A 72,089-nucleotide genomic window follows, 5' to 3' on the forward strand; every position below is an offset into this window, starting at 1 on the left:
CCACACTTGGTCAATCTCTTTGAAGAGCTTTATGAAACAGGGAAACTCCCTCCTACTCTAAAGGAAGCCATGATAGTCACTATACCCAAACTCGGCAAGCCACCTGAGGAGTCCTCCTCCTACTGCCCTCTGTCATTGCTTAACGTAGATACTAAACTGTATGCCAAAGTCCTGGCCAACCGGCTTGCCCCTTTGGTCCCGAGTCTAGCTAGTACGGAACAGGCAATGATTGTCCCGGGCCCCAACTTAACTTACAACCTGCGCACTTTTTTTGGCTATCTTCAACACGTCAGCCCAGAGGTCCAAGCCACCGATTCTGATAAAAAGCTTTCAATTCGGTTAAATGGCCATTCATGTGTGCCGTTCTCGAAAGAATGGGGGTAAGTGGTGTATTTTTAAAGTTAGTAGCTGTATTGTATGACCCACCAAAAGGGCAAAATACGTATGGGTGACATGGTCACTAACCCAGTTCAGATTTCCAGAGGTACTAGGCAGGGATGCCCACTGTCTCTCCTTCTCTATGCCGTTGTGGCCGAACCTCTTGCATGTGCCCTAAGGGAATACCATGGATTCTGTGGTCTTCGATTTCCGGCATATAATCTAATCGTGTCCTCTTATGAGGATGACATGTTGCTTTATGTTCGAATCTGGAGGTTAATCTGTCCCCAGTGCTTAGAGAGGTGGTACGCTTTGGTGAACTCTCAGGCTTAAAAAATAACTGGAACAAGTGCATTATTTTTCAGTTGACGTCCACCACAATCCCTATTGAATTGGATTTCCCCTTGACATGGACCACTGAGCCGGTGCACTACTTATCGATATAAATTCATACTGACCCGGTGACTGCTTTCAGGGAAAACTATGGGAAGACAGTAACTAAACTTTAGGAAGATGTAGAAAGATGGATACGTTTGCCAATCTCACTCTTGTGGCGGATATTACTGATGAAAATGGTGATACTCCAGAGGTTTTTATTCTTATTCATAAATATCCCTATGGTGCTTCCGGCCCACTTCTTCAAAACCATTAAGTCCATTCTGATTAGGTTGGCATGTGCGGGAAAGCAGCTGAGAGTTCAGTGGAAAGTCCTCCCCTACTATCTGTCAGGACTGGGAGCCCCAGATCTGGACTTGTATTACAGAGTGGCACAAAGCTTGCATGCATTTCTTTGGCTGCATCAGACCCTGGGGCCACCGCTCCTGTTGCCCCTTCGGACCTTCCCTCTAGTCTCTTTCAATGTCCAGACCGCCGCAGGGGTATTCTCGGTTCCATAAACTCCACAGTGCACACGAGGTCTGACTTGATAAAAAGACAAAACTGCAATATACTGTATTCCCCCTTAATACCATTGGAATGGTGCACTTGGTTCCCTCAATGCAGATTTCATGCTGTGCTTAGGGCAATGCAAGCTTTGAATGTCACTGTAGTGGGCGACCTTTTTCAGGATGGGAAGGTGCACACATGGGACGAGGCGGTACCTGAGGGTGCAGCTCCTACCCCACTGGTGCAATTTCAGCATTATAGGATGAGGCATGCCATGCACGAGCTCCTGGGTGATGACATGGCAGAGCCCCAAGAGGTTACCCAGCTTACACTCCTGCTGCAACTGGTGGCCAGGTTCTACGTGGTCGTGCAAGCTCACCGTAAGAATTACTACACCAAGTCTAGACTTGGGCATCAACATAGACGATGACACTTGGAGAAATAGCTGTGAAGTGACTCGTCAAGTGTCACTAAATAGCCGGCATCGCTTAATCCACTTTAAATATCTGCAAAGAGTTTAGTATACTCCTGAGCGAATGTTTCGGTATGTGTTGCTTGAGACTGCTGAGTGCAAGAAATGTAGCATGAGTCCTGCGGACTTTTTTTTTTATATGTTTATTAAGGTTTTTGTAATACAAGGAAAACAAAAATCAGGCAATGAAAAGTAGGTATTGGCATGGTCCAAGTAGTACCGTACACATTCAGCAGTACATAAATCTTACATCATGATAGCATATAATAAGAAAGAGAGCGAGGCCCCAATTACAACCGATACATATGTGATCCCGCCCACAGAACTATGCATAGTCCCATCACCGTCACATCCCAACCCAGAGGAACAGTGCGCATACAGGAATGTGACGTTCAATGACAAGGAAGTAGGCCACTTCTACAGTGTGGGGTCCTGAGTGTCCTGGGTATCCGCAACCAAAGGTAGAGGGCCGTCTCTGTCAGGGGGCATCAAGGTGGGCCACCCGCTCCACGCATCTTTCGCACTGAGAGTCTTCTCGTAGGCCATATCTATATAGTCGTTCCGGATTGTAGTAAACCCTATTGAGGAATTTAAAGTGAACTAACCTATGTCATCCATTTAGGGAGATACGCTTGGTGACTAAGCAACAATAGAGCCACTTGTCATCCGTCAGCTCCACCTACAAATCCCTTTGCCACGCAAGACACGGTTTAGTGTATCTGCCTTCTCTCGAAGATAGCCCCGTATGATATATTCTGGATACCAACTTAGCTGGTGATTTTGCCCTAAGGACTGCTGTTATCGCAGGAACCCCCTGGGGTTCTGCCATATCGTCCCCAAGGAGTTCCTTGAGCGCGTGCCTAACTCTGTGAAATTGGAATTGGGCCAGGACTGGCTGCACATCTTCCCCTTCCGATACATCCTCCCAGGTACGAGCAATGCCATCCATATAGAGGTCTCCTGTAGTGTGTACATTTAGAATCTGCGATGCAAGTATTACTCCCCTCTTGGTGCACGGAGCGAGTCAATGGCTTCAGTCTAGGCGTGCCATTGGGGCATACAATATATTACTGGCTTGCAAATTCAGTATGTAGTGCCAGACATGTGTAACTGAATTCAGAGAGTCCAATATTCCAGTGCGTCTGTCTCAGGGCGAGAACAGCAGAGCTGGAAGGGGTTTCGGATCTGCAACTATGGTCTCAATCCCTATGTGAGGTATGCCCGGGGGTCCCTGCATCCAATGGTATTATTGTGAGCACTGCGCAGTTCCAGATGAGGGGCTCCAAGTCCCCCATCTTGTACGGCAGCGTCAGCATGTTCCAGGCTATGCGCGGATGTCTGCCCGCCCAGACCAGCCGGACCATTAATGAGTGCAGACGCTGAAAGAATATTTTGGACAGGACCATGGAGATATTCGTAAAGAGGAAAAGGAGGAGAGGTAGGACAATAATTTTCATTAATGACACCCTGCCCATCAACAATAGCAGAAGGCCGATCCATCTCTCCATGTCATCTTCCAGCTTGGAGATAGCCACTCCGAAATTTGCCCTAAGCACAACCTCCGAGTCAGTATGCAGTCCTATACCTAAGTATCGCACTGCCTCTGTCGCCCACACCAGGGGAAATTCCGGTTCGAACTGGGAGTGGCCGGGGTGAGGGGGAACATAATAGACTTGTTCCAATTGATGTGGACACCGGAAAGGGAACCAAAGCGCACCACCTCCCACAAAACCGGTGAGAGATTGATCTCAGGCTCTCGAACATACAGTAGTGTGCCATCCGCATATGTGGAGACAATTAAGTGGTAGTTTGTGAATCGGATACTCCTCTGCCTGTGGTATTCCCGTAGGGCGCAAGCTAGAGGTTCCGCCGTGAGGGCATACAGGGGGTAACTCAGTCTTGTGCCTCTGCTAACCTGTATGGGGTCAGTAATCATGGATCCGATCTGGATGCGCACCATGGGGGAAGAGTATATCATTGCCAGAAGTTGCATGAAAACTGCGCCAACTCCCATCTGACTGAGTACCTGTCTCATGAAAGGCCATTCGACCGATTTGAAGGCCTTTTCCATGTCTAAAAAGACTGCGACTGCAGGGACCTCCGGATGGGTATGTTGCAAAGCCACAAACACAGTGTGTAGGTTATATGTTAAGTTCCGCTAGGCACAAAGCCGGCCTGCTCTGGGGCCACCAGGGTGGTGACAAGCGGACTTAGCTGATTGGCCAGCAGTTTTGCAAAGATCTTTGCGTCTACGTTCATGAGGGACAAAGGCCTATACGAGGCGCATTCCTCAGGGGGGTTCCCTGGTTTTTGTATGGCCACAAGAATCGCCTCTTGCATGGTCGGAGGCATCGTCCCGGAGGTGTAAATATCCTTGAACAGTGTAAGTAAGTGTGGGAGTAGGAGATCCTGAAATGCTTTATAGAATGCAACAGTGAGGCAGGAACTCCCCGGCGCGCTCCCTGCCCTCATCTCCGAGAGGACCCAGACCAACCCGTCCCGCTCAATGGGGCGCATCAGGAACTTACGATGTACGTCTGATAGCCACAAGAGTTTAATGTAAATCAAATAGTCTAGTATGCGTTAGTCTGACCCACAGCCTCGAGAGGAGTAAAGGTCTGCATATTACCTCCGAAATTGCTCCGCTACTCAAGCCTCCATAAGCGGGGTATCTCCCGGTGGTGGTGTAATGTCAGGTATTGTAGTTCTGTCCCTACGTTGTTTAAGGATCTGTGCAAGAACCGCCCCCGGTCGTTCACCCTCGCCATTGTTGCGGGCCTTGGCATACTCCCCTAGGTGCTTTATTTCCGCGTCTGCCTCCTCATGATAGTCCCGGAGCGTCTGCACGAGCTCCAGAGTGATGTCCTCGCTTCGGTTCGCCACACGAGAGGACTCAAGGTCCTTCAATTTGCACTCTAGAGCCGCCAATCTATCGCCTATCGACTTAAGGACCCCAGCGTGTTTAGAGATAGTTATCCCCCTGATGTAGACTTTAAAGGCCTCCCAGATCGTTTGAAAGGAGTCCACGGAGCCTACATTTGACTCAAAAAACGTCTCAATGGACACAGCAAGCTCCTCCTTGAACACCGCATCAAGGAGGAAGTATGGCGGATAGCGCCACAAGAATGTGGGGATCAGTTTCTTAGGTGAAGCAAGTTTCAGTAGTAGTGGCGAATGATCAGAGTAGGTAAGGGGAAGGATCGTGCATGCATGGATTTGTGGAAGTAGATGTTGTGACGCGAACCAATAGTCTATTCTTGTGTGATTATTATGTTGTGCCGAAAGGTGCGTGTACCCACCCTGTTGAGTATGTCTGTGTCGCCAGATATAGTAAATGTCCAACCTCATCAGGGACATTCCAACAACTCTGGCTGAGGCTGAGGGCCATCTGTCTGGGCCATCAGACCTGTCCAGCGCCGGGTGTCTAGTAACGTTAAAATCCCCTCCACACAAAATGTGGTCCTTGGCGTGCTCTTGAGGCAGGGCGGTCAGCTGAGTGTAAACTCTGGGTGGTCATAATTAGGTCCATAGACATTGAAAAGGAAAAGGCCTAGTCCCTTCCCACATCATCGAGATATGGGGAATCGACCCTCGCTGTCTCATTCCAGGGGTGTGAGCTGCAACCGTGACTTTGGGTTTACCCACGTCAGGACCCCTCTAGCGTGTGACGTGACGCCCGCAGCATGTACACTACCCATAGACCTTTAGCACGTAAGATGGGGCTGTCCGGTCGGAGATGCGTCTCCTGTAAGAGGGCTACATCAACGTTATGTCTGTGAAGGTATTAGTACTTTACGAACCTTACGGTAGTCGGTAAGACCACGCACGTTCCAAGCAAGCAGGACAAGAGCGTCATGTGCAATATAAGGGGCAGCCGTCAATGTGTCTGCCATAAAAAGTGGATGTCGCCCAATGACAACAAGGATAATTTCAACTGGACCATGTCACTCCAGGCCTGTGCAACATGAGTTAACAAAACAATGAATACATCCAGAAACATTCCCAACCTGTACTCATCCCCTACTCGTGCCTAACCAGACTCTAGAGGGCCGATCTTTTTAAACTGCAATCCCATAAGCATGCAGCACATACGAACAATCAGCGAGAGTGAGTATTGTAACTTTACAAATTTCAATCCCCCCCAACCCCCTCCCACGCCTGCCCAGCCCCAACTTGGCCACGGGACCATCCCTCCCATCCAAAAGTAAAACCCACCCAATCCCAAACAACAAAGGACATCCCAGGTGTGATTCACACAGGGGTGGATGTGGCTCGCACCACTATAAGGGTGTGGAACCACCAATGATCCAGCTCCTCGCTTGCTCAGTAGAAATACTCACAGCTATGAGATAAAGTAGCATTACGTAGCTTGGCTAGTGCCCAGGAGGTATAGACACATCATAGATCACTTCACCATACCCACCCGACGTTGGTTTATTGCAGCAGACCCTTCCCATCTTCAACATAAGGCTAGGTTGGAGTCAGGTAGTATCTAAAGGACGCCACAATGTGTCAACCCCTTCCTGAGTTAGAAAAAAAAAAAACACCACCAAACAAATGAGGGGAACCATATCCACAAGGAGCGCCATCAGAGGGTCCGGCCCCCTCAGCCACGTAAGCCAAAACCCCAGCACAGTATCATCAAAATAACAAACTTCCTACCCCCCTATCAACATTAGGCCCCACTCAGTAGTTCTAGGTTACATGTCAGAGTCAACCCTGATCATCCATGTGTCCTCCCGATGCTTCGCTCAGGAGATGTTGGTCCGGGTGAGATCGCTTCTCCTTCACCCAGTCCTTCAGTGCTTCTTGTAAGGCCTTCGGGTCTGTGAAAATATGCGTTTAACTCTCAATTTTGCAGGGTACAGCATGGCGTAGTCCGCTCCGAGTTCTCAGAGTTGTCTTTTCATAGTGGCAAATAAGCGGAGCACCCCCTGAACCTTGGCTGTAAAATCGGAAACAACAAAATCGACGACCCCTCACACCTTAATGGCTGCTTCTCTCGGGCTAGCTTAAGTGCGACATCCCTGTCCCTGTAATTTAGTAGCTTTGCTATGGTCGGTCTGGGGGATGCACCCGGCGCTGGTCTCGGGCCAGAGATCGGTGCGCCTTTTCTACCACAAACGTATTTGAGAAAGAGGAGTCTCCCAGTAGTGTCTTTACCAGCTTCTCCGTGAAGAGTTCCATGTTCCCCATAGCTGTAGATTCCGGCAGGCCTGTAATGCAAAGATTACAGCGCTGGGATGGGGCTCTAGGTCTTCTGTTTTATCCTGTAGGACTTGGAACACTCTACCCATCTGTTTATGTTCAGTACCAAGAACAGTTTATGCCTCCTCCGTTTCAGTCAGCCTGCGTTCCGACATTCTGCATGCTTATCCAGTCTTTCAGCCATGGGTTCCATTCTATAGGTTAGGGCATCCATCTTGGTGCCTAGGGAGGTTATTCCGCTTTGGAGGTTCTTTTCCATGGACAATAGTAGGCCACAAATGTCATGGCTTTGGTAATCCACGACCTGTTCCTGTTCTCCAGCGCCACTCTCCGCCACAGGCTCACCAGGTTTGGTCCGCTTAGGGTCAAAAGATAATTTTGGTTGAGTCCTGTCCACTCGCCCCATAATGACGTAGCGTAAGTGTCGTTCCCTACGTAAAAGTCAAAGACAGGTGTTGGGGCTGCAGCGGGGCGCTCCGCACGGCGCTATCAGAACACACACAGAAAGAGCCCCAAGATCGTCCAGCCTAGTCCCGGGCCTGTTGCAGTCACCGCGTATCAGGAAAGGCACTTGGGGAGCTAGTCACAATTATTGCAAAATGGCTGCCTCTCCAGACCCCTCAGCTTACACCTAGTCAGCAGCATCTTCGAGCTGGCGTACTGCACCTCCCCCCACCAGCAGGACTCAACCTGTGGATCGTGAGGAGAATGGAGGGCAGAATGAAGCCCAGTCCCAGTGCCCCGCGTACACATCCGAGGGGAGTTTCAAACAGCCAGCACTCCTCACCAGGCCCTCGGAGTTACCTGAGCCTGGCTCAATCGTCTCAGTGCTAATCACGGTACCTTTGCTCGATAGCAAAGAGGTCCCCGCCTCCGGCAGTTCTGGTCACCCCGCCTGCGATCAGTTCGCTGCCGGTCATCACGCCACATCAAAAATCAGAGGGGGGCGGTCGAGCACCGCTTTCCTCCCAAGGCGTGGCCCCAGCCGTCAGGGCAAAGACCCCGCATAGGCAGTTCCTCGGGCAGCACATGGTCACAAACAGTAGGGCTCCCATTAGCGGGCATCCACAGCAACCCCCGGAACACGCTCCGTCACACTATCCAGGGAGAGGGGGAGGTCAGCAACAGTCCATGCGAATCAGCCCTCACATTCCCCAGGGCGCTGGGCTCATGGCACCCCAAGGCCCAGACGCCCTGCTCCAGAAACAACAAGTCCCGGCATCAAGAGCAATCAGGGCTGAGCAGTAGGCCTCACCGCATAGGCAACCGCAGGCCGTATCAGACTCAGAGTCAAGGTGAAGGAGGAGGTGCGAGGAGGAACCCAGCCTGACCGACAGCCACCAAAGAGGCACGTGGTCTTGGAGGAGGTCCCCCGCCGGGCCTGCAAACGTCTCGGGCTGCTCCCCAGCTCACACCCAAGGGGCCTGCAGTCAGCAATCAGAGCGCGGCCTGCGCTCACCAGAAGACGCCGTTATCACCGCTCCAGCAGGGCCGCTGCGCAGCACTTCCAGGCCGCCATCTCCTCCTTCCGGCAGTCGCTGCACAGCGATCACGGGAAGGGACAACCAGCTCCCTTTCCAGTAGTCTGGCCAGTCCACAGTCCCTAAGCATCCACAGCCGGGTCATTGTAGGAGCCAGTCGTCGTCTCCCGAGCTGGAGGGAAGAAGGAGGGTCTCAAGGCTCAGCCCGCCAGCAACTCGGGTCAAGTCCACTGCAGCGCCGAGGGGACCGTATCTCTGCCGAGAGAGCAGGTACGAGAGTCGACCCTCTTGCGATCTGCTCTCCTGTGCCTCCGGGATTATGAGACACTGTGTGGGGGAAGAGAAGTGACACAGCTGCAGGATAATTAGTCAGATGTTTGGCGGTCTATCGGAGCTCTCGGCTCAAGCGGCCATCTTGGTCGCGAGCTAGCTCCGCCCCCAGTCCTGTGGACTTTTTACATGTTGCTTGGTCATGCCCAATTATTGTCAAGTACTGGAACAAAGTATTTCAGGTTCTGAGCGATATCACCAAAATGCACATAAGCCCTGACCCACTCATTGCTTTGCTGGGGTACACAAAGCAACTAAAGAAGGGAATCCGTAGATTAACCGAGATGGGAATGCTGCTTGCTAAGCGCAGATTGGCAATGCGCTGGGCGTAATGTCCTCTCCCACGATACAGGAATGGTCACGCGATATGTTGTACTGCAGCACGCAGTCTGAACTGTATAGTGAGCTGCTTCCCCCGTAGCCGATCCAAAAACTTTTGGGGCCTATATCAAACATGCCTTTTCTGAGCAGGCTGCTCTGAACACGGGTTAACTCCCTGGTGCGTTGGATAACCCAGGGTAGATGGTAAATATTTTAGCTAATGTGGCGCTGGTTGTACTGGCCTCACTATGTGTCTTACCTGAGACTTGTGTAGCATCATAAGAGACAAGAAACTATGGTTGTAATGTATATCGAATACCTTCACTGTGGCTACTGTCGTTGGCTGTAGGCAACACGTAATTGTGTGACAACAAGGAATTTGTATATGGAATTATTCCCTTTTTAATTGATTACCTATTAAAAAATATTGAAACTTGAATAATATGTGCAGCAATCAACAGTTGCAAATGACGTAAGAACCCTGCAGTGACCTGTGACCTCAGCTTTCCAGTGATTCACTGTGTGCCCAGAAGAGAGCCAACTTTTGAAAGACACGTCACAATCCTGACCACATGGACTAACGCGGGCAGAGTCTTAGCCCAAACTTGCAGAAGTACTCACTTTGGTAAGAAATTTATGACTGAGTATGAACATTTTTCCTGTGGAGAGGGGGAGCATGGCACCTGTACCTAAGACTTACACCTGACTTGCTGTTGGAAAAGACCATCTTTTGTGTGGTTTACCCCGAGATATTTGCCTTTCTGTTTTGCTGGCTGTAGAATTCTGTGCACATTACCCCTGTTAAACGGTAGATGAGCGACTGTGCTCCTCCTTTCAGCATGATGATTTTTACATAGCCCTAATTATCATATTTAACTTACATATAAGCCCATAGTTTATGGTGCCTAAGGTGTACCGAGGCCTGTAAGTTAAATGTCACCAGTGGACTGCAGCACACATTGTGCAACGCACTACAGTGACAGGGCAAATATGATTGCAGGCTGTGCGATGTGTTGCAGGTTTAAATTGAAACTTTGACCTGTCAAAATAATCCCTTCTTGGCAGGCCCAAACCCTTCTTTTAAATATTAATTAGTCAACCCCAATTAGGCCTTACTTCCCATTAAAGCAGGATGCATGACAGACAGTTAAGACCAGGGCATTAAACACGTCCTTACAGTGAAAAGGCCCAAAAGACCATTTTTACAGTAGCATTGTTAGCTGTTTCAAAGAGAAGCATTGGAATACAATAGTGCATTTTATGTTGTTATATCCTCTTAGGAAACAGCCACAGAGTTAATACTTGGACTTTTAAATATATTTTATACAAACCCAATCCATTGGTAGAGTAAGATTTGAATATATATTTTAGAATAGGAGCTTTCCATTGGCATGAGCTTCCGAACGTCACCCAGGAGCTGAATACCTCCTGTACTGAGGTATAAACTTCCTCTCGGAGCTGAGACAAAAGCCATGGCAGTGAGTAGAGGTTCAGTTTTTCTGGCAGACTGACCATCTGGGCTGTACCCAGGAACTTAATTAACTTTAAAGAGGCTTACCCTGTCAGAGGCAGATGTGGCTAACACTTGGGCCTACCCCTTCCATTGTCTTCTTATCCAGACCCAGTGGGATAGGAGTGGCTCCAGAACCTGTTTTGAGTGACCAGAGAGGAGGAGATGCTCATTTCCCTGCCCACACCTGTAGGATAGACACAGGAGCTCTGCCTAGTGGAAGAAAGTTTCTGCAATGCTGGTTTTTTGCAAGGAGGGGCATTGTGACATTGTTTGCACTAGAACACAAAGGAAGTGCTGCAAAAGTGGGTAGGGGCACCCCAAGAACTTTTACTTAGTTGATTAGGAAGTGGCCAGACGTTTCTGACCCCCAGAGGGCTGGCACTGGCATACATGTAAATCAAAAGGGAGTGCAGTTCCATAGGGAAGGGAAGGGGAAGGATAGGCCTTTTATGGTATGCCCTCACACAGCCCGAAGGATGTCATGCTTCATCACAGGGCCTTCTCCTCGTTGGGCCGGCGCTGCAATGCCCAATGGGCACCCGCAAAGGTGCTCTTTGGTGGAGATCTTTTAGTGATGAAGCCATATGGTGAGTGCGGGTGTGTGGGCTAGGATAGTGCAGTGAGCATGAAGGTTAAAATAGGTTTAGGGTTACCATAACGTGTTGTATTTATTATTAAGGGACACTAGCCTAACTAAAAGACCGGGCCCTAACTAGATATGAGGGTCCTTTAGGGCTATTGTGGTGCATAGGTTGACATGTTTCGTGCCTGGTAGCCCCTAGCGGGTCAGGCGGCACTTAATCAGGACCAAGGAAAAAAAATTGTACTTTGGCACTATAGCAATACTGGTTGGGAATTACCAGTTGGTAACCAGATGCAGTAAAGCACCCCGGGTCAGAGTATCCCGAGGTGAAAGACCTAAGGTAAAGGGAAGGGAGAGATTAAAAACAAGAAAAGAACCATAGTCTGGTTTAGACATTGTTATTGTACACAGAAATTAGGGTTAAATTTCAGCACACGAGTATAAGTTAAGAGTGGGACTACCTACAAGAACAAAAGAGGGAAAGTGTATCTAGCACTTGTGATAGTTAGTCCTGGTTAGTATCCAGAAGCAGTAAATTAAATACATTCATTCAATTGAAGCTCACAGTGCCTATGAGCATGAATATGGCTAGGGTGAGTAGATCCTGACTAGGAAGCAGCGATCTGTGAAGGCATCTGGCAGCAAGTTTAACTTCATAAATAGTAGTAACAGCGCATTCATCTGAACGTGCCAAGGCAATCATTCAAACAAACACTCTGGCAATTGTGCCATCCATACACTTGGTTGTTGGCTTATTGACCCGCGTCTAATAATGTCACAAATAATGGAGCTTTGAGTGCGACCTCCATTGCACGTGGACATAATCCAAATGTGGAGTGCACTTAATATTAAACAGTATCGGAGCCAGTGAGAGGGTGCGGGTGGCGCGTTGCACCGTCGCAAATATGACAAACTCACCCCAGCTATGTAGGGTTAAAGGCTTGTGGGGATGGCAGAGCACTGCTCCGATCAGAAAATTAAAAAAAACGATAGTCGGTCATTGCGCGGCGTCGGTCTTACCAGGAAGATGAAGAGGAAACTCCTTGGTGGAGTGGTAGTGAAGCAATGTGATCTCCCAGGTGTGTCGTAGTGTATCATCGTGTTGGGAAATAAGAACGTCAAAATACCCCTCCCCCACCCACATTTCAACTGAACCAATTTGTTGAAGAAGCAGCCCTCTCCAGTTTCCCCCAAACCTAGGAACAAGCGACCAGGCCCGCAAGTAAGACACTGGGAACCATTCAGGAGGTATTCAGAGAGCCAGGCGGTGCTCCCGAAACTCAAGGCCAGCGGTTGGCCGGGACAGTGACGAGAAGTCTTGGTGTGCGGTGCCATATGGGGCAGCTTGCTCAGCGATTCTGGGCATCACAATCCAGATGTCCAGGGGGACCAACCATAACCACCACACCCAAGGCCAGCGGGGGAGAGCAGCTAAGACCAGATCTCTGTTCTGATGGGTCAAACCTCCAGAAGTGAGTGCTCGCACAGGTGAGGAGACCCCATCCAAGCAGCAGTCAGCCGGCCGTGCAGCAAGGCACAGCCATGGCAGTTAATTGAGTTCAGTTAGGCTGTCCCAGCTCCAGCTTTAATCACTTTCATCGACCTGGTTCCCAAGTGTTATTGTGTGCTGGGCAGAGGCCTGAGTTTTGACCCACGTTACCCCTGAGTACCCATTTGGCTGCTCTCCCAACTACTATTAGAGTCAAGTGCTAAAGGGGTTTTCTTTGTACATAGTTTGGGTTCAATAATAACGTGGCCTTAAGACCCCAGAAGTAAAACATTCCAATTTTCAAAGTTGCAGAACATAGTCCCTGATTATCCTGGAACGCCCCCTCTGAAACCAAAGGCACCATTCACCCACAAACTGCAATGGAAGTGCATTATTACTGCCAATATGCTGCAGTGCTGGTTGGCACTGAAAAAACAGCGGTTGTATGTCATGAGACCCTCTCGGGTGATTTGCCACGCTTTATAAATCCCTGATTGATTGATTGATGACACGTGGCAGTAGCTATTGATTTTATTCTCCTATGATGGAAACTGTGTCCTAACATAATGGTGTGGAGGCATATAGAGTGGGTGATGTGAGCATCAGTAAACAAGCAGCTGAGCCACAGTGCTGTGCTTTTTGCATCTATCTCAGTGGTAATCTCATTATGTGTTATTTGGACCGCTGTGCTGGGCTATTCTGGTTTATATAGCCCACCAGTGCATGTGTGAATATGTGCTCTTTGTCATATGTGCATTATTGTAACCTTGCTTGGTGGGGAACCAGCTGCTTCCTGAAAGCTGACTGTTCCACATGTACACCCTGAATATGAAGGGCACTTCGCTGCACATTTTCACTATGCCTGCAGGTATGCATGGAAGCAAATGTGCATTGGGGTCGGTGCACTGGCACCAGAGTCAGCCGGGGAGAGCAGATGGTAGAAACTGCTGCTGAGCTGTTCACGTGAGGCCAGAAGTACAGTTCTATCTACTCAACAACAGAGTAGGTAAGACCACCTTGCATCTCCTCGTACCAAAAAAGAAGGTCATTTTGACAAACAGGATCACAGTGATGTTTCCAACTAAGGTTATGGGGCTACATAGAGCCTGGTTGATCTTAGGCATGGTCTTATTCACTAGCAGGGAGAGAGATGGAGTTTCTCAAACAGAGAACGCTTGATCACCTGGTGCACAACTGTAGAGAGCTTTGCTGCCTACACAGACTTCGAGTTTTGGATACGGTAGACGCAACTTTGGGAGCGGAGCCTGCAAGTGTATGCATGGCGGCCCACATGCTATTCATGATGTGAAAGAGTACTGAAAGCCAACCATCACGAAGCCCTTATTACTCTGAATATGCCTATCTTTGGAATGGGGTGTCATGGGAGGCTAGGATGGGAGAACGGGTACTCGTGGTTGAGCTTATGTAGAATCATGATGTTGAAGCATACCTAGAAAAGTAATTGAAACAGACACTTCTGCAGTCATGCCCAGTTCAGCAAATAGGCCCCCACCTTCCCTCCTCCCAACATGTAAGGCAAAAGCAATATCAACTAGTTTATTTCATGCTGAAGGCACTGTGCTCAAGTTTCTTTCATGGAAATTACAACCTCGAACTGTGGGTGACGGCCGTGGATCCATTGCCTGCCATTTGAGCAGTTGCAAGTTTTAGTATAAATCCACATATTTAGGCTTGCATTAAAAGATCAGTGAGAGGATTAATCTTCACTCTCTTCCGAACAAGAGCTTAATCGCAGACCACAGAATCAAAACTGGTTTACCCCGAATGAGTAGCCAAGCTCTTGTTTCAGGTCTATTTAATCTCCAGATATTATTCATGGCTGTGTACCTTCTCTTCGCTGTCCTAGAAATCTGCTCTTCTGACCTGCTGATTCAGTATATTTTCTTGCTAAATCTAAAAATGACACATCTTGTGTTATATGGCCATGTAGGCAGGCACACACAGATGCCATTCAAAAACCTGACATGCCTGTTTTATTCTGCCAAAATAAAGAAGGATTTTTTTATAGCCAAGACACGATTCCAAGTAAAGAACATACAGCTAAAAAGTAAGCCGAGCAGCATGTTTCTGGTGTCAGTTTCTCGTACAGCCCACCTTTCGCTTTGCATAGCTTGTTTGGAGCTCTCTGATCACGCCCTTTGTACCTAAATCTAACTGCTCCCTTCAGGTCGTGCTTGCATCAAAGACTTGTATAATGGTGTCCACCCCTGAGCATTTCTATGACTGTGTTGTTTGTCACTTCTGGTGATACCCCTGTCAACAGAACATCCAGATCACTCAATACTTGTTAGCATATGACTGATTTAGTTATTCTAAGTACTAGAATTTGCAAAGCAGTATATTTTATAGGCTGTGAACACCATCATACAAAGATTGTCAGGTCGAGCATTGAAGACCTCTTGTATATACTTTAGTATATAGTTAATTTTATATACTTATATGTACTAGTGGACTTTGTGGGCCCCGGAGAGCAGTCCTAAGACTTGTCTGCTTCTGCTTAGGGACTTTTTTTCTGTTCAACTGTCTCTATTTATCTGTCTTGATAGAAAACGATCAGCAGGGGTCAGTAAAATACCAGAATTGCTTTCTGCTGATAGACTTTCTTTTTTTTTTCTTTTTCTGGCAACTGCTTCTATTTAACGTTCTTGATAGAATACGACCAGCAGAGCTCAGTAACATACCAGAATCACTTTAGCATTTTCTAGGTTCCAGTCCATAGAAATTGTCTTCCACAAGCACCCTTAGACAATAATATATTTTTCAAATCTTGTATTTTCAGTGATATGACCAACGAAGGCCCTGATTTTATATTAAAAACAGAGCTTTGGACTATACCATTTCCTACTAACCGGCAATATTTATTTCCATGTGTTCCCATACCTGGCGTGTCACGCAGTTTGGTGCTTACTTTTCCTCCATGTCAAAGAATAGTAGATGTTTCAGCACACAAGCTGCATAGCTAAATACATATAAGGTCCCAAAGGCGAGACCGATTGCATTGCAAATGCTTGTTTTTTTCAAATGAGATAATAAAATCGCTGCCTTTAAAAGCATAAACTTATTCAGTACAGCAAAACAGAAAATGACTGTTCACGATATGTGCTAAGCATTTTATGCATTTGAATAATGCACCCGCCCTTCCTCTTTGGCTTGGTATACAGAGCTGTTCTGCCCTTGAAATGAAGTCTGTGCTTTAGAAGAACCATCACGAAAAGAAAGAATGAATACATCAATGAATAATATAAAAGTCTTTAATCAGCTTTTAGCAACAGCAGATCGCATTAGGAACAGAAACTATGTAATTCAGAACAGTTAAAGTAATTAAGGTTTTGGAGCAGTTTTCATTTTATGGTCCGGCTTGACGGTGCAGCTGTGGTCAGACAGTTATGTGAGAATCAGTAGGACAGAGGTTTTGACTCCACCCATATGTTGGGAGCCAGGAGTGCATGTTTTGATTGAGCAGACATTCATTTGTCTGGTTTGTTCTACCATCTCTTGATGGCATTAGCTTAGAGTGGGCAGAATCAAAATTCATATAGTGGCCTAGATAAGGCAATATGACACTAAATAAAACTGTGCTCTGGTTTGCTGGAAATGAGTTGCACTTGGCCCTTTTTGCAGGATCATCCCTAAACTTTTTGCCTTTCTCCTAGGCTTTTTTCTGACATGGTGTTGGCGGTTCTGTGACTCTGGGCACTTTAACACTGCTGTCCAGTGTAAAGTACGTGTGCCTTCTGTGTTACATTTGATAAGATTGGTCTACACCTGCTTGGCATATTCAATTTACCTGTCAGTCCCTTGTAAAGTGGTATCTCATATACCCAGGGCTGGTGAATTAAATGCTACTGGTGGGCGTGCAGTGCTAATTCCACCACCCACCAAAGTAGCCTTCCAAACCTATCCCAAGCCTCTGCCATTGAAGAGCCTGTGTGTGCAGTGTTACTGCTGCTGTGACTTGGAGCCTAAAGTGTGTGTCATGTCAGTGAACCCCCTTTTACTGCATGTCAGGCACCCCTAAGGTAGGCATAGTTAGCCCTATGGGCAGGGTGCATTTTCAGGTAAAAGATAGGACATGTACCTTAACTGTGTGACATGTCCTGGTAGTGACAAACAATCATTTTGGATTCTCACTACTGTTGTTCTGCCCTCCCATAGGAATGCATTGGGGATTCCCTGATAAGTGTTTCAGTGGTAATTCCTGATATGGGAGGCGCAGCGTCGTCAAGTGTGGTATGTTTGAAATAGTAATAATAAATGCTACACAATGGTGTGTGCAGAGTTATTATAATTATTTTAGAAATGGCACTTTTAAAAGGTGGAATTTCTGTGTGCTATGTGTCTGCCTGCCTGATGTGAATTGCATGTCTGGCTTGTGAGTCACAGGGGCTGGTGAGGTGTGTGCGGCTCCAGGAGGGGCAGGGTGAGTCAGGGCTTGGCTGAATGGGACATCTACATTTTGAGTGGTGGGAGGAGAAGTCTCTGGTCCCTGAATAGGATGGTGTCTGCCCTAGTGAATGCCGAATGACGAGCCCACTCCTAACAATAGGGAAGAGGAGCCTGGAAAACCGAGTGCTCCAGAACCAGTTGGAACTGGTTTCCTAAAGCCCTGTACTCTACAGACAAAGGAAAATGAAGTATAAATGCAAGGGCTGTGACCCCATGAGGAACCATTGTGGGACCCAGCTGCAGCTTCTTGGGGGTCCCTGCATGCTGGCCTGCCTGGCTACACTCTGCTTGGGTGTCCCCAGCCCCAAGGACTTGTTATTCCTGCCTGATGGATTCTTGGAGGAGCTTAGCACCTCAAGAGCGCTATATCCCATTTCCTGGAGCCCCATAAGAGGGGACTCCAAGACTGCCAAGGAGAGAGGAGCAAGTGGCGTGGCAGCCCGGGGCAGTGACGTGCCCCGAGGGAATCCCGGCATGTGGGATTCCCCCGGTGTGTTGCTTCAGGTGTTCAGCAGGAGCCTACCCTGCGTTTTGCCGATTTCGGCGGGAGCCCACCCTGCATTGCTGTGCACCGAGTGGGTGCCCACCCTGCAAATATCTTCAAATTGTGTGGGTGCCCACCCCATGCTTTTTACCAGAGAGAGCGGGTGCCGCTGTTGTATTTATTTAAAATGGGAGCCTACTCCGTATTCCTCCGCATTAAGGGAATCACAGCCGCATTCCGTTGAGCACTGAAAGCAGAAGAAAGGCGCCCGCGCATGTCTGTGGGCGGGCCTGCTATGTCACTTGGACTGAGCCTCGCAGGCTCCATTTCCGCCTCTCCCGGCCTTGGGGAAGCCATCTGGAGCCTCACGGGATCCCCATCGAAGGCCCAAGTAAAGTGAGGAGAGGCCCGGTGGGGGCCCTTCATCAAAGGCCAGAGACGACCGCAGGGACCACCCGTAGCTGCCGGAGGTGACCAGAGTCAAGTTGTAGAGATCCGGTGGAAGACCGAAGAAGTTCCCCCTGCGCAGCCCCGGTGAGTGGGACTTCTTCATTGTTGATGGTCCCTGAGGCACTACGAGCGCCAGCCTATTTTCTTAACAGCTGCACCGCATTCACGGGCCGCTGCATCTTGGGGGCATTTTTCAGCACTCTGATAGTGCCAGTCAGTGCACAGAGCCTGAGCGGTCCCGCCGTTGCAGGCCGCTCCAACGTTGGGGGCATTGGTTTTGCGAAGTCCCGGAATGGGGCTTCAAAAGGGCACAGTGGTGCCAATCGGGGCACATTGTCGGTGCTCATTGGGCTACATTTATTGGGTGAGTCCCAATGCAGAGCCCCAGAGCCCAGTGCCTTTTTTCCAGTGCCCACATTTTTGCCTGCACAGCTGCACCACAATTAGCGGGCAGCTGCTACGTAGTGTACTGGTAGTAGTGTACTGTGGTGCACTGCTGATTTATGCGTAATATGGGGTAGGCCTAAGGAGATGCATAATGTTTTTTTTATGCTTGTGAAGCCTATGACATAATGTGTTTATGTTTAGGATGTTTAGGTATGCTGTGTTCATGCTGGTAAGGCCTAGTGCATAATGTGTTTATGCTAATGAGGTTTGGGCCTAATGTGATTTATTGCCTAATGTCATGATATGATATTTCAGGTTGGGATCTAAATGCTAATGTGATAATGCTTAGGTCACTGTGGTACCAGTAATTACTAGTTGTATTTTAGATTTACTAACCTGTTCTGATGGTTCTGACCGTGGCCCGATTGGCCTGGTCCTGTATATAATCCCTGTGAATATTGCCTGTGTGATTATGTTTCTAAGGTGTTTATGACAATAACAAAGCTATTTTTATATAACCTAGTGTGGAGTTTCTTTTGTAGTGTGCCTAGTGTATTGCTGCTGTGTGTGTGTGTTGCGCAAATGCTTTACACATTGCCTATGGGATAAGCCTGACTGCTCGTGCCAAGCTACCAAGGGGGTGGGCATTGGTTATTTTCAGCATGTAACTCCCTGGCCCTGACTAGAGTGGTGGTTTCTGCCTGACTTTGGCACATGCCTCAGCCAACCAGAAATCCAATTTCTAACAAAATGTGTCTGAAGTTTTAGTAATTTCATATGCAAAATAATGTAAAAAATCCTCGATTTTGTGGTGAGCCAGTTTTTTCCTGTTCTAATGAAGAAGCAATCTGTTTCTCTCTTGATTTTGTTGCCCACTATGGACTTAAAATATTTTTGATTTTGCTCCTCTCTGTAATGCCCTATTTGCTGAGAGCCTTCATGGCACTGAGTCTGTACAGCAATTTCCTTTATGTTGGTAATAAGCCCTTTAAGCTATTCTATTGCTCTAGAACCCAGTTATTGAGTGGGCCATTTTACTTAATTGACCCTTCTTCTGACGTTTAAATGTTTTGGTATTTAAAATATTTTACTGAATTTTATGATAGGATGTAAGACCATACAAAAAAGAGCACCGAAAAAGGTACATACAAAATTAAAATGGGGGGGGGGAAAGAATATTTAATATAAATATAACAAAATATAACTGCAAAAAGTTTCAGTTCAAACCTCTTAAATATTAACAGCATATGCAACATATTAGAAAAATATATTTATAAATGTAATGTGCCATAATCCTCAATCGGTTTCCAAAATAAGTGATAAGTAGATGTATTATGAACAACACCCAAAAGAGTCACATTTGCTAATGTTCTTGGAAAAATGATCTATGCCCACCATGAATGAATTGATAATAATGAAGCATTTTTCCAATTAGTAGTAATTGATCTTCAAGCAGCAGGTCCTGTTGAGCTCTCCTTAGTTTCTTGTTTGTTATTTCTAAGATACAGTTTTGATGAATGAGATGCCTAAAGTTTTGCCTGTTGGTATTCCTGATATAGGCGTTATCAAGGTGCTACAGTAAATATGGCTCCTGAAGAAATAGTTGATAAACACCTTTCTAGATAGATACTCCCACCCAGATGACTGTATTGATATAGCTTGAATATGATAAATAAGCCAGTATGGGACGCTAAAACGTGGTTTTACTAATACTCTGGCCACGCAGACAGACTCACAGGGTCCAGAGCGAGGGTAGGCTCACAGCTAGTTGCTACGCCACCCTACGTGAGTATGCCTTCTTCCAGGACACGCTCACTGGCTATGATCATTCTCTGCTGGTAAGATGCATGCAATGTGTATTAATGTCTATATGCTTGGCGTTTTCTTTCTCCTATAGGTACGGGCAACAAAGTGCTCTGCTGGCATCCCTGTCATTTCTGACCTCAGTAAACAGGGGTGAGTGGGATAGCCCACAGTCTGCTACGGACCACGCTTAGAACGCGCTCACCGCACCGATTCCCCTGGCATTCCCTGCTTTCTTTGTTTGTCCACTTGTATGTTTATTGCAATGATACTATCTCTGTCCTATGGCACACCTATGGCTCCCCAATGAATTTAATAGTGGAACAGGCATGTAATTTCCGCCCTGTAGCACACTCGAGGCTCCTCAAATTAATTAATTATTTGGAGTGAGCGTATGTTGTAATAAGGCACCAACCACTGAAAGTTGGCCCTATACCTTGACAGCTTATCAAAACATGATAACATGATATGTTATCCAGTGCACACTGCTGTCACTTAGTTACACATTACATTCCCGGCCAATTTGTTAATAGTACTTCTAAAAGCACGCCAAGGCACTTCATGAGGGAAAGCTACAAACCACCCCCATTCTCCCCTGCTTGTAGCACGGTGAAACCCTTAGGGGCTCACTCCACTAACCAAGCGCCGGCAGGAGGTTCTCCCCACACCTTAACACTAGTTTATCTTCTTTTATCACTTTCTTTCAGGTCTCAGTACACTAGGCCATTGGACCTGGTGCTCAACAGCAAGGCTGGTTACTACCCCATCATACAACCTCAAGAACCAGCTGGCGGTAGTGCAAGAGTTGAGATTAACTTCTCCTATATAGCACAGTCCTGATGAATTGCCATCAGACTCGTTAGGGGCTTCTTTAGGCAAGAAACATGTTGACCTCATGCACCACACAGACCCTGTAGGACCATTATTTCCAGACAGGGCTCTCAGTTTTTATTTAGGCTAGTGCAGCCTAGGAATAAAATTATTGAAAAGGGCAACCCTAGACCAATTTTACATTACACTGCACACTCACAACACCTCCCTGTCCACAAACCCCAACACACCCAACAGCTTCATCAATAAAAGATCTCAGCCAAAGAGCCCCTTCGGCGGAGCCCATCAGACATTGCAGCGCCGAGGAGCAGGCCCAATGATGAAGCATGACATCCTCCGGGGTGTGTAAGGGCACTTCTTAACAGACCTGAACACTCATACACACTTAGAAACTGCTTACTGGCTTATTTTCCATATTCATAACTTAACGGTACGTGTGCAGGACCTGGTTAAAAAGCTCCTGGTTCCTCTTGTTTAAGAGACATATTGATATAGCCAAATACACCTCATGTTTCCATCCAGAACATAATGTTTTACCAATAACCATACCCTACTACTTGAGCTTGTTTTCAATGTAAACCAAACTGCAGTTCATCATTTTACAATGAGTCAAGTGTTTCAAAGTAATTCTCCCCTGTCCTTTTGAAATTACAGGACTCAGGTTGCCCTTGAGCTTTGTGCCAAGGCATAGATGAGGTTAGTTGCCTGACTACAGCAGGCAAGCTAATACATTGGAGTTTGACAAACACTGCTATGTGTAAAGAGCCCCAGGAAATGGCTCTGGAGGAGAACCCCTGTTCTTCACTTCCCTTATTTGGAAAGTAATGCTGTGCTAAGACATATATTGAGGATTCATATGACTGTATACTGTCACATTTTTTATTTGTTTATAGGCAGTATCCACCAGTGAATCACTGGCTGAACAGCTTCAAAACTTCAACCCCTGGGTTTGTTCATTCAATTTTTTCTTTACAATATTGGTTACCTACACTTGTAGTAACTATCATGAGGGCCTGAAGAAGGCCGTCATACCTCCTATGACGGTATTAGGCTGAAACATGTCAGCCTATGACCACCCATGCACTCTCAGATTTAATTCCACCTTGTCTTTGTTGGTTTTAATCTTGGTCGTAGGATGCCCGAATAAATGTTGTGCATACCTCTGAACTAGTTGTAATTCACATTTATTCTCTTTACTTCTCACCACACCGGTTTCACATAGGGTATTTGAGAATACCTCTTCTAAAGAAACAAAACCATCCCTAAGATCCTCCCTCTCAGAGAGGGGGTTGTAGACCGCACTTTGACTAAATCAGATTGCGAGAAGGGTGCCCTATGATGAAGCATGCCACCCTTGGGTGGGTGAGGGAAAGCGTCCTATAAAAGGAATTTCCCTTTAGCATCAGCCTCACCTTTCTTTCCTGTCACGGCGCATTCTCGGCGCCCCAAGAGAACACTGACGACTTTCACGGCTCCGTGTAGACGGAGGCGTCTGTAATGGAACTACAGTTCCCATGAGGCTGTGGGGGACGTCCCGTTGATGACGCACGCTGGAAGCCGGATTTAGTGCTTCTTGAAATCCCCATTCTCTGCCGCTAATTCCTGGATTGTTTCCTTCATTCTACCGCGTCTTCTGGATCGGGTAGGGGTGCCTTGCACCACTTTCTTTGGTCCCGCATTTGTTCCTGGGCTAGGGTTTCCGCTGCTCTCTCGAGCGGATCTAGCCTTTTGATCAGCCCCATTGGTTGAGTCTCTTCTGTGACTCTTGCGGGGCTGAGTTTTTGTTTCCCGTGGTATCCCCGTTGGAAGAGTCTCTTTCCTTGACCCATTGCAGGGATACGCTTATTGTAGAGAGCGTTTGTTAGCGTTCTCGGTCAAGGAAATTAGGGCAGCGCAGCCTCGTTAGTTGAGTCTTCCTGACTCTTGCGAGGTTGTTGCTTGTACTCTAACCTTTTAGTGATATTTACTGTGACATGTTATAGTCTTTTGTTTAGTTCTACTTACTTATGACATAGGTAGAATGTCATGAGTAGAATGTACATAGTTTAGGAATGTGGCGATATTTTATTGGTGGCAGTTGCTGAAGTTATACTGTGGCTGAGGTGCAATAAACCCTACGTGCTCATTGTATACTTGACTCAACTCTCTTTTTATGTGGAAAACACCACATAATTTTGGCGACGATTGGCAGAAACCTAAGAGTACTATGATATCGGAATAAAAAGAAGGAAAATAAGGAAAGCGCAACTCCCCAGCGGCTGTAAAAATAAAAATTGAGAAATAAATATTTCTCCAGCGGCTGAGAAGATTAAAACGACACCATCTCATTCTCGGAGAGTCACGGTGAGATGTTGGGAGGAAAGCATTGATGGTGTGCTGGTCTGTTCGAGCACTGTTGGCCTTAGAATGCAGTGGCCATTAAAGAACGTCTTTGCGCTTCACTGATGCATTTCAGGAACGCTGCGCGGTGACGTCTGTTGATGTGTTCGTCAGAGCATTTCTCACTCGTGTGTCTTACATAGCACGTACTGGCATTGGCTAAAAGAAGACGTTTCTGTGTTCCAATCTTGTGAAACAAGAAGGGTATTGTGACGTATTCTTCGTTTCTTCTTCTCTGAAACTTGATTTACAGCAGATCAATCTGTGGAGAAACAATACAACAGAGTTCTATTCCAAGAAGTTCACATTCTAATGGATTGTTATCTAAGTGGATACTTCATAGTGTTCACTCAACAAGTCACAATTAATTTAATCTCTTTGAGTTTGAGATATACAATTTAGTGTTTTTTTCTCTCTATAAATTGAGAAGTTTATTTATCTTAAAAGTTATAAGAATTACAACAGCATTATATTTACAGGTGTAATTCAAGGAAAGATGATATTTTTTGAGTTTAAAGGGGTGTGTTAACTGGCACAGAAGAATCTTCATTTTATTTATTTTTTAAAATAGATAAGTTGCACATTCTGTGTTAGAGTAAGTTTGTTTAACTAAATATTTTTTTTTAGGTTTTAAAAAAAAATAAGAATACAGTTTGTAACACAACCTCCATTTGTTTAGCAACCCCAGGAGAACCTAATGTAAAATGGCAAAAGTGGAAGAAGATATTTGTAAACTATGCTAGAGTTTGTGGGAATAATTTGAATGCTGAACGTAAACATTCCTTACTACTACATTGTCTCGGAGGTGAGGGACAAGAGGTTTTGGAGCATCTTCCTGAGCTTAGTGCAGCAGATGCTAGGAATCTTAATGAATATGAGATTTGCATTCTCCAATTGGACAGACATTATCTTCCACGTCTCAGTACGATTATGGAGCGATATCATTTTGGCTTAAGGGAACAGAAAAAGGATGAGACTGTAGAAGATTTTCTCTCTGCTTTGAGAAAACTGGCTTCTTCTTGCAAGTTTGGTCCCACCTTGAAAGAAAGAATAAGAGACCAATTTGTTCTAAAATGTGCTCATGATAACATAAGAAAGGAACTTTGGCTGAAGGATGAACCTCCTTTAGATGAAGTTATCGTGATTGCAAAGCAAGTTGAACATATGATGAAATGTGTGAATGAATTAAGCTCTGATAAAAAAAAGAGGTAGTTGTTGAAGCAAAAACAAAAGAAGTAATTTGTCAGGTAGAAAAGAAAAGTGTAGTGAACGATAAAAACAATGTTGCTTCTGGAGGTATAAAAAATCCATTTAGTAGTAGCAAAGCGACATGTTATAGGTGTGGTCAATTAGGTCATTTGGCAAATTCCCCTTCTTGTCCTGCTTTACGTTTTCAGTGTAACTCATGTGGGCGTAAAGGACACTTTGCCAAATTTTGTAAAAATAAAGGTATTAGACCAGATTCATTTGGGAGTAAGAAACAACCTGAAGTAAAAATAGTCACCTTTCAGATTAGTGAATGTATGGGTGAACATCCCTCACACTTAGTAGAAATTGAAGGAGTTTCTTTAAAATTTAAATTTGATTCTTGTTCACATCTAACCATGTTAGGAGTAGATATGTTTAAACAACATTTGTCTGATAAGGTATGTCTAAGGAAATGTGATGTTTATCCCTTAGGTTATGGTTATCGGCCTATCAACATGATTGGATATTTCACTGCCTATATAAAACTTGGAAGAAATGTCATTGAAGGGAAAGTCTATGTAGCCAGTAAGGGTGATGCTCTTCTTAGTTTGGCTCATCAACGTTTACTAGGTGTGCGTCTTAATCCAAATGGAAACCCACAGGTGGAAATTCAAGAAGTAAATGATCTAGGTGTTGTACTTAGTGGAGAATACAAAGATGTTTTTAGTGACAAACTAGGGTGTCTCAAGGGCTACGAACATCAGATTACATTAAAACAAGATGCTGTTCCGGTAATTGCCAAAGTCAGGAGAATTCCTATATCTGAACAAGAAAGTGTACAAAAGGAAATTAACAAACTAATTGAGTTAGGAGTTATTGTACCTGTAGAAGCAACAGAATGGTTAGCTCCCATTGTTGTTGCTAAGAAACCTAATGGCGATATTTGCCTGTGCATTGATCTTCGATCACTAAATAAAGAGGTTATTGTTGATCGGTTCCCTTTACCCAATATAGATGAGATGATTAGTACCTTGGGTGGCGCTAAGTTTTTTACGACTCTTGACTTGGCGTCAGCTTATCATCAAGTTGTATTGGAAGAGAGCTCTCAGGAATTGACTGCGTTTGTTACTCCTATGGGAACCTATACATTTTGCAGAATGCCTTTCGGCCTTATTTCAGCTGTATCGGTTTTTCAGCGCATCATGTCCAGAGTTCTTAAAGGGATACATGGTGTAAAATGCTATCAAGATGATTTACTTATTTTTGGCAATACTGATGAAGAACACATTTTGCGTGTAAAAGCTGTTTTAGATAGACTACGTACATCAGGTTTAACACTTAAGAAAGAAAAATGTAAATTTGGGGTTGAAGAGGTCAATTATCTTGGACACAGGATAACTGGACAGGGTATTTTTCCAAAGAAAGAACCTGTTGACACCATACTCAACATAGTGGTACCTTGCAACAAAGATGAATTGCTTTCGTTTCTTGGTATGGTGGAATTTTATAGTAAGTTCGTACAAGATTTTGCTAAGAAAACCTTTCATTTAAGGAAACTTACTGTTCAAAATTGCCCATTCCAATGGACGGAGGAATGTGATGGAGAATTTACATCTTTAAAAAGAGAACTTAACAATGTTTCTTCTTTACAAGCTTTTGATCCTTCTGATCCAACTTTTATAATGACAGATGCTAGTGAGAAAGGTTTGGGTGCCGTCTTGCTTCAGAAGAAACAAGGGAAAGAGTGTTGGATTGCATGTGCATCTAGATGCCTCAGAGGTGCAGAATCAAATTATTCTGTTATAGAAAAGGAATCTTTGGCCATTTTCTGGGCCTTAAGAAAGTTTAAGAATTTGATTTGGGGTATAAATGTCAAAGTATTGTCTGATCACAAACCTCTGAAAGAGGTTTTTTCGAAAAAGGGTCTTGATGCCATCTCTTCGAGAATTAGAAAATGGATCATTGCTTTACAGGAGTTTGATTTTGTTGTTGATTATATTCCTGGTGTAGTTAATAAACCTGCAGATTGTTTGTCTAGATTAGTTGATATTGAACAAACTTCAGTTGAAGATGAGTTGTTGGAGGATGATATGGTCAATGTTTGTGAGGTTACACAAGGAGTTGTTACTGTGTCAGTCTGGAAAGTAGAAATAGAAAAAGATACTGATGTAAAAAATGTAATACAAATGCTAAAGGATAAGTCGAAACTGGACAAACCATGGTCTCTCATTGGTGATGAGCTTTCTGTTTTTGATGGTTTATTGGCCAGAGGTACAAAATTAGTTCCACCGGAAGGGATTAGGAAAAGACTACTTGAATTTGCACATAGTGGACATTTAGGCATTGTTAAAACTAAAGAATTGTTGAAGTTGCAGTTTTGGTGGCCTGCTATGGATTTGGACATAGAGAGGATGGTTCATGAGTGTGTGGAATGCAATGCAAGTGACAAGATTCTTAAAACTAGGCAATCCCCTATGGTGTGTAGAAAGCTTCCCATACATGTATGGGATGAACTTGCAATTGATATTGTAGGTCCCCTAAATGGGGTGTGTGACACTCCATATCTTGTTGTTCTACTTGATTTATATTCTAGGTGGATAGAAGTTGCTGCTGTCAGAGAGATTTCTACTGATAGTGTCATCAAATTTTTAGATGATATTTTCAAAAGAGAGAGTTTTCCAAACAGTATTCTTTCTGATAATGGACCTCAATTTTGTTCTAATGTATTTGAAAGTGTTTTGTCTAGCAGAGGGATAATCCACAAGAGGTCTTCCATATATCAACCTGAGACTAATGGTGCTGTTGAGAGAGTAAACAAAACATTAAAGGAAAGTATACAACTTTCTCGGGTTAATGGTTTGTGTTGGAAAGATACACTGCAAGATAGGATTATTGCTTATCGTTTTCCTCCTCATATGACTACAGGCAAATCCTCATTTGAACTTTTTAAGGGAAGAATTCCCAACACTTCAATGTGTCCTGGTTGGATGAAATTGAACAAGGGTTTTGTTGACAACAGGATAGGTGATTGGAGAAACAGAGAAATAACTAAGCAGGTTGTGAGGAAGATGAGTTTCGATAGAAGGAGAAACACTGAATATCTTGATGTGAAAGTGGGTGATCTTGTAAAAATTAGAACTCCTGTTGGAAATAAACCGTGGTCTAAATATACCAATGTTAAACCTGTAGTTAAGATTTTCAAGAATGCCATCAAAACCAGTGATGGGAGAATTTGGAACAAGAGTCGTGTGGTTGTGGTCAAAGGGTCTGGTGCTCACTCTGCTGATAGTGGGTTTACCAAAGAGAAGTTGTTTAATCCTGTTTCATGTTCCACTGGTGGTTCTCATACTCCTGATGTGGTTCATGGAAAAAGTCAAAGAGTTCGGAGACCTCCTGTGTATATGAAAGATTACATATAACTCATTTCTTTTCTTCCTTTAATCTGTTTTTTTCTTTTTAACACTGCTTAATTGTTTATATTTTGATCTTGGTATTTTCATTATGCAGAGGAAGATGTGTGACATGTTATAGTTATGTTATGTTATGTCATGTTACATAGTTTTTATATAGCGTACGGCTACTCGAGAGGAGTGTCCCGACGCTTTTCCACCAGTGGCTCATAAAAAGTAACACAACACAGCTAAAAACAGAAAACATAAAAGAAAAGTAAAAAGAAACAATTCAATAAAAGAACAGACTAAGAATTAGAAAGCCAAGTCTTCAGGCCCCTCCTAAACTGAAGCAGATTGGCAGTACTGCGCAATGAAAGTGGGAGCAGATTCCACAGCTGGGGAGCTCTACAACTAAAAGATCGCCCTCCAGCGCGGGCCTTTCTCACCCGTGGGACCACAGCTTTAAAGAGGGATTCCGAACGGAGGGAACTAGTCTTTTGTTTGGTTCTACTTACTTATGACATAGGTAGAATGTCATGAGTAGAATGTACATAGTTTAGGAATGTGGCGATATTCTATTGGCGGCAGTTGCTGAAGTTATGCTGTGGCTGAGGTGCAATAAACCCTACGTGCTCATTGTATACTTGACTCGACTCTCTTCTTATGTGGAAAACACCACATTTACCTCGTAATATGATGACTAAGCTCTGCACGGCTGTGCAGGGGCTTAATGGATAACATTGCCTTTTATATTATTAATTCGTCCTTGGCAAGTATGATGTAATACAGTAAGGACCGGAAATTTCCTTATAGTACTATCGAGCATGAGACATACAAAACTGTTACGGACTGCTTATGTTTTATGAATCTGCCAAGACTTGCTGATAGCCAATGTATACATGATTCTGCATTATATGTTCTTTGGGCTAAGCTTATTGGCGTTTTCTCTCTGCTTGTTATCTTATTTAGCAGGGGCAAGTCGAGCTCCGTGGAAGATAGCTCCTCACCCCTGTTATTAGCCACTAAGAATCTCTAGGTAGGCCTAATGTATGATCTCACTTAAATGTTTGTTTGGGGTTATTGCAGGACAAATGTATAATGTTGTTCTTCTTTCTCCAGATCTAGTAGAGACAGTGGCTTAAGCAATTCTACCCTGGAATAGAGCACAGTTATTTTACTTTACAGGTATTAAGGAAGGCAATGCCATACAACGTATTCTTATGTTGGTAACTAGAAACACTGTCACAGTAGGAAGTAGTTACCATTGTGTGTTTCTTGTTACAGATCTCCTTCCCTGCAGTTCCCTCCCTTTCTTTCCCTCACCTGATCGCTCAAAAGAGTGTGTGGCTATAATCAGACCTGAGAGATATCAGGAGGTGGACCACACATAGCATCGTACGTCTCCGAGGATTAAAGGACCTGACATTTCCTTTCTTATAGACCCAGGGTTCCTATTGTATTGTAACTCGAGTATTCAGGGGATGTAACCCTTGCTGGTCTCAAAATTCCCCTTGGCCTTGCCTTCGTGTTATGTGTTTTACGAGATTGGGATTGTTCTTAACAAATGATTTTTCTTTACAAGGGTTTTACATTTCTAATCTAGACTAATGACTGTTGCTCCTCGGTGTACTGGAGTAAATACACCACCTAAAGGTGGATTGCCACAAAATGTGTTTATTCCAACCTGCTGATTTTCTCCCATTTAGGTTCAGCCGACAAGTTTTTTTTTTAAAGTGTGTGTTCATTGACAAAGGCTGTGCAATAGTTTTCTCATTCATGGAGAAGTAGTGCTGAGATTGGTTAGTCAGCCAAGGAGCCTCGCTGGGATTGGTGAGACGTCACCATAGAGTAGCACTGTCATTGGGTGTCTGCTGTCAAATGTAAATGTAAATGTAGTATACTTGTAAAGCGCACAGCTGCCCCAGCAACGGGGCGTCCCGGCGCTGTATAACTCTGGGGAACCCGTCCTGGCTTTCCCTGTGGGATGGTCCCTTGCTGGGAGTCCCCAAGGTGGAGCCAGGCATCCCCGGAATTGGTGGGGCCATTGTGGAGATTAGGCAAGCTAATGCCCAGAGTTGCCGAGTGGAACCCCTGATTATAGTAAGCACCGTAGCGAGAATTATCGAGTCCGCTGACCAAGGTCCACGACCCAGCCGTGTCGGGAATTGAACCCTGGTCCCGGGCTGACTTCTGCTCTCAGGCCTGCCGCCTCTAACCAGTGAGCCACACTACGCCACCTTGTGATTGGTTGACCATTGGCAAAGCCGCACTGGGAACTGCTTGTTATTCGTTAGCATGTTTTGTACATTTTTTGTATTATTTTGAGTGAGAATAACAGGTGTTGTGTAAATTACACCTAAAGCTTCAAGCGTGTCTGCTACGTAGGGACAGGAAATATCTACTTATGAAATGATGACAAACATTTGATTTTATATGAGTACCTGAATTCGTGACTGGCATGAATACACTTCTTCTGACAAGGATTTGCAGTTTCCTTGATAGAGTAGCTTTAACATTAGAAAACGAAATTTATTGAGGCAGGACATTAATGCTAGTAAACCTTTACCTAGGCCTACATAGTCTGAGGCACTGAATGATTGAATTGGAAAAGACGGCTACAGAGAAGGTGAGAAAGAAAATGAATAAGGTGGTAAAGGATTCAATAGGCAATGGCTTGAGGGCAAGTGGGATGATCAGTAGCGAGGATATAATTGAGAAAGTAAGAGTTTTTCCTTCAATAGTCAGAGACAACAGACAAAAAGAAAGGTGATGAGGGAGAGAGAAAGAAGCAGAGGCGAAGAAAGGGATCCCGATGAGGCAATAATTGTTAAATAATCCTTTGAATTTCAGACCTCCTCCTTACACCGATGGGATTTAGAGACAGGGGCAGAGTCAGAGCTTAATTTGAGCTGGTGTTTTCCACTGCTTGGCACCGGAACTTAATTGTCAACACCAGCACTTGTGAAAGTCTTCCACATGGTGGCACTGTTTGTCAAGTTCGGAAATTAGCAAAACAGTAGTTAATGCATTCAGTATGTTTTAAGAATGACTATTACCTGCCGCCCACGTCATACTTACACCTTTGGGGGCCTGGACTAGTATGAAGTGTCACACTTATAGGAGTGTGATGGTTAGTATTCTGGTACCATTATTCACAGCGCTGGCAGGGGCAATGTGTTGTTCAAGCTGCAGTGGCCTCCCGAAGAGGGTCCTGGCACTTATTTGTTTACAAAGTAAGCACTGAGCAGAGTTGTGTGGTTCTTGAAACTGGTGCAGCATGAGATGGTATGAATGTACAGAGACAGGGATTGACTGTGCTTAGAGTTGTGTGTGTTTCAGTGAGGGCCCTATCGGAGAATGCATTGCCAGTTTTGTTGAGTACTAGCTGAGATACTACTGTTGTCTCTCCAGTTTCATGTGAAATGACTACTGTTGTAACTGCTAAATCTACTAAAGACAGAGATATCAATGTCTTTTAAAGGTCGAATTTGGAGACATTTTACAGGGGACAATTTACACAAACAGATTGATGTCACAGAATGTGGATAAAATGACATATTTGATCGAAGAAGCAAGAAGGTGTGCACATGAAGCACATGATAGGCTTGAGGAATAGGCTGATGAGTGTGAAGTTGATATCAGAAGAATGAGAAAGGTACAGAGAAATTACAAAATGGATTTAACCAATGATGAAATAAGAGTTGGGCTTAGTGACATGAAAAACTCACATTGAGGATCTTGTTGAGAAGATAAAGGACTAGAGGCATTTGGGAAAGTACAGAGAAAGGTGGAAGAAAAAGGTTATTACTGAAAAGGAAGCTCCAGAGAGATATTTATGCTTTTACAACAAATGTTTCAAAATTACGAGAGGAACCTGCTGCATAAGGTTCATAGATTGACAATGATTTTGAAAACGCTTTGGACTGATATGGATGTGCTGTTTGAGATTGTTTATCTTAGTGATTTGTGGTCTGAGTGTAAGGTTGCTGTTGCTTGGCTGATTGAGGAACAAGTAGAGTTGCACCTAATAATAGGCCATCTGAGGTGATTGCTGACAAGTACACAACAGTGATAGAGCATTTGAAAAAAAAAGTGCCGGAAACGGAAAATAACTGGACAATGATTTTAAGAACTATGAGAGGCTCATGCAGATTTTTAATAAACACAGTGAAGTTAGAGATACAGAGAAAGACAGTGCTAGTTGTATCGTATGTGCTTTCATTATGGGGTTGTATCCTGAGCTTAGTTCTCATATTCAACAGAGAGTGATATGCTGCCAGACTAAGAGAATTGATTGAATCCTGATATATGTTAAGTACAGTAATCATTGGTTTGATGTGAAGCAGAAAAAGGAGAAGCTGATGATTACACACACAAAGCAGTTTCAGAGAAACAGTAAGAATGAGATGATGGGTTCTGATATGGTTTTTGTCTCATCTGACAATTCTGGATGAGTGGGGTACATTTTTTGCAAGGTGTAAGAATGGGAAATTAGATGGTGCAGGTGCAAGGCTGTGGAAAAGGAGTTGTGAAAAAATCTGGAATGAATGCACATGTTGGTTTGCTGAAAAGAAGTACTGCTTGTCATTTCCTGCAGTAAAATTGGATTTTGGAAGCAAGAGTGCAAACAGAATCCAGATTGAATCCAGAATTATTTTGTTCCAAAGATGGCGAGGAATATGAATCAGGTGCAGACACAGTCTAACCAGCTTCCATGCAGAGTGTGCAAAATCAGGGACAGTTCCTGCCCAACAAATCGATTTGTAATAAAGTAGGAGCCCATCGCAATCCTTGGTACTCTCCCAAACTTCGTGAGCTCAAGCAATCATGTAAAAAGTTTGAAAGAAGATGGAGAACGGATTTTTCAGCACTTAGCAAATATAAATATAGAGAGGCTATTAGGATCTGAAATTGGCTCAGGCTCTCTACTTTGAGGAGAAAATTACATCTGCCTCCAACTCCCCATGTGAAATTTTTCACATTGCAAAATCACTTCTCCAATCCCTCACCCTTTCCCATTGTATCTGATGATACTTTATCCCGCCGTAATTGAATGGCAGAGTTCTTTTTCAATAAAATACAGGCTATATATTCTGTCTTCCCTCAGGAGATAGTCCAACAAAATGTAATATCTTTGGACATTATGCCCCAAGATAGAAAATGATTATTTGCTGAAATTCCCCTTCTTAATTTGCCCGTTCTTCAAGGGATTCTCAGCCAATTAAAATCTGTCTCGCCAATGGATTTCCCCCCCCCCCCACTATCCTCAATCTAGTCACGGAGACTGGTGCCCCTGTGATTCTCGACTTGATTAATTCCTGACGGAACTTGTTTCCCTTCTTGGAGGCGGGCAATGGTCAAAGCATTGTTAAAAAAAACAATCTAGATCCGGAGGTTGGGGGGAATTACCGCCCCATTTCACTACTGCCAGGACTTAGCAAAATTGTAGAGAAGCATCTTAACTCTGCTCTTTCTGCTTTTTTGGAACAGCATGACTATCTGCATCCCTCAAGGATTGGATTTAGACCCCAACGAGGTACGGGGACCGCTCCCTGGCATTGGTAGAGGAATCTAGAAAAATCCTCAGCGCAGCCTTCGACACGGTCAACCACCAACTGCTGATCAAGAGAAATAATGATGTGGTAGTAGTCGGGACAGCACTGAAATGGTTTCAGTCTTTTCTGGAGGATAGATCTTTTTAAGTTTTCGATGGTAAAATCACCTCAGAACGGATGCCGCTTAGTTGTGGGGTTCGTCAGGGTTCCTCCCGAAGCCCCACACTATTCAATATCTACATGAGGTCTCTGGCGGAGGTGGTCCTACCTTTCGGAATTCAGATTGTCACCTATGCCGATGACACCCAACTGGTTGTCTCTTTCAATCAGCTGGATGAAACTGGACATAGTTTAACAAGGTGCCTTGAGAAGGTTTCAATATGGATGGAATGTTCGTATTTGAAACTCAACGGACCAAAGACGGAGCTGATGTTCCTTGGCAATTCTCCCTCCCTCAATATAGGACCATTGTGGGCCAGCTGGCTTGGCCCAGCCCCCTCTCCCAAAAAACAGATTAAGGGCTTGGGGTCTGGCTTGATCGGAACCTTGATTTCAAGGTGCCAGCACAGAAGGTCGCAACGAGTTGCTATGGGATCCTAAGAATGATAAGAAAAATCCACCCTTAGCTACCTTTTGTAGCCAGAAGATTGCTGGTGCAATGATGGATCCTTTCCCGGCTTGACTATGCCAACGCCCTTTACATTGGAGCTCCATGCTGTACCACAAAAAAATTACAGATTGTGTAAAACTGCGCAGCACGCTTGTTACTGAACATTCCCAATCGTTTATCGGCCAAGCCTGCCCTTGCGGTTCTTCATTGGCTTCCTATTCAGGATAGGATCCAATTTAAGGCATTGTGCATGGCTCACAAAGCACAATCAGGCAAGGGACCTCCCTTCATTCGATCTACTATTCTGCCCTATCGTGCTAACAGGGCCTTGAGGTTGGACAACTAACATCTGGTGGTAGTACCAAGAATAAAAAGATTGAGGAGTGGAGGGCGCCTCTTTTCATAAAATGTTGCCAAGCATTGGAATCGCCCTCCCCTTCAGATCCGTCTTGAAATTATTTGATCTTTCAGAAATAAATTAAAACTTTTCTCTTTCCCTAAATACTGCTCGGAGCCCTTGATCACACTGTGGTAGTGCTGGTATGCCCTCAGGTAACCACGCACTTTAGAAATGTTGCTTCAATTCAATTCAATTCCATTCAAAACCATATTCCGTTTTACCTAGAATTAAACATAACAGACTTTCAAACGAGACAGAAGAAGGAATAAAGTCCATCGTTGAGAAAATAATTGAACAAGGAATTCTGAGGGAAGTGCTTCGTTGTCCTTACAATCCTTCCTGGATGCACATTAAAAAACCAGAGTGGTAAATAGAAAATCGTTCAGGACCTTAGAAAATTAAATAAAATAGTGATTTCATGTTGTCTGGTGGTACCTAATCCTGCAGTATATTTGCTCTAGATTCCAAAATTTGCAGAATGTTATATAGTCATACAATTATGAATATTTGATTCAGTTTAATGTTTCAGTTCCAGAAACATGTTCTCACGTTGTGTAGTATCCCAAAGGTTTATACTGAAAGTTCTTTGATTTTTAGTCAGATCCTAAAGAAAGACTTGGAAAATTTACAGTTGCCCTGTAACACAGTCCTAGCTCAAAATATAGACCTATTGGTGCATCTAAGACAACAGAAGACTGTAAATTGATACAATTGCACTATTGAATCATCTAGCTGACATTGGGCTCAAGGCTTCTCTTACAAAACAGCAATAATGTAAGAAATAAATAACTTATCTTGGTCGCCACATAGAGACAGGTGCAAGGAGAGTTATAAAAGAGTGTGCTTCTGAAATTCTGAGGATGGGTCCTGCTACGACCCAGAAGGAGGTGAGGATGTTCCTAAGAATTGTTGGCTATTCTTATCTATAGATTCCAAATGTTTCCTTGATTGTAAAGTCTTCAGTAAGGCTAACCCACACTGGCACTTAGAGATCTGGTACCATTTGATGACAAATGTTTAAAGCCTTTCTGTGTTTTGAGGGAAATATTGTGTAATGCACTCACCCTTGGAACACCTAATCTGTTAGAGACATCTGCCCACAGATTCCTTACCTTTCAATTTCCCAAGAATGAGACTAAAACCAGAATATATTCTCCTAGCAATACCTCTGCGAGCTGGTAGGTGATGTCAGAAGAGTTTGCGTGATGGCGTCCGTGCCAGAAGTGACATCTGCGTCACCTATATAGGTGCCACATTGGCGTGCTGACATAAGTTCTTTTCTTTCCGCGTGAGGCAAGCACTGATCCGTGAAGAAAGCTACCATCTGTCACTTTTTGACAGGCTTTTTTTGACTTTTCGACCTCTTGTAGTGTGTAGGTTTTTTCCTCATATTTAGGAAGACTTCTGGGTTCAAACCGTGTGGCGCCTGTTACTGTGCCATGTTGACGATGAACCCGCTTCTGGTTTGCCTGTGGTGCCTAGAGTGTGACCACGACTCAAAGTCGTGCTCTGACTGCTAGGTGATGGCTCCTTAGGCTTTAAGGGAGTGGTCCCTAAAGGTACTTGCAGCCCGGCAGTTGACACTGCATCTCTCGACTCCAAGTGACCTAATTCACAGTCCCGGCCGAGAGGAAGCTCCAAGCACCGCTCCAGGAGTCCCAAGTCCTCTTCATTATAATCATCAGGACACTCAGGTAAGAGGCACAAAAAGTACAAAAAGTAAACCGTGCTTTGACTTCTCCCCATCGTTCAACTGACAGGATGGAGGAGCCTCTGATCCCAGACAACCCAGAGCCGGTATGGTGTTGACCAATGCCAGTCCTGACTCCAACAAAACCTTGAGATCCGAGGTTGAGGTTCTGTGATTTTGCGTGCTTTTAAAGTGCACGACTTTCTTTTCTAAACATGGGTTTTTGCCATGCGTCGTGACTGCCATCTGGTGTTGCCTTTTACATAGGCCTCAGAAGTTAGTCTGCGAGCAAAGCAGTCTGACCTTTTGTGGGTCATGTGTACATTAACTAAGGTTTCCTTTGTGCGCTGGAGTTAATTTCAGAAGCTGGCCTTTCACCTGGAATTGACCCTGCCAAGCCAATTTCCCTGCAAGATCATTATCCACTTTCCCAATCACCATTCAAGACATTTGTTAACTTTTAAGTTTCTTTACGTTTCTGTTATCTTGCACATTATCTGAAACTACTTTTCTTTACTGTTTCTTCATTTCATGGGTTACGCTTTCAATTAAGGGTTTGTCCGGGCCTTCCAGATTATTATTTAGATATGCCTAAATATTAACTTGTGGGTTGGGAAGCTGTAAAATGAGCTTTACTATATGATACTGTGTGATGTCATGTATTTTCTATTGGTTGAATTTTGGTGCAGGGGCGTGCATTTTAAATGTACCTTTTTGTGTATAAATAGGGATGTCTCACCTTAGTAAAATTGAGCAGTTTCTTGAGTTGTACACCGTGTGGTATTGCTGGGATTTCTGCTACTAGCTGCAGCTAATAAATTTGATCTCTGACGCCACCTAGAAGTATTCCGTGTCTCTGTATACCAAGGCAAGGGAACCCAGAGGACTTTGGGCGTGTCCCTGGCGCCGTTGGGTAATTGAAATCCCAGTTCTTCAGTTGGCGCGGCCAATGTGGGACGACTTCAGTGGTACCGGTCCAAGCCCGAAGATTGCGAGGAGCCACATGAGGAAACTCTGGAGGAGGGCCCCCACTTCATCGACCCCTGCATGTCGACGTGGACCGAAGGTCTTTTCTGCGAGGCTTCCCGCTTTCCAACGGCTACGAAGGACTGCTGCCCTGACTGTCACCTTGTCTTGGACCCTCCGATTGATGTTTGTAAAGCGAGACGATAGACGGTCTTCTGGTGACGTGACAGATATTTGGTTAAGTATAAGTGGGTCGCTCCCACGACTTTGTCTGGTTCCTTGGTTTTGATTTGGTTGCTGCAGTACCCACAGCCGAAGGGCTTGTATATTTACGAGTGTATCATTTTTTGATTCCCTTTGAAGTTTGAAACCAGACTAGTGAGCAAGGTGCCTGGTCTTGGTAAATTTGGTAATTGGTTTGTTTGTGGTAGTAACAGGGATTCCCGATTGGAGGATTTATGTCCGATACCTCCGGTTGGAACTCCGACTTATGAGCTCTATTCTAAACACGGAGTGGGTCCCATTACTTATAATGAAGTATGGGTCCACTACACTAAAAAGGATGGTGTTTTGCAATGGCCCCCACATGGTAGTTTTGAAACAGAGATTTTAGACAATCTAGAAGTTAAGCTATTTAAGAAGAAAGCCCGGCCGGCAATGTTTGACTCTTTCCGCCTTTGGCGTAAGGAAGCCAAACAGTGAGAGAAATTAAACAAGCAAAGAGAGATAGGAAAGATAAGAATATGTCAGTACTACAAGCTGCTAGACAGTTTAAGGAAGATGGAGAAGAGCGTGCGAGTGAAGTTTTAGATAGATAGCGTTGTATGGCCATAGATAAATGTTATTCGGCCTTGCCGTCTTCTCCTCCAAAAGTGATTGAAGACCTTGAAAAGGATCCTTTGATCTCTCATTTACTGAGATTGCCACATCCCTATGTGCAGGGTGCTACTGCGCCTCTATTACCCCCGGTTGTTCCACCCTTTGTTGTTCAACCTCCTGCTGTTGTTCAGCCACCCGGTGCTCCACAGATGGTTTTGCCTCCTCCTGCGCAACCCATTCTATGGTCGCCAGCCTTGCTACCAGCTTTGCCTCAAACTCCTGTGCCTTCTGCTTCTGCATCTTCGATTTCTACTGTTCTTGTCCCTACACCTTCTTTGCCTCAAAATACTTATTCTCCTGTTCTTATGTCTGCTTCTTCCCCTTCTGTTCGAAAATGAATGACAGAAACGGTTTCTAATTTGTTGTCACCATTATTTGGGTCACTGAATATGACCCCTGTTTCGGAGCGTAAGCAGAGTCGTAGTCAGCTTCCTGGTTCTGAGGAACGGGCTGTGTTGGATTTGTTGGCTCGTAAATGGATTATAAATGCCTCAAGGTATAGTTTGCCAGCGGTTAAAGATGTTTTCTTTCAGTGGGAGCCGCCTAAGCAAAGGTATGTTTTTAATGTGATGTGTATGGTTTTGCGTCAGGAATGGGAAGATAATGATTTGGGTTTGATCCCGCAGGAACTACTTGATGTTCAGTCGGATTTTGCTAAAGGGATGATAGTAGAATCTGATATTATAGACGCCGTAGAGACGATACTGGCTTTTAGGTCTAGACTTCCGCCTCAGACATTGTACGAACCTGATTCTTCTGTTAGAAGAAAAGCGAGACAGTATCCAATGAGAGAAGTTCCCCCAATTTGGAAGGAAGGGGACCCAAACGCTAATCCAGTTATTCTGCCGCATTTTCAGCGAATATGGGTACATGTCCCTTGGAAGAGAGCAGAGGTCTTGGCTCTTAAGCAGACCTTACCTGACCCTCGTGAGAATCCTGCTGGTTATTACAAGGAGTTGTCCCAGACAGTTGAAGCTTGTATTATGAATTTAGCTGACATCGATATGTTGATGGGTAATGTAGTCCCCCAACCTTTGTGGGCGAATATTCGTCATGAGAATCATGCTGCTGAATTAGGTGATACCTGGGCGAATATTGTTGCCGCAGATGGTAGACAGGAGGGAGGTGCTAAACCTGAACCTCTAGTTACAGAATTACCAGGTAGAATTATTAATCTGATGAAAACGATGATGCCTGCTTTACGAGTGAATTGGGATAAGTTAGCAGCATGTAAGCAGAAGAGAGACGAGAGTGTATCTGATTTCTTCACTAGGTTTGAAGAGACGTTTATTGATCATAGTGGTCAGGATATGAGTACGGAGGGTGGTCAAAGGTTGTTTGTGGATACATTTGTCTTTAATTTGCTTCCCGAGCTTTCTAATAAGTTAAAGGACTCTGAGAGTTCATGGGCTGTCTCTTGATCGGCCCAGATATTGGCTACTGCACAATATTACGAGAATAGGGATAAAGATGAGAAGGATAAAGTGGAGAAGAAAACTAAAGAGTTAAAGACGAAAGTTCTTTTGCAGCAAGCATATCCGCCTCGTCAGAATCAGCCTCAGTTTCAGCAACCTCCACAATTTCAGAGATTGTTACAGAAGCCTGAGCCTTATGTTCAGCGATTCTTTCCTGGCCCTAATCAGTGTGCTTATTGCATAGAGGAAGGTCATTACAAGAATAGTTTCCCGGCTTTGTTACAGCGTGCAAATGGTGTATCTGGTCAGAGAGGTCGTGGTAGTTTTCAGCAAGCTCCTAGGGGTAGGGGACGTGGTGTGATCCCTCAGAGTGAGCGTTCCTCTTCCCTACAGAATTCTGCGAATTATTTTGATAGACAGAATGTTCCGAGTGGTCAGTCTGCCCAGTATTATGTTGAGGATTACTATGTCGAAGGTGAGAGTTCTGGTTATAATGATAACTAGGACAGCCAAGGACAAAGAGAGGGAGTAGTGTCAGTTCCAGTAGACTAGAGTGGACCTTATGTTGAAGTGATTACATCAGGTGTGGTAGAACCTTTTCTTTTGGATACTGGTGCGATGAAGAGTTTTATTATGCACTCTAAACTTCCTGGCGCACCTTTGTCTGGCTTGACCAATGTTTCAGTAGGATTTTCAGGCGCCCCAGTTCGTAATCCGGTTTCTAGTCCTTTGTCCCTTACCATTGGCCCTTGTGAATTGGAAGCTCCACTTATTTTAATGCCTGGTTGTGGTGAGAATCTGTTGGGTTTGGACTTGCTGAAAAGATTGTATGCGACATTGCATTGTTCTCCTTCGGGAGTACAACTTACCCTTGGTAAGAAAGTGATTTCTCCAATGTATTTGTCTAAGGATTGTTTGCCACTGGAATTGCGTTCGCTTCCTGATACGTTTTGGGCTACAGGTCCAAATGATATTGGTCTTTTGCAGGTTCCACCTTATGTTGTCACCCTTAAGTCAAATGCGAGGCTACCTCGTATTCCACAATACAAGATTTCGAGCGATGGTGAGAGAGCTCTTTTAGCAATTGTCTATGATCTGGTTGAGAAGGGTGTAGTTGAAGAAAAGAGAGGTAATGTGTGTAACAGTCCTGTTTTGCCTGTCCTTAAACGTACTGATGCTTCTCAGCCACCTGTGTACAGGTTTGTGATCGACCTTCGAGAGGTCAATAAGATAGTAGTGCCACAGTTTCCTGTGGTACCTGATATCACTCCTTTGTTGACTTTGATTCCTGCTTCGGCAGCTTGGTTTTCTGTCATCGATTTGAAGAATGCTTTCTTCAGTATTCCTATTGCTGAGGAGAGTAGGGATATTTTTGGCTTCTCATTAGGAGGCCGAAGCTTCCGGTTTAAGAGAGCTCCCCAAGGTTATTGTGAAAGTCCCTCCATCTATAGTCAAGCGTTGAAAACTCAGCTTGACGGTTTTGTGTTACCTGTTGGTGCTACTCTTATTCAGTACGTCGATGATTTGTTGGTTACTGCTGATGATAAAAAGATTTGTAAAGAGGCTACTCTTTCTTTGTTGCGGTATTTGTCTGACCTTCATCATAAAGTGTCACCTTCAAAGTTGCAATATTGTCGCCAAGAAGTGACCTACTTAGGTCATCTCTTGTCGAAGAAGGGAAGGAGATTGACCCCAGAGCGAATTCAAGCGATTGCGCAAATGAATGTACCATCCACACAGAGAGAAGTGCGTGCCTTTTTAGGTATCACATCATATTGTAGACAGTGGATCCCCAATTTTTCCTTGCTAGCGAAACCTCTGTTGGCATTGACTCTGAAAGATACTCCACATCCTCTTCCTTGGTCTGACGAATGTCAGAAAAGTTTTTCTGAACTACGCGATGCATTGTGTTCGGCTCCTGTGTTAGGTACTCCAGACTATAGTAAGCCTTTCACGTTGTACGTGCACGAGAGAGAAGGTTGTGCGTTGTCAGTGTTGACACAACCATTTGGGGACAAGCAGCGTCCATGCGCGTATTTTTCATCAACGTTAGACCCAGTTGCTAAGGCGTTGTCGAGTTGTCTGAGAGCTACAGCTGCAGCGGCTGTTTCTATTCGACAGTCTGCTGGTTTGGTATTGGACAATACGTTGATTGTGATGGTCCCACATGCAGTGGATACCTTATTGAACAGGACTAAGACACAGCACCTTACTAGTGCACGTCTGTCAGGTTACGAGTTGACATTGTTGGCTAGTCATGTTCACATTAAACGATGTAATGTGCTGAATCCAGCTACATTGTTACCGATCTCTACAGAGACGGATCCTCAGGAACAGCATGATTGTTTTCTTCGTACAGAGGAAGAAACGAAAGCTAGAGTCGATCTAAGGGATACTCCCCTTACGGATGTTGATGGTACCCTTTGGGTAGATGGTTCGTGTTTTAAGCTTCCGAATGGTGAAACGACTGCAGCGTATGCTATTACAACTTTACATACAGTTGTTGAGACAGCACGCATACCACAGAATTCTGCCCAAGCAGCAGAGTTGATTGCACTGACTAGAGCGTGCTTGTTGTCAGAAGGAAAGCGAGTGAATGTTTACACCGATAGCCAGTATGCGTTTGGTGTTGCCCATAGTTTTGGGCGTTTGTGGAGAGAGCGTGGGTTCCTTATTTCGCATGGGACAAAAATACAGCATGAGCAGTTGGTGAATGATCTTTTGGAATCTCTCACTCTCCCAAAGCAGATTGCAATTGTGAAGTGTAGTGCGCATAAGAAAGTTGTGGACGATGTTGGTCGAGGGAATGCGTTTGCAGATGAAGTTGCGAAGGAAACGGCGAAAGACATGATGAGCCGTATGTATGTTGCAGGCCCAGCTAATTGGGTTATGGCTGGTGGAATGTGTGAAGACACAATTTAAAGTGTGAAAACGATTCAGGCTGAAGCGACTGAGAAAGAAGTGAGTGTTTGGAGAGAAACTACGGGTATGTTGGATTCGACAGGTTGTTGGGTTGAGTTGTCAGAACACCAGCGATGGTTGTTGCCTGATGCGTATGTGCTTCCAGTGGTTACAATGGCTCATGGAATGGCTCACATAAGTTCGAAGGGAATATGCAAGTTGTTGGCTCCAGTTTGGCAGAATGATGGCATTCCGAAATGTGCAGAGAACGTGGTGAAACATTGTATGATTTGTCTGATGTATAATCCTGGTAAGGGAACTCCAACTCCAGCTGGTCATTTTGCTCCTCCAACGTATCCGTTTGAAGTGATACAGCTAGACTACATTCACATGGAGAGATGCAATAATTTGAAGTATGTCCTTGTGGTTGTTTGTGCCTTTTCCAGGTAGATAGAGGCCTACCCCCTAAAAGATAATACTGCCTTGTCTACAGCCAAGGTTTTGCTGAGAGAGTACTTCCCTAGGTATGGTTTGCCGAGAATTGTATGGTCGGACAATGGGAGTGAATTTGTGGGTCAAATCATGAAGAAAGTGTGTGCTGGATTGGGAATAAATCAAAAGTTCCATGCAGCGAATCACCCCCAGTCTGCTGGACTTGTTGAATGTTACAATGGTACCTTGAAGCTGAAATTAGCTAAGGTACAAGCGAGCACTGGTCTTACATGGCCGGATGCCTTGCCGTTGGCTCTTTTGTCAACAAGGACGACTGTGCATTCCCGAGTGGGACTTAGTACGTATGAAATTGTGTTTGGTCGTCCTGCGAATGTTTGGGGTGTGCCTCGTCCTAAAGAATACAGCAGTATTGAGTACCCTATGTTGATAAATTTGAGACACATGTAAATCCGGTGAGCGATCATAACCCTTTAATTTTAACTTTGTGCCCTCCTGCTATTGCAAGATATCCAACCTGGGATCAACCGATAACATATAATAGGAATAAAGGAGTCACCCTGAAGTGGGAGAAAGTAGATGCAACTGGGTTGGAGGTAGAGATCTTAAACTCTAATAGCTCTGAAATTGAGCTTTGTTTATCACCAACAACAGACCCAGAGAATATAATTAGAAACTTTGAGATTTTGTGTGGGAATGTGGCAGAACCTCTTAAAAAACACTGGCCTCTAAACAGTCTAAGGGCTTTAATTGGTTTGATGCTGTTTGTTCCGCAGCTCAAAAATTGTTAAAAAGGGCTTTGCACCAAAAACCTAGGAATAAGGAGTTGGTAAGAACTGCGAGAAGTACCTACAAAGAGGCAATTAAAAAGCGAAAGCTGGATCTAAAAAGGCTAGCTTGGGATGACTTAGAGAAAGCCTCAGACTTAAAAGATAGTAGGCTTTTTTGGGAGGTTATAAACCGTCCTTTACTCTCAAATGATGGTAAGGATAATATGGTAATGCAGATAACGGCCGAGACATGGGAAGCCCATTATGGGAACATTTTTAACCCTAAGTCTATCCCCCTTATAGGTTTGCAGGATGAAATAAGGGATGGGGACATCCCGGTTACAGCTTCCCTGCTCAGTTCTTCGCTCACCCTCTGTGAAGTGGAGGAGGCTTTGAGGAAAGGTGTTCGACTAAAAGCCCCTGGCCCGGATGCGGTGCCGCTGGACTTTTTCAAACATAATACTGTCTTATGGGCCCCATTGCTTCTGAATGTTTTTAAAGCAGCTATTGTTGGTCGCATTCCCCTATCTTGGAAGGAGACAGTGGTGGTGCCAATTTTTAAGAAGGGGGATAAGTGCGACCCACGTTGCTATCGCCCAATATCACTAATTGATGCATCATGCAAGCTATTGGGTAGGATAATCTTGGCCAGATTGGAGACTTGGGAAGATTCTGCGGGCCTAATTGTAAATTCCCAATATGGGTTTAGGAGAGGAAAGGGAACGACCGAACAGTGCCTAAATTTGGCACTAATTATGGGTAAGTACATGAAGGCTAGGGCTTCTTCCATCCACCTGGCCTTCATGGACTTATCCAGTGCTTTTGACACTGTTTGCAGAAATAAACTCCGGCAGATGATGGAGGACATGGGTTTTGAAGAACCCTTGGTTACCCTGCTCCGTAGATTACATGCGGCCACAACTGTGGCCATAAGATTTGGGCCAGGGGGGGAAAAAACAAAATCCATCCCCTCAACCGAGGGTGTGCGGCAAGGCTGCATTTTAGCACCTTTTTTGTTTTTAGTATACACTAATGGCCTGGAAAAGTTTTTGTTGGAACATTGCACGGATTTCCCAAAAGTAAACGGCAAGAAGATACCTATGCTATCTTATGCCGACGATACGGTATTAATGACCCTTACAGCTAACAGTATGCAGACCTGTTTGGATGCATTTAACAACTTTATGCTGGACCTGGACCTAAAGGTAAACTTTGCAAAATCTTTTGCAATGGTCTGTGGTCCCAAAGGGACAAAAACCCGTAAGTTCATGGTAATGAATTCCACCATCGATAAAATCGAAAATTTCAATTACCTGGGAAATTTATTTAATAACAAACTGAGCTGGGTTCCTTTGATGAAGGCGCGTGTACAAAGCACTAGCCGATCAATTGAGGTTCTATTTCGTTTTTGTAGCAAATTAGGACAAAAACCAGTCCCACAGTTAAAAACTTTGTATAGAGCAAAGTGCTTATCAGTGGCAACCTATGGGGCAGGGGTATGGGGGACAGAAAACCCAGCTATGATCCAGGTCATGGAAAATACATTTTTAAAACGCTTGTTAGCAGTCCAACCAGGTTCATCTAACAGTTTTTGCCATACTGAGATCGGATTGGAATATGTGTCTGACATCATTCGCGTTTCCCCTCTAATAATAAGGGGTAAAATATGGTTATCAGAAGATCTACAGCTCTCAAAAGATATCCTTCGGGATTGTAAAAATCTTGAACATGCAATGCAGATTCCATAGCTTTCATATGTTAGTGATACTCTGCATAAAATTGGTCTGGGCCATTTGTATGATAATCCCAAAAATATGCAGGGGGATATAAAAAACTTAATTAAATCAAGTTATCGTATACGATAGCTTAAATATGTCACATTTAGACCAGCCTACAGATTGCTTGGGTAAATCGAAAGTCCAATTTTATTTAACGTTCACTACCCATGTGCAATGGCGTTTTTATTTGACAAGATTTAGATTAAATACTCTCCATTTTCTTTTTGCCTTCCCAAAACAAGGGGGTTGGTGTGAGAGGCTGCCCCCTTGTCCTTGTGATGACAAAACCAGTCAAAATACCATCCATCTTGTTCTTTTTTGTCCTCTTTATAAGGAACCAAGAATTAGGTTTATTAAGCCTATTCTAAAAAACCGGCGACCATGTAATTATAAAGAGGGTTATGATTATTTGTTGCCATTATCCTCACCTGGAGTATGTTCTGCCATGCTAAGTTTTATACGATTGTCATTGCAACTTAGGAAACGGTACTGTTAGTTTGTCTGGTTAATACCTTCCTTTCTCTGCTATCTGCATAAAATGAATTACAACTTTATCCTTTGGTATAGGGTGTGATTAATTGAAAATTTTTTTTTAAGATTTGTATAAACCTCATTTTGGAAATTTTTATTTTTAGATTTTAAAATGTGTAAACTGTAATATGAATCATTCTGATTTATTGATGTTAATATGTTCTTTTTTTAAACTAAGGTCTGTATACTTTTGTGATTCTATCATTTTGAATCGAATAAAGTTTATGAATCAAATAGAGTACCCTATGTTGGTGGATTACTTACGTGACTTGACTGCTAAATTACGTGTTCTCCACCAACAGGTCTATGACAGTCTACCGACAGCAACTGCGGATCCAGGGCACACAATTCAACCCGGCGATTACATTCTCACGAAGAATTTTCAACGAACAAAGAATTTGGAGCCGAGGTGGACTGGACCACATTTAGTTTTGTTAGCGACTCGAACTGCTGTTAGAGTAGCTGGCAAGAAGAACTGGGTGCATGCCACCCACTGTAAAAAAGTTCCATTGCCCTTACCATATGACAAGTGGGTGAGGGGAGGTATAGCCGATTCTGAACGTGAAAAAACCCTAGATTTGTTCCATTTAGTGATGCTCATTTGACATGGACACGGTCAGAACGCGAAGATGATGATGTTCTGCAAGCTGCTGTGCCTCCTCATCTAAAAATTGACACCACCAATCCGGAACTTTTATTTAAGGATCCAACTGTACCTAATAAAGAACGCTACGATCTAAGACCGTGAAAGACTGTACATATGGACAAATAAAGTTGAAACTGGAATTTTTTATATAGTGAATTACACCTCGTCAGATCAAGAGACTTTTTTTTTTTGCTTTTTCCTTTTTCGAGTCACCATCCAGACTCAGCTGTAAGGTCGCGGTGTAAAGACTTGGGAGTGCAAGCCGAAGACACAAGGTCGAGGTTCTGGTTGGTCTCAGGGCGTTCCCTGGACTGACAGACGCATTCCTTAGCACGGAACACCCAACCTCCGCGAACAGCACGGTTAGAGGATGGAGTCTTTTGGGTCTGAGAAAGGTGTTGAGAAAAGTGGTTTCAAAATGAAAATGTGTACATTGGTTCGTAGCAAATGTTTTTTAATAATGTGTTTCCTTATGCTTGTGAACATTACGTTAGCTTGTGTGGGTTGGATTTTCTATGTCACACAATTGCCGCTTACATCTACCTCCCAACCTACTCTTTCTTTTTCTATTGCATCTCCACATGAGTTTCATACGTTACCTGAACATGAACAGACACGAAGATCAGAATTTGTGAATAATTCGTTTATACAGATGTTGCATCAGCATCAGCTAGTCATAAATACCACGAATCGTTGGGTGTGTGGTCTTATGCCACATACTACAGACAAGCGAATGCCATATTTGGTTTAGCCTTTTTCACCTAATGGGTCAGTTTGGGCACTCCAATCGATGTTTATCTATGCGAACGAAGCCTCTCCAGTGCGTTCTGTTAACAATAACGTGAGCAAGAATGCTTTGATACGGGGAATAGTCGATATGATTAGAGATATTGACGCGTATAATGCTATCCCTAAAGATGAGGTACGAGCATATGTCGGTTGGAATAAGACGACATATAGTGTTAGCTTGACGGAGAAAGAAAGGCAGCGAAGGTCGCCTCCTATTTGGATTATACCCCACCGAGGTCATCTTTGTTTGCAAGGTAATGGTCAGAATCCGAGAGCTCAGCTTGGTAAGAGTGTGTGTGTTCACACATATGTTTATACGTCCCAGAAATGTCCTCCATTCGTGCCAGCTAAAGGCATGTATTTTGTCTGTTATGATAGAGCATACACATGGTTGCCATCTGATTTTTCCGGCACATGTTACGTGGCATTTTCGCTTCCCCCTACATACACTGCTGTTTCCGATTACCATAAGACAAGATATGGTAGAGGTGTAATCGATGCGAAAGATACTGTCGCACAAGAAGCTGGAGACTTCTTTAAGGGTTTCCTACCCTTTTGGGGTCCTATGGCTAATAGTAGGAATATTCGTCAGCTTACGAGAGTGGTTGAGGCCACTATAAATGAGACTGCAGGTGCCCTTAGCAATATTACAGCTGAGTTTCAAGCGGATCGCCTTATGACATTACAGAACCGTTTTGTTTTAGATATTATACTTGCAGATAGAGGTGGGGTATGCAAATTGATTAGATCTAGTTGCTGCATTTTCATACCAGATAATGCCCCGACAGTGTACCAAGCCATCTCTAGACTACATAAGATCTCTGAGTCTATTCATGTGGACGAAGGAGACTGGTCGTTGATGGGATGGTTATGGGAATTGTTGTCCAAATGGGGATGGAAGATTCTGATGTTCCTTGGTATGGCGTTAGCTATCCTTTTCTCGTGTTGTTTATGCATCCAGTGTGGTCCCGCCATTTGTAGTCTTTGTGCTACGATCTGTGTGAGAAGACCAGTCCCGAGAGAAGTGAAGGATAATAAGATGATGTTACAGCAACACCTTGATGACCTGATGAGAATAGATATAGACCTAGATCCAGATTGACATGAGTTTAGGCTTTTGCCTACGTAATGGCAAAAGGAGGGACTGAGGTTCTGTGATTTTGCGTGCTTTTAAAGTGCACGACTTTCTTTTCTAAACATGGGTTTTTGCCATGCGTCGTGACTGCCATCTGATGTTGCCTTTTACGTAGGCCTCAGAAGTTAGTCTGCGAGCAAAGCAGTCTGACCTTTTGTGGGTCATGTGTACATTAACTAAGGTTTCCTTCGTGCGCTGGAGTTAATTTCAGAAGCTGGTCTTTCACCTGGAATTGACCCTGCCAAGCCAATTTCCCTGCAAGATCGTTATCCACTTTCCCAATCACCATTCAAGACATTTGTTAACTTTTAAGTTTCTTTACGTTTCTGTTATCTTGCACATTATCTGAAACTACTTTTCTTTACTGTTTCTTCATTTCATGGGTTACGCTTTCAATTAAGGGTTTGTCCGGGCCTTCCAGATTATTATTTAGATATGCCTAAATATTAACTTGTGGGTTGGGACACTGTAAAATGAGCTTTACTATATGATAATGTGTGATGTCATTTATTTTCTATTGGTTGAATTTTGGTGCAGGGGCGTGCATTTTAAATGTACCTTTTTGTGTATAAATAGGGATGTCTCACCTTAGTAAAATTGAGCAGTTTCTTGAGTTGTACACCGTGTGGTATTGCTGGTTATTTCTGCTACTAGCTGCAGCTAATAAATTTGATCTCTGACGCCACCTAGAAGTATTCCGTGTCTCTGTATACCAAGGCAAGGGAACCCAGAGGACTTTGGGCGTGTCCCTGGCGCCACTGGGTACTTGAAATCCCAGTTCTTCAAGGTTGTTTTCTGAGCCCTATTCTGAGGGGCTAGGAGGGGTCGTTGGTCTCTTTAGAAGACCAGCCTTTTCAGGAAATGGACTGGTATGAGGAATTGAGTGAGGACAGTGCACTGGACACCTCTCCAGATTCTGGCATGATTTCCCCACCTACCATGGCTACGAAGGAGAGAGCACCTTTCCTTAGCGATGCAAATGACAGCTGAGGTCCTGGACCTTCAGCTCCCATCTGCGGTGTTCAAGACTAATATCTTGATGGAGGTCCTTCATCCTGGTGTTTCCATTTCGGAACCTTGCTACTCTTTATTGAGACCTTTACAGATGTCCTACTGGGAACCTTGTACAAGCCCAGCACAAGGGCTTCTGTGAATATGGCAATTGCCCACCACCCTCCCCTGCTCCAGGCAACCCAAGATTGCTCACCATCCACTCTACCCCAGAGAGCTTAGTGGTCCAAGCCTCTGCCTTCTGTGGCGTGTTTGCTTCTTCTCATCTGGACAGGGAATCTAAGAGCCTGGATAGTTTTGGGTAAGAAACATTTTTTTCCACCAGCCTTGCATTGCTGTTGGCAAACACTGCATGCTTGTTGGGCATTATTCCCACTCCGTGTGGGAAGCAGTTGCGTACGTTCTGCCTCAGGTCCCGGAGTAAACCCAGGCTGTCCTCTGCCAAGCAGTGTCAGACAGGAGAGATGCAGCAAATGTTTCCATCCGTTGTGGTTTCGACATGACCGACTCGCTGTGCAGAGCAATTTCATCGACTGTGACTGCTTGATGCCATGCCTAGTGGAAAACTTTTGGCTTTGTGGGAGTGTCCAGGTCTCTCTCATTTTTCTTCAGGAGGAAGTTATGACTCTCTTGGCCAAGAGAGTCATAGAGAGGGTTCCAGAGTCAGAAGTAGACTGGTGTTACTATTCCCACTACTTTCTGGTCCGGAAAAAGGGCAAGGGCCTTCATCCTATCCTGTCTGCTCTGAACCCATGAGACTGAATAGTAGCATAGGACTTGCAGTACGTCTATTTCCACATTCTCATCCTGACTGCCCATTGCCACTTTATTGTAGGCCACAAGCATTTTCAGTTCCTTGTGCACCCTTTTGGCCTTACCAGCGCCCCTCAGGTGTTCATAGAGAAGATGGTAGCGGTCGCAGCTCATCTGCACAAATCAGGGGTATCAGTCTACCCATATCTCGAAGAATGGCTGTGAAGGCAGGCTTGCCACAGGCTGTTGTCAACCACTTCCAGACAATGGCAAACCTTTTGCATTCCCTGGGTTTCACTATCAACATGCCGAAGTCTGACCTGACTCACTGATAAGCCGCGATTGTGCAGGGGCAGATCGCTCTCCCTTCCTCAACCAGATTCACAGAGGTGATAGATGCGTCACTTCTGTGATGTGGCGGCCATCTGGGAGAGGTGGAGGTCAGAGAACTTTGGTCTGTGGCAGAATCCAGACTCCACATCAACACGCTGGAGCTCCAAACAATCTGATTGTCACTGTAAGCCATTCAACCCTTCATAGAAGGAAGGCTAGTTCAAGTGTTCACAGACAACACCACAACTATGTTGTACTGCAACAAACAGGGCGGTGTGGGGTTGTGGACTCTTTGTCAAGAGGCTTGACATGGCTGCAATAGCGAGCCATATCTCTAGTTGTTCAACACCTAGGCATGCCTAGTGGATCACAAATGGCGTCCATCCGGAGATGGTGCGAGGCCACTTTCAGCAGTGGAGAGAGCCTTAGATCTGTTCGCCCTCACAAAGAATGTGCAATGCCAGCAGTTTTGGGCGCTGGAATTTCCAAGGTGGCTGTCGCTCAGATACACTTTTGTCTCGAGTAGAACTCAAGCCTCCTGCACTCCTTTCCGCGCATACCACTCCTGCCCAGAATTCTCAAGTAGATCCGGAACAACCAGGGCCCAAGTCATTATTGTGGCTCTGGACTGGACACAAGGAGTCTGGCATCCAGAGATTCTATAGATGAGCATCAATCCTTTGGTCAGGCTGCCCCTTTAGGAGGATCTGCTGTCACAGCAACAGGGGAGGGTCCTCACCCAAATCTGTCAACTGTGCTATCTTGAGTGGAGGCTGAGCAGCAATGTGATCATGGAAGGCAGGTGCCCCTCAACTAAGAGGGTATACATCTGCAGATGGAACAACTTTGTAATATATTGTACAGAAAAGTCTATTGAACCTCTTTCTGCTTCCCTTTCTGATATTTTGCTTTTTATTTTGTCCCTTGCCCAGCAGGGCTCTTTTCTGGGTTCCTTGAAAGGGTATATTTCAGCTTTTTATGCCTTCCTGAGGCTGCCAAACCAACGCTCCCTATTTAAGTCTCCCATTGTACATAGATTTTTGAAAAACCTTGTACATATTTCCCCTCCTGCACCTTTTATTATGCCTCAGTGGAACTTTAATTTGGTACTCACTTTACAAATGTGCACTCCTTTCGAGCCCCTGCATAATTGCTCCTTCTGGCTGTTCACCATCAAAACACCCTTTTTAGTGGCAATTACACTTGCCAGGAGGTTGAGTGAGTTGCAGGCTCTATCATCAAAACCCCCATTTCTGGTGATATTCCCTGACAAATTGGTGCTCCTCACTAGGGCGTCTTTCCTTCCGAAAGTGGAAATTCCATTTCATATGGAGCAATCTGTTACCTTGCCCATTTTCTACTCTCCTTCACATCCTTCTAAAGAAGAGGAGCGACTCCACCGCCTGGACCCCATAAAAGAATTTCATTCTACCTTGACTGCACAAAAGAGTTCCGGGTGAACGTCCAACTCTTCATGGCGTACATTGAAGTGAATAAAGGCCATGCGGCGAGGAGAGGACTATCTCCTGGTGGACAATCCTCTGCATCCAAATTTGCTATGCTCTGACCAAGAAGCAGTGTCCTGAAGGCTTTAGGGCTCATTCCATGAGAGCTAAGGCAACTAACACTGCTTTGCAACGTGGAGTACCAGTCCTGGACATCTGTCAGTCAGCAAAGTGGTACAAAAGGGGGTGGTGATGGATGGAGCATCTGAACCAATCAAACACTCACACCCAGTCAAAAGATCTGGGTTTAATCCATCACCGTTCTTTAGCCCACTCTGCCACCCCAGTTCAGACATGGCCATATGCAAATCAGTCTGACCCTGTGCCTCATGGGAACAGTCCAGCCCGAACTGCCAAGCCATGCCTTCCCTGGACCGGAAACAAGCTTCCTAGGACCGGTTTCTGGCATTTCAGCCGTCTTCAGCCAGGCAAAGTGGGCATCCCTGCATACATTCAAAAAACATTACTGCCTGGATACTCAAGTCCAAGGGACGGCTATTTTGGCCGCTCATTCCTGCAGGATTTCCTAGTCTACATTTGTCTGCAGTCCCTCCTCCGGGGATGGCATTGCTTGGGTACCTATTCAAAGGTAAGGAATCTGCAGCTGGATTTCTCTATCAGAGGGACAAGTTACTTATCTTCGGTAACACCTTATCTGGTAGAGACATGAGCAAGTCGCAGATTCCTTACTGACCCACTCATCCCTCCCGTGATGTGGACAAGTTTCTAGGGTCAAGGCAGTTCCCTTTCTAGGGCCCTAGTTTCTTAAAAACACACCATTTTCAGAACTCTTCATGTCCCCGCATTTCTAGTGTGGAAAGTCATGAATAGTTACTGAAGCTAGCCCAATGAGGTGGCACCTATATAGGTGACACGGATGTCACATCCACCACTGACGATGCCAAAGATGCCACGCGGAGCCAACCGAGGCCATCTACTGGCATGCAGGGGTATTGCTCGAAGAAATATCTTCTGAATCCAGTCTGAAGCCTGGGAAATTTAAAGGTAAAGAATCTGTGGCTAGATCTCTACCATATATGGCGATACCAAAGATAAGTAACTTGTCCATTACAATATGGAGTTTTGCTTTTACTGTCCTGAGAGAGGTGGTATGCTCTTTCAGTCCTTACTTAACAAGGTAGAGCCATGAGGTCAGTGGCCAGTGGCCTACCTGTCAACTGTGTTAAATTCTATAGCTGAGGACCTTCTTGGTTGTCTGAAAGTGGCTTCAGCTGTTTGCTTTGCAGTTGAGTAAAGTGAAGGAATTGTGGCGGTACATACATTGACTGTGTTTTTGCCACATTATGCTGAGATTCTGCTGACCCGTAATCTGACTTGGCACATGACAGTCATCTGACCAGATGTGAGCAAGTCATATTGGTTGCTGAGAATATGTCTATCAGGTGTTATTTTCTAAATCCTGCAACTCTGCTTCATTTGTCAGACAGCAATGACAGCAATGAAGACAAACACAGGAGTGACAACGGTGAACCAGAACGTGATTATATCAATGTTTTTTGTACCAAGTCGAGACCGGAAAATAAAGAAATTCCCCTTGAAATGGGTGATATGACTCTGTTTGTGGGTGGTTCTTGTTTCAGAGACCATCATGGAGCACTGAAGGTTGCCTATGCATTATGTTCAGTTTCTGATAATTTGATTACACTGACAAGAACGTGTTGCCTTGAAGACAATTTGAATGTGATGAACTTACAGAAATTCAATATGGTTTTGAGTTGCCCATGACTTTAGACAGTTGTGGTCACAAAGGGTTTTTATGACATCCTCTGCAACTCCCATTTGGAAGAGCTCCTACATACTTGGGGCCTCATTTATGAGGTTTTGCCGTAGGGAAGTGCAGCAGGCCTTCCTGCTGCACTTCCCTACGGCAAAAGAAAAGGGCAGGAATGCACCGTATCGATAAGATACGGCGCATTCCTGTCCTTTTCCCCTGAGCCTGCACACAGTGGGCTGCCGAGCGACAACGCAGGCACCTTTGCACCACGGTGCAAGGTTGCCTGACTTACGGGGATGATTATTTTTGTACAGGAAGGGAAAACTCTCTGTACAAAAATATTCACAAGAGGCTTTTCCTCTTTCTAAGTGTGCTGCAGTATGCAGCACACATAGAAAAATGAGGAGAAATAAAGATATTTATCCTCGTTGCGCCTCACTTATGCCTCCCCTTGGGAGGCATAAGTGAAGCGTATCGTGAGGCATATCGTATTGCATCTCTAGGGTGGAAATTACGGGGAAAAGAAGATGGCTGATTGATTCCATTCCTGAAGACGTCCTCTCCGCCTTCTCCTGAAGCCCTCACCGGCCCGCTGCTATGCCTCTCCCGACAGCTTTGGCATTAAATGTAAGGAAAAAGCGGCAAGAAGCTGTAAAAAGGGATCTATGAAATCACTGATGGTTTTGGCATCGTGATTGCGGAATTTGAGGAAGTGATAAGTGGAAGAACGAAGCACTTACGGCTGTGGCTGTGTCCGCCTGTTTCCGCCTCCTTTCCTTGGATGTGCCGGATAACGCAACTCAGCTGCGCGGTGTATGGTGGGCGCATAGTGCGGTGGCTCACATTCAGAGCACCTCTGCTAGCGTTGCCGTTGCTCTTACTGCTAATACGACGTTCTTATGGTGACTCCTGCAACGTCAGCGGTGGCCAGGTGAAGTTCGGCGGCAACTGGGTGTGGGAGAGTGCGCTCGAGGTGAAGGTGATGGCTCCTTCAAGAACGACTCGCTGAGGGCGGGCAGAGATTCAGGCAGGAGCCGGGAGCTCTGCGGATGCAGTGGATTGACTATGCAGCTGCTAGCAGTGGGACAGTGCCCAGGAGAGCCCTGGTAAGCAACAATGTATCTTTGGGGCCTGCAACCCCAGTAGCCTTGGAGGTGACTAACAGACCCTCAGGTGGGAAAGCCTATTTTAAAATTGCTGTGCTCAGGGAAAGCTACGGCACTGCTCCGCTCCTGTGGCTCGGAGACAGCCATCCCCAACGCCCAAATGGCTGAAGTCTTGAATGCTGCAGTTCACGAGGGCTGGGGGGCATGGAAGACTCTATAAGGCCATCATGTGCTTCAATCGAAGGGAGCTCTGTCAGTGGTTTAATACCGGGTGCTTCTTCCATTGAAGCAAGTATGGTGGATCCTGCTACTGAAGAATCATTAGCCCTTCTCCTCGGTGCTGAAGGTGCCGACGTCGTCAAAACTACACCTGCCAATGTAGATTATATTCTTCATTCCAAGGGGCTGAGTAATGAAGACCTACTGGATCAGCCAAACAGTAACCTACAGTGTATTGGTTTGGTCAGGGTGAACGAGAATGGCAGTAGCCTTACTGGTGATGATAATTGCAGCAGCAAGGGGGCGACCAATGTGGTCATGGATTCTGAGAATGGTCTGGATCTTTCTCTCAATCACGTTACATCGGGTCTGGATATCTTGAATAGTAGCATCAGTAACAGCAGCGAGGCTGCTTGTAGTCCCAGGAACAATACCCCGGAGGGGGGAGAGCCCTGAAGGGAAAAGTTCTTAAACCGGTTCGGACTGGAAAGGCGGCAGAGGCTGCAGGAGTGGTGCTGGAACAAAGGCTCAGATCTCAGAGGCACTGGGAGGACTCAAAGGGGCAGCAAGTTCTACAAAAGTGGGCCCAGGGGAGAGCCCACTATGGCCTTTTTAGAGCTCTCCCTAGTGAGAGACACTAGGGCTGCGAGTGATTTTACTGGTTTATAACTTCTGGCAATTGTATTGGTGAATTTGTGTGTGAAAACGGCAAAATAGCGTTTTTATGACATTTTAAATTGGGGGGCTCTAAATAGTGATTTTAGCTGGGGAATTGATATAGGCACACTGACACCTTCTTTCACGCTATAATTCCTTTGTCCTGCCTCGCCCAGCCGTCTTTTGGGACTTGCTGTTTGCAGCGGTGGGCGCCATCTTAGGTAGGGCTGGGGCTGCGCTCTATTCGCGCTGCCCTCCCACCCTCCTCACACACTATAAAATGTGTATACCGGCCAGACGGCGCAGCGGGCTGGCGCAGCGGGCGCGCTGGATGCGCGCCGAAGCCGCGCCTAAGCCAAGCCCGTCTGCGCCCGTCTGCGGCCGGCCGGGACCAGGGGCCATGACCCCTGCCCAAATTATCAGCGCGGCCCCAGACTCAAGTGGAAATATTACCTATACAAGCCGCGAACTGCTGGATGTAATTGGTAAGACGACCACAAATACACTTGAATGTGCTCATATGGGTCCGATGGATACTTATGGCCCTTTTAGTTGTTACAACTGCAGATGGGAATGCACCCCAACACTGAACCCTGTGCCATTACATCTATCCACATTCCCTCTTAAATGCATTTATATGAACGTAAGATCATTACCCAAACATTCAACGTATATCTGGGACCTTCTTAATGAACACCAACCTGATTTAGTGTGTTTATCTGAAACATGGCTTGATGACCACAATATCCCAGATATAGTTATAGCCCTTCCCCCGGACTACAAGATACTGAATGTTAACAGAGTTAAGAAAAAGGGTGGCGGTGTAGCTCTATTATTCAGAGACCATCTTTCATGCAGACAAGAGAGTATCGCACCGGTTGGAAACTATGACGTTCTGGCATTTACGGTGTCCATAAACACCAGTGTGCTATTTGGAGGCATTTTAATCTATAATCCTCCGGGCTGCACATTAAACTTTAGTTCACAGTTACTCACACAGATCATGCCTGTCTGTTTGAAGAACAAGAACATCCTCCTCCTTGGAGATTTTAATATACATCTGGACAATAGTAGCAGCTCCTTGACGAATCTTTTGGTGGAAGACATGGCCATCCTGCAGCTATCCCAGAGAGTCCATCAACCAACACACATTGCAGGACATACATTAGATTTGATATTTTCCAATATCGAATCTATTGACATCGACCCTTTAATCCCATTGGTATGGACCGATCATTATATGATCACCTTCCGTATTAATCTCCCCATCCCCCAGACCAAAAAACACAGTGCATTCATAGCAAACATGAGAAACTGGAAATCCTTCACATTGGATAAATTCAGTAATCATTTTTCACACCCATCTTGTATAAGCACTAATATCCATGAGGAAATAGACCTGCTTCATAATAACATTAAAAATGCACTTGAACATTGTTCGACCACCCAATCTCGTCACAAACCAGGCAACAAAAAATCAGAGAGATGGTACGGACCTGAGCTCAAACTTTTAAAAAGAAATTGTACCTCCCTTGAGCATAAATGGAGAGTATCCAAGACAGATGAAACTAAAGACAGTTTTAGAAAAGCTCAAGCACTCTATCATAGAGCAATTAGAAAGGCAAAGAAGGACTATTTCACACGCAGAGTATCCGAGAATAAAAATTCATCAAAAGAACTTTTTAAAATTGTTAGAGAATTATGCAGCCCAACTAATCTCTCCGTACATCTTACTCCCTCACAGGAGAACTGTAATAAACTCAATGATTTTTTCTGCGAAAAAATTGACACCATCTATGCCTCCTTTTCAAAATCAAGGATGGAAAAAACGAACAATATGTACCAAATGTTGCACATACCATCTGTCATACTTTTGGCCCTTTTTCAGAAGAAGAAGTAGAAAAAGTCATGCTTGAGGTCAAGTCTGGTTCACCACTTGACCCATGTCCACATCACATTTTCTCCCAGCTTACCCCTGTAATATGTCCAGTAGTTACCAGAGTATTTAATCTCTCCCTTAGTTCTGCCGAATTCCCAAAATCATGGAAACAGGCCCTAGTTACCCCTTTAGTAAAGAAGGCTGGGGCAGATGTTAACAATCCAGCCAATTACAGACCAATATCCCAGTTACCTTATTTATCAAAGGTTCTGGAAAAGCTGGTCAATAGACGACTTTCCACATTTTTGGAAGTTAATGGTTTGCTGGACGCTTCACAGACAGGGTTCCGGACAAATAATAGCACCGAAACTACACTCTTAGCGGTGACAGACAGTATTAGGACCAAGGTGGATCAAGGTAGTACAGTTGCTCTGATACTCCTTGATTTATCAGCGGCTTTTGATACCGTACCCCACCATCAATTATTGAATACTCTGGCTGAGAAAGGAATTCAAGATAAAGCACTTGGATGGTTAAAATCGTTCCTAGCGGATCAAACCCAATCAGTACGCCTGGGTGACTATACATCCCCTCCGCGACCTATAAAATACGGAGTTCCTCAGGGGGCGTCGTTGAGCCCAACTCTGTTCAACGTGTTCGTCTCCTCATTGGCAACCATCGGCAAAAAGTGGGGTGTCGAAATGTGCTCCTATGCGGATGACACCCAGCTGATGGTCACCATTGATGAAAATGATGACTCTAAAACTAGACTGACGAACTGCCTGACTGAACTGGCAACATGGATGCAGGACCATTGTCTTAGACTTAATGCTGACAAATCCGAAATTCTATTGTTCGGTAGAGGCACACAGGTCTGGGACAACAGTTGGTGGCCGAGCGATTTGGGCTTGCCTCCCAACCCGACTATAAAAGCCAAAAACTTAGGAATAACACTGGATAAGGACTTATCCATGAAATCTCATGTCTCCATAGTTTGCGGCAGAGGCTTCGGCCTTCTGAAGATGCTCAGACGATTATTCCCTTGGGTTCCGACAGATTGCAGGAGAACACTAGTCCAATCACTATTGCTTAGTAGGTTGGACTATGGTAATGCACTGTTTGTGGGAATGGCAGACTACCTATTTTCCAAATTGCAGTTGGTTCAGAATGCCGCTGCCAAAGCCATCTGTAATAAAAGAAAATATGACTCAGCTAAAAAATGCATGCGTGAGCTCCACTGGCTCCCAATGCGACAACGAGCTATTTTTAAACTGTTGTGTATTTCACACAAAGTACTCCACGATACAGGCCCCATCATCCTACATGACATGATCAGATTTCATAAACCCTCTAGAAACCTTCGATCTATGACGTCCGGAAGAGCATCCATCACCCGAGCTCGGACTGTCAGGATGGGAGAGAGGGCCTTCTCTCACATTGCCGCAACAAAATGGAACGAGTTACCCCACAAACTCAGAACAACTGACTGCTTTCTTTCATTTAGGAAACAATTAAAAACATTCCTTTTCCCCAGGCCAGATCAATAATTTCCAAAGTGCTGCCGTTAAATCACTTGTAATTTTTCCTTAGCGCCGTGATGTCCTTTTAGGATGAATGTTAGCGCTTTACAAATAAAATAAATACAAAAATGGGTTTCATCAAAGGGCAAAGTAAGATCAATTGTCTCCAGACTATCTAACCCAGGAAAACAGGGGGCTACTGCCGCTTTTGCTCTGCTGGATGGTCAGGTAGATCTTGTTGCTACTACACTAGCTAACACCCGCAAGGTCCTGCAGTCAACCGGAATCTCTGACATGGCTGCGGCTAGTTTGCTGATCTCGGACAGCTCACAGACCGGGACTCCTGGTGCTGGTAATGGCTCTGTCCAAAAGTCATCAGGTGTGGAGTTTTTTCATACTAAGGGCTCGGCAACTGTTATAACTAGCAATCAATCTACTGTGTTTAAGCCTCTATTTTCTCCTCTTGTAACATTGTCTACTGAAGAACTTGGAACGGGGTGCAGTGTCGAACTGAAGTTGAACCAGCAAGTGGAAAGGGTCTGTGAGGGTGATGAACCATCACTTTTCAGAATTATGCAGGCACTCACTATCTAGAGAGCAGAAGCACAAGTCTATTACCAAAAGGCAAGGGCGGATAGTACTGAAATCAAATAAACATTGTCTGAGGTTGCTGCCAAGATTTCTCGTTTAACCGCTGCGGTCTCTGATCTCCAACATCGGGTGGCAGCCGTGGAGGAGGTCAATACTCAAACTGTGAATCTGGTCACACCACATGAGTCACAGATGGCTTTGATGCAGTATAAAATTGAAGATCTTGAAAATAGGCAGCAACGTCATAATTTGAGGATTTTTGGGATCCTGGAAGACAGGGAAGGCTCCGACCCTCGTGCATTCATCGTTGATCTGCTTCAGAAGGCATTCCTCGACTTAGAAGACTGGGACATGGACACACAAGTCCAAAGAGCGTACAGTCCTCCACTATTCCTTCCACAAAACACCCAAGCCAAAACAAATTTTGCTAGGCCTTTTCTTGTATTTTTGTGCAACTTTCTGCTTTGTCAGGCTATTTTTTTTAAGGATCGGGCTACGGCTCCTGTTAAAGTAGACACTATGCCAATTTTTGTGAGTTCTGACTTGTGTAAGTCGACTGTGGACAAGCGATGGCAGCTCCGCCAACTTATGGATTCATTCAAGACTGTTTGTTCACAGGTTTTTTCACAGGAGCCTGTTTGTTTAAAAGTTATCAAGGATGGTCGTACACATTTTTTTGTTAATGAGCAGGAGGCGAAAAAGGCACTGTCTAAGTGGCAATCTACTCCCAATGTTTGATTGTTGTCTCACACGGTATAATGTGTATGGGGGCTGACAGATACTGCTATTTATGATTTGATGAAGCTGTTTTTGGTTGTCCTATATAGAAACGTGAGTCTTTCTATTTTGGCTTTTTTTATTGGGCACTTTTTCTCTTGTTTTTTTTTTGGGGCTGGTATGGGTGGGGCGTGGTTTGGGGGGCTTGGTGGGGGTTTTGGGGGGTGGGTGGGGCGCCTTCTATTTGCTGTCAAGTCAGGACAGCCAAGAAGAGGTGTTCCTTTTCCAAGATACGGGGTGGGGGGTTGGAAGTGGAAGGGATGGGAGGAGGTGGGGGGGCTTTTGGGGGTGGGGGGGTTAAATAGCCACATCGCCGTTATAATAGCACAGAAAGGGTACCAACGGAGTATTGAGTATAGGTTTAAGGAAAACATTTCTTTTTTTATGGATAGAGAGCGATTTTTCTGTACAGACTTATATAATGCCAAGTGTTAAATGAATTAATGAGTTGGAACGTTTGCAGGCTGAACCTGGCTAGTAAAAGGCGACGGGTAGCTGAAGAGCTTAAGGGGTTTAAGCCTCATATAGTCAGGCTTGTTGAAACCGACCTGGCATTTAAAGATAGAATTTTAAACAGCTTGGCTATGATTTGATTGTGTGTACGTCACAGTCGGCATGTATTCGCGGGGTAGCTTTATTGAAGGCCAAACACTCCAAAATAATGGTTCTACGCACACAGGCCGATTCCAGGGGAAGATGGGCAATTGCTCAGCTTTCAATTTCTGGACGTAAGGTGACAGTATGTATGGTTTACGGTCCTAACGTTGATTGCCCTGAGGTTATCTCTTATTCAAGCTCTGAACTGTTGGAATGGGCCAGGGATCTCATAGTAATGGGAGATTTTAATTGTATTCTGGACAAAAAAATTGACACCGCAAATACGACCGCTAGAGTTAGAATGGTTCAGGTAAGGGCAGCTATATGTGATTTGCTTCATATACATCAGTTGAAGGACGCTTGGAGAATACTTTTCCCTACAACGCCAGGGTTTACCTTTTTTTCTCTGCTGGTTAATTTTGCTATGGTGGTATGTCCCAGGGTAACTTCATCATAATCCCATTATGCTTACTGTTCACTTTGGGCCGGATAGGGAAGAACAAGCTAGGGAATTTTTGTTTCTAGGTACCTTCTCAGCAACTCTGACTTTGTAATCTACATGCAAGAGGTTCTGAAAGAATATATAGCAAATATTCTTCATACTGCATCCCTTGCAATAGTTTGGGATTGTTTAAATGTATATGTGAGAGGGTCTACACTTCAGTACATAGTCAAGCAGACATAGTCAAGCAGAATCGACTTAATATTAGTCCGCTTCAAAACAAACATAGGCTATATACTGATTTAGAGCAGCAGCATGCTCGAGCAATTGCTTTGAAGGACACTGGCGAATAACAAATATATTTACAGAATATTGATATAAGAGCAAAGCTTAGTAGAAAGTTAAAGGACAAAGTTGCCAACAACTTTTTTAAGTTTAGAACAAAACAGTGCGAGTATGGAGAGCGGTGGGACGGGTTTTGGCTTACCGACTTGCTGACCAGAGGGCTAAGTCACATAATAAGTAAATTAATGGTGCAATGGCGCAACTTTCACTAAACCCCAAGAAATAGTGGAGCAATTTAGGAACTTCTATGCCAATTTGTATGAGTCCGTCGGTTTTAATCAACAATTGGCAATAGATTATGTACAAGAAAGTGCATTACCCGCTCTGGATCTGTCTCAGACTTTGGGGTTGGAAAGAAATGCTGACTTAGGAGAACCTAATTTAGCAATTGGGGCTTTACCCTCTGGCAAAGTGGTTAGCGAAGACACCATTCCGCTTGGTTTTACAAAACTTTTAGGGAGGTACTGACTCCGGTATTTCTTGAGCTGGTGAATGAGATACTGCAAGGTGGGGATGCGCCCCCATCTTGGAACAAAACTAATATTATTTTTCTAAAAAAGGGCAAGCCAGCGGAGGATACCTGCTTATACAGACCAATATCCCTGATCAATAAGGACGCTAAAAAAATTTCAAAGCTTCTCACCTCCCACTTAGCCCCACTGATCCACCTATTGGTTTTAGAAGAACAGCATGGTTTTGTTCCAGGTAGGGACACTGCAGCACACATAAATACACCTGGATCAGCGGATTGGGATGCTGATGCTGGACGCCGAGAAGGTCTTCGACAGAGTGGTTGGGGGTCTTTATGGTGTACAATGCTATCTATAGGTCTCGGTTGGAGGTTTGTCTCGGTGGTACAGAAACTTTATTACAAACCAACCGCTGTTATTCAGCTTAATGGTTTTGCATCCAGTTCTTTTAGTATTCAGCGGGGCACATGGCAGGGGTGTCTGCTTTACCCCTAATTATTTGCTCTTTATATCGAGCCATTTAACAGGCATTTGCTCCATAATGTTTCTATTTTACCAGTGTCCTTCAATGATATGACTTTAAATGTCACTGCTTATGCAGAGTACATTGCGGTATTTACCACGGGGCAGGTGGAAGCTATAGCAGTGATAACCCAAGAGGCACAAAGTTTTAGATCTTTTTCTGGTTAAAAGCTTAATCTATAAGACACAGTCAATCCTAAATTTTGTACCAGCATCAGCTCCACCCTCGCTAGGAATTACTAGTTCCACTACTTATTTAGGTGTGTGTCTCAGCTGTCATACTGGTTTTAAATTCCCGGATTTCAGAGCTTATTTATGGGCTGCCTTTTTCAACCATATCCAGAGCTTACGTAGGGGACCTGACGTGAGCAAAACTTGGTTTGCGTATCAGTTGGCTTATGGCTCAAATACGGGGTTTTTACTACATCAAATGTACGACCAAAACTACTACAAGAGAGTTTGATTCAAGATAATTAGACATATTTCCTGCATTTGGCTAGACATCTGCCGGGTCTGCATGAATTTACATTTCTGTGGGGCAATCTGAGGCTTCCTGGTATTTTTTTGGCTCTGTTCGGAGAATGTGGCAACAGTGTGGTAGAACATTGCTAGGGCAGCTTTATGACGTACACAGCTTCAGGTCATTCTCAACATTGAAAGGAGAATTTGTGGTAGCCCGTAACTCATTTTTTAAATACTTGCAAGTTATGGGCTTTTTTATTCAAGGGGAAGCCCTGCTAGCCTTACCTTTTACATCTGAGGTACTACGGGTAATTTTCAAGACTTCAGGGCGGGGTTTTATAGGGAAAGTCTACCAGAGCTTCTTATCTGAGTTGGAAGATGATGGTATACAGATTACAGCTAAACTGAATCGCATCTTTGAAATTGATATTACTAAAGATGAGGTTTTTGAATCAATGGCTTTAATCAATTCTGCAGTTACCTCAATTAATTTAAAGTTGCAACAACATTGCATTATGTTCATGCTGTAATATACCCCAAAGGTCATTTCTAAATGGGCTATGTCCCATGCCTCTTTGAAGTCATGCTGCCCTAAGTGTAATGAATATGCAGCGGATCTCTGACACATATTTGTTACTTTTTCAAAGTTAACCACGTTTTGGTATGAGGATGCCCGAGAGCTGAGTAAGTTAGTAGGCAAGGAAACTCAATTAACCAAGAAAGAAATCTTACTGGGGATAGTAGTAAACCCGGGCAATCTATCGAAATCTTTAGTTTCAATTATTATTGTTTGTGCTTGGTTGTGTATTGCCAGGGCATGGATTGAAACACTTAGTCCCAAGATTACTGATTTTTGGTTATTATTGAGGGGGGTTTATGAAATGGAATTGGCACTAGCGAAAGCTAGGGGTCTACGGTCGAGGATTGAATTCGGGAGGGTTTGGTCCAGCCTTCAGTGGGACTAGTATTTATCTTTTATTACTGTTTTTTTCATTATATGTTATTTGTACTGAGTGTTTGTATTTATCTGTAATTTTTCGACTCGGTTGTGTCTATATTTTTGTGACTGCAGCATTTACATTTCTTTTCTGTGCCATGTATGCTCTTATGTTTATCGTATTTAACAAGAGGCTAATAAAAGCAAAACAATAAAAAAAATTGCATGTCAAGGTACTTACATAATCAGTCACATGCAGTAAGAAATTTTAAGATCCTACAATTTAATAAGCACTGGTCAAATTCCAAATTTAGGAGTGTTGCAGAGGATTTGTGTCAGATATGTCTAATTGGTCAGAGAAATAATCAGGGAACAGGGACTACTGTCCTTATGAATCATATCAGCAAATCAGAGGTCCCAATTATGAGACTTCAAACAGATGTCATTGAGATGGCAGTTTACAATGGCCTTAAATGCATTCTAATGATGTTCTACTCATCCTCTAAATGGGTTGAGGCCTACTCCACCTGGAGATCTGATAGCATGACAGTTGACAAGCTTTTATTGAGTGAATGAATTCCCCCATTTTGACCTGCTGACCTCTATTGAGACGGATCATGACTCCCAATTTAAGAATAACATTTTGAAATTGATTCGCCTGCTCTCAAGATTGATCAAAGTTTCCAGAGTAGCTATAATCCTCAAATCTTCTGGCGTTATAGAGAGGATGATTAAAACAAGCTAGCCAAAGTGTGTGCAACCACTAATTTGAAATGCCCACATGCCCTTCCTCTTGTCCTGATGAATATTAGAAATATCTCAGAAACAAAGACTGGTCTGATGGGCAGAGCAGTGAGATTGGCCTACATTCTATAAGCTACCCTTGTTTCAATCACTGATGATATTGTTCTGCAAAGATCTGGCTGGTATTGTGAAATCTGTTTCTCATCAGGTGAATGTGACAACAAAAATGACAAAATAAACTAAACTGAACCCCTAAATTGGGTTCTCATAAAGAAACATGACCTCAAGTGTTGTCTAGTAGAACCATGGCGAGGTCCATTCCAAGTCGTACATGTGACTAACACTGCTGTGACATCTTCCGAAGTCCCACAGGGGATCCACTTCACAAACATGAAAAGCTTGAAGGTGATGGACGAAGAAGTGGTGACAGCAACCACTGATTCACAGTCAAGCTCAAGTTTTCAGTGTAGATCCCAGGGAGTGTTAAAATTTTTTTTAAAATGGTGAAGATCCAGGTGAAGGTACAAGTAGCAGTGGCCAGGTGCAATTCTATGATCAGAGTGAAAAGCTGTTACACAGTCACTAGCAACAGCAAGAAGAAATAGTCTCTGATCCACCCAGTAAGAGCCTCCAGTTGAAAATGTGAGTCTCAAGAACCCCCAGAGGAAGAAAAAACTTTATAATGAGTTGATCTGTTGATCAAAGCTCGAGTCTATCAGTGAGTGGAGATGATTCAGCAGTAGTTCCAAATTAAGAGCAGGGACACCAGGGTCACTACCGAAAATCAGGAAAAGAAAGCACTGAAAAAATGAAAGACTAAAGTCAACCAAGAAAGAATGTGAAGTAATTGAAATTGAGTCTCAGAACAGTGAAAGTCAGTTGTGTGCTGCTAAAAGACCAAACAGAAAGAATTCCAAATTAGAAGTATGTTTCACCTGAATGGGAGTATCTAGCTTCTGAAGAAAAAGAAGAAGAGTCAGATACAGGGATCTGCATCCCGATAAACTGCTGCCGATTAATTTTGGAAAATAAACTAGAAGAAGAACTAGAACTTTGAGAGAAAAGTCTGACAGTGGTGAAATTTGTTTAAACTTTGCCAATGAATACAAATGAAGAAAAGAGTTTGAGAATATGAATTGTATGAACTGAAGCAAAAGAGTTGATAAAAAAGCACTTTTGAAGTCCATTCAGATTTTATTTTTGAGTGGTACTTTGAAAAAAAGAAGAAAAGAAGAAGAAAGGTTCTAATATTGTTTTAAAAGAAACACTCCTTCTTGATTTTGATCTCAATAGAAACAGTATACAGAAGTTTCTGCAAAATTATTGGCTTAATCTCCTTGATAATGACACTAATAGCCTTAGTTTATTGTTGCACTTCCTTTCTCCAGTTGGATGTCTCCACAGAGGTTGAATTAACAGCAGTACATAATGAAAGATCAGCTGTCAACTACTTGTGGCAGCTCTTTCGGACTGCTAAAAGTTATTTGAAAGCTTTTCAGTTGGATTCCGAAGATTTGCGTTGTACGGCTCTCCAGGCTGATTATCAGTCGCCAGGACTATGGAAACGCATTATATATCGGTATGGCCGATAATTTGTTAACACGGCTTCAAACAATCCACAATGCAGCCACTAAACTGATTTGCAATAAAGGCAAATGTGACTCAAAAACTTCTTGATTAAAAACACTACACTGGCTTCCAAAACGTAGGAGGGCACAGTTCAAGCTACTCTGTCTCACGAATAGGTCTTTGCATGACTCCGACCCTCTGTTCCCTAGAAATTAAGTTGAATTGTATCATTCAACAAGAAATGTATGCCATCCAGCTTGACCTTAGATAAAGTAATTAAGATCAGGAAGACCAGAGTGGGTGGCAGCTCTTTTACTTTTTTGGCAGCTACTCACAGAAATTTGCTCCTCTGGACATTCGATGCACTGAGGACTATCTTGTATTCAGGAAAAAAACTTAAGACATGACTCTTTGCCGATTAAAATAGTTCTGACTTCCACCCTCACTTCTGCTGAAATCAAATGGTAGTCACTAGCACCGTGATATCCCTGTGGGGATGAATGCCTGCGCTCTACAAAAACATTTAAATAAATAAAATAAATGGTGTTGGATCTAATACATTGACACATAGGGACATCTTAGTTAGTGGATTTCATGATAATGTTTACTCTAAAATGTTGGCTGACTATACAGCTATTATGGAGGTCAAGGATTGTTTTGTGTGCAGTTTACTCCCTTTTTCTGCAGGTGAAGGTGCAACCTACCTACAGCTTCCAATGTCATAAGGTTTGGCTTGTAATGTGTTTGTTAGTGTTTTTAATAAACATGAGTATCTATAGCATTATCCGTCGAATTTCAACAATTCAACGATCGCATATCACAGTTTGACACTAAAGTATGTGTGTTTGTGTTGTCTCGCAACTGAATTTTATTATATTTTGGGAACGGGCGATTGTTAAAGGAGGCACTATTCTAGGATATACCAATTACACAAATAACTAATGGTAGGGGAGTACGTTTTTGTAATAATAATGCAATAATTGGTGTACCCGCAAAGGATGCATTTATAAGTGCCTACAAGGTCTAGGTCTTTTTTGTACAAGTTGCATTATGAGTGGAGGGCGACCTATGACTAGCTTTACCCTCTAAGCTCCTGTTTGTTTGAAAATTGCTTCTAATACCGCCAGTGTAAAAATCCAGTACTTGTATAGTGCATGAATCACCCCCGAAGGGGTATCTTGGCGCAGGGGGCAGTTGGGAAGATTAAGCAAGCTATTGCCCAGAGTCGCCTGGTGCTGGGCAGACCCCTGCTGCTGGAGCCGCGGATCGAACCGTGATCCCCAGCGTCCAGCGTCAGTCGCCCTGGCCACGGTGCCACACCTCTCCCCCTGTCTTAACAAAGATTAATTCAGAATCAATTGCAATGGATATGCAAAACCACGTAAAGATAGCTAGCCTTCTCGCTAAGGAAGGCAGTCTTTGCAGGGTTTCAAAGGTTAGGGAATGTTGCATCTTCATACCTGATTGCAGTAGGTTTATTAATTTATATGTTCAAATCATTGCAAATATTTCTCAAGAAGATTAGGCTTTAGAAGAGCATGGTCTGTGGGAAACAGTAGGTTTCAAACTTTAGAATAGCATGGATTGTGGGAAGCAGTAGGTTTCTAGGTTAGTTAGATAGGAAAGGGGTTTAGCAAGGTTGGTTCAATAGTTTGGGAGGGGGCATGTTTAGGTTGTTTTTAATCCCTGTATTATTTGAATTGATTTGTGCAAATGTTTTGTTTCTCTTGTTCTAAGTATTTGTTTATAAGATGTGGGCATAAGGAGAAAAGAACATTTTCAAAGAAGAAAAGAAAAGAATTTGAGATGGAAGATGACAGAGACCATGTTTAGAAACAACTGAATTTGATGGAAGGGTCAATCCAAAAGAAGAAAAAAGTTATGCAGATGTGTTATAACTGCTGACTAATTAATTGTGGGTTTGTAGTGATTATTGAATAATCAGTGGGGGGAAGTTGCTAGAGATTTTTTGTGCATTGTTAACAAAATGCACAATGTGTTTGTTTTTTACCCGAATACACATGTACTCACTGATATAGTACTGTAGTCTTTAAAATTAATTTCCTATGATGTGTAGAAGTGTGTTTTCCTAACCCTTGTTAACTAGGCCATATTTTGGGCATAGGATCCATCTTATTCAAAATGGATGTCTTCCCTGTCTTCCTTCAGCACGTCATTGTTTGTTATACCCGTAGCACACAGAATCATGTTTGTTTATTTCCATTGTCCTTGTTCATGCTGTTCTTGATGGATCTTCCACGGCCTAATTATAGAACTGTAACTGTACTGCAGGGTTCTCTATGTTAGCTCACTGTAACCCTTTTCATAATGGCATAAGAATAGAGTGGGTAGATTCAATATTCATTAACTGGGATAGTGCTTAGGTGCTATGGCAATATAACATTAAATACAACTGTGCTCTCTTTTGTGAGAATGTAAAATGTTTGATCATACCACGATGAATCTGCAGCTTTAGTAATTTCATGTATAACAATGAATAAAGAGGAGTGGGAAAACACAGGTTCTCAAGCGAAAATAGTTGTGGGACCCACAACAGTTATGTTCTGTCAGTGGCTCATCTGTCGAGTTTAAGTTCCCGCTGACCTGTTGTGACTAGACTGGTTCGACCTTGCTAGAGCTGCTTCTGGAGTGACTTTGCTTACCACTGCTTGAGTTTCACCAGGTCCCCAAAAACCTCCTCCAAATATTGTTTGGAAGTTGTAGGAGTGACTAAGAAGAGGTTTTCCAACATCTCCAAAAGATTGGACATAGTCAATTAATTCAACTTGTGGAGGACTGGATAAGATGCTAGGGCTCCAAGAATAAAATGTGAACCTTTGCAGGCCAAAATCTGTTGATTTATCCTGCTCAAAATTGTCTAGCAGGAAGCTTGATGCTGCCAGGAGTTTGCTTAACCCAACTTTCAGTGCTTAGGAAATCATCTTCATCTGCAGCATCCAGCCATGCTCTACTAGAAGATTTCATGCTGCAAAACGTGACTAAGGGCCTGATTTAGATCTTGGCTGATCAGGTCCTGCCGTCGCTTTTTCATTGGTCTTCCCACCCGCTGACTTGGAGGTCTGCCCACCCACTTTAAATGTTGACATGTCCATGGGCGAAAGACCTTCACAGTTCCACCGCCTCTCCCAGGAATCTTCTCTCGCATTGACGAAGCCAAAGCCAGAAGCGAGTGTAAGCTACTTTTACTGTTGTCCTCTGTATCATGTGCTGAAATTTGCCATCCCCTTGTGTATTTCTGCATTGCTCTTACAGGCAATATTTTCCTTAGGTGTAATGCAACAGTGAACATTTTCCTATTTATCAAGGTACATTGAACACACCTGTATTGACACTTAAAAAAATAATCTTTATTGTGGTGCGTGTTGATGTGCATTGAATAGTGTGCGTATTTTGTGTGAGTAATATGCAAAATGTAACACAAAGGGGCATAACGCATTACCTACATATGATTTTCATGAAAATATTACACATGTGTATTGACACATTAATAAGTTGTCCTTACCAGTCTCCACACCACCATGAACCTCACTTTCTCAGGACTCTGCTGCCAGGGCACCGCTAGCACAACAGGAACATCTAAATCGGCTCATCTTAATCCCGCCGGACAGACGGCAGCAGAGTACTATTAGCCAGCAGAGAATACCGCTGCAGTCTTCTGTCTATATCTGCAACACCTAAATACAGTGGATGGACCGCCGTGAGATCGACGGAGTACTTGGGACCACTGCTGCAGCGGGACAACAGTAGTTCTGCATAGATCTAAATCAGGCTCTAAGTCTGAGAGTAAAACCTGAATCTGACACAAGGATTAATTACTACCCCATTACCACAGAAGAGAATCAAATTAGTCAGCCATTTTTCATGCCTAACCTTCTCTGAGCTTTAGACTCCAAAACCCAACATCTTAATGGGACTGTGAAAAATGATCAGACTTTGAGAAATCCTCAGAAGCTACTGCACCTTGCCTTGCTTGACTAGAGAAGTTACACACACATAAACAAAACCTTAGTGGGTAATTTAGAGTTTGGTGTATGCAGAACATTCACCAAAATAGGCGGATGGTCCATCCACCTTATTTAGAGAGCATGCAAGATTATAGATTCTAATTAGAGGGAACAGGCCAATCACCCATTTCAGGGGGATGTCCCGCATCCGTCAAACTCTGAGTAACCGTATGACTACTGAGGTAAAACTGTTAACACGTTTGGTGCTCTGTGCTTAACATACCCCCCTCCATTGCATTTCACCTGTAAGCACATAAAGTTCCCAGTTTACCACATACAGTGGCATTTTGTCTTTTCTTCAATTTTTTTATTTAAGTATTTTAAAAATGCATAGTTCCAGTTCCTTTAAAGTGAGTTTCACCTTGTTTGTGTCATTTTTCTTTAAAACAATTCCCTTTTTGATAAATTGATTTGGAAATGTTATTGGTTTTTATCTTGACTTTAATATAGTATGTTAATAGGATATGAAAAAAAACTGTCAGTTTAAAATCCCAAACAGTTCTACAAATATAAGGGCAAACTATAATGATAATCAGACTGGAATTTCCATTTTCCCTTCTGATTATCATTATAGCTTCCCCATATATTTTTGAATATGTATTTGGTCTTTAACATTGGCTGTTTTTTATATCTAATTTGCTTGATATTTTCTTCATATCATATATTGTATAGAATGTTTGTTATAGGAATGGTGGAAGACTGTTGATGTGCAAGTGAATATGTGCTATTATATATTTCAAGTACACTATGGAGATAGCATGATAATTACTAAGAATGTCAATCAATCAATCAATCAAAGCATTTATATAGCGCACTACTCACCCGGAGGGTCTCAAGGCGCTGGGGGGAGGGGGTCCACTACTGCTCGAACAGCCAGGTCTTGAGCTGCTTCCTGAAGGCGAGGTGGTCTTGGGTCAGGCGGAGGTGGGTCGGAAGGGAGTTCCAAGTCTTGGCGGCCAGGTGGGAGAAGGACCTTCCTCCTGTGGTGGCTCTTCGGATGCGGGGGACGGCGGCGAGGGCGTGGCTGGTCGATCGAAGCTGGCGTTTGGGAGCGTAGAAGTTGAGGCGGCTGTTGAGGTATCCTGGGCCTTGGTTGTGTAGGGCTTTGTGTGCGTGGGTGAGGAGCCGAAAGGTGATTCTCTTGTTGACCGGGAGCCAGTGCAGGTCTCTCAGGTGTCCGGAGATATGGCTGCGGCGGGGGATGTCCAGGATGAGTCGTGCTGAGGTGTTCTGGATCCGCTGGAGTCTCTTCTGGAGTTTGGCGGTGGTTCCGGCGTAGAGGGAGTTGCCGTAGTCCAGACGGCTGGTGACGAGGGCCTCGGTGACCGTCTTCC

Source organism: Lissotriton helveticus, chromosome 4_1 (assembly GCF_964261635.1).
Source record: "Lissotriton helveticus chromosome 4_1, aLisHel1.1, whole genome shotgun sequence".
Classification (NCBI taxonomy): domain Eukaryota; kingdom Metazoa; phylum Chordata; class Amphibia; order Caudata; family Salamandridae; genus Lissotriton; species Lissotriton helveticus.